This window comes from Callionymus lyra, chromosome 15, assembly GCF_982586985.1.
Source record: "Callionymus lyra chromosome 15, fCalLyr1.hap1.1, whole genome shotgun sequence".
Lineage (NCBI taxonomy): Eukaryota > Metazoa > Chordata > Actinopteri > Syngnathiformes > Callionymidae > Callionymus > Callionymus lyra.
Genome location: NC_141832.1, coordinates 10,163,667 through 10,225,091, shown reverse-complemented (window position 1 = coordinate 10,225,091; position 61,425 = coordinate 10,163,667). Strand labels below are relative to the sequence as shown.

At 39.0% G+C, this 61,425-nt stretch overlaps 1 protein-coding gene across 1 annotated transcript; it reads right to left on the bottom strand.

Moving 5' to 3' along the window:
- Positions 1-17,885: 17,885 nt before the first annotated feature.
- Positions 17,886-60,831, bottom strand: fam20ca (FAM20C golgi associated secretory pathway kinase a). Its single transcript, XM_087808643.1, has 10 exons — positions 59,979-60,831; positions 58,994-59,178; positions 52,968-53,046; positions 23,751-23,843; positions 21,876-21,991; positions 20,687-20,867; positions 20,511-20,620; positions 20,356-20,437; positions 19,617-19,676; positions 17,886-19,274 (listed from the first exon to the last, which is right to left on the bottom strand). Exons 1-10 carry the CDS (start codon positions 60,500-60,502, stop codon positions 19,016-19,018), a joined length of 1,689 nt encoding a protein of 562 aa, XP_087664769.1. The 5' UTR covers positions 60,503-60,831; the 3' UTR covers positions 17,886-19,015.
- Between the last annotated feature and the right edge of the window lie 594 nt (positions 60,832-61,425).

Genomic DNA, 61,425 nt, shown 5'->3' with positions numbered 1-61,425 from the left:
ACCTGACAGGGGCCGAGCAGCAGCATCAAAGACCCCCTCTGTGTTCCAGGTCCACACACACACACCCTCACACACACACACACACTCCACACACACACACCCTCCCCCCGTCCTTCACTCCCTCTCTTGAGTGGGTGGTGTGGACGTGTGTGTGTGTGTGTGTGTGACAGCAGAGATTGTTCTGGACATACTTCAGGTGGTTTCAAAAAAAAGAAAATCCGACCGCACTCTCCTGGTCCAGAGCTCGGGTCCACTTTGATCCGGTGTGTTCTGGTTGATGACCCTTCACGGCGGAGCGAGTGTGTGTCGTACCTGAAGTGCATGTTTCAAGTATTGTTGGTCTCTCTATGTGTGTGTGTTTGTGTTCGTTTTCCCCCCAAAGATATTGACTCACGTGTTGGTCCCTCTAGTCATCTGTGAGTGTGTGTCTTGTGTGTGTGTCGATGCACACGAACAGACCCACACCTAAAGCGTACACAACACTGAGAGTGTGTGCACATGTGTGCGTCCCTGTGTAGTGTAGTTTACACTGAAGGATAAATGCACTTAAATATTGCAATACTTTTTTTTGTTCACTGTACCATACTAATATCAATAACAATTAAAAAGAATATAATAATTTAATTTTTATCATAGTGATTTTCTTTTTTAATTAATAATTTTTTTGTGTTGCGATTTAAACATCCAAGCCACTAGATGGCAGCAGTCATTACATCCCCCGCAGCTAAAGGAACCATTCGGAATTTGTTCTGTTAGATCCCGGCGATGACTGAGGACGAGAGGATGCAGTGACTCCAGCAGCTTTTAAAGCTGATGTTTGGACATATTTTGCTAATGTAACAGTAAAATCTGGCGATGACTGAGGACGAGAGGATACAGACACTCGTGTTCAATCTTATGTTTCAACATATTTCGCTACATGGTAGCAGTCGTTAAATTGAAATTATGGCGACGACTGAGGTCGAGAGGATTCGGTCACTTGTTTTCTAGCTGATGTTTCAACATATTTCGCTACATGGTAGCAGCGGTTGAATTGAGATCATGGCGATGACTGAGGACGAGGGGATACGGTCGCTTGTTTTCTAGCTGATGTTTCAACATATTTCGCTACATGGTAGCAGCGGTTGAATTGAGATCATGGCGATGACTGAGGACGAGGGGATACGGTCGCTTGTTTTCTAGCTGATGTTTCAACATATTTCGCTACATGGTAGCAGCGGTTGAATTGAGATCATGGCGATGACTGAGGACGAGGGGATACGGTAACTTGTTTTCTAGCTGATGTTTCAACATATTTCGCTACATGGTAACAGCGGTTGAATTGAGATCATGGCGATGACTGAGGACGAGAGGATACGGTGACGCATTTTGTATCTGATGTTTCAACATATTTCACTACATGGTAGCAGTCGTTAAATTGAAATTATGGGGATGACTGAGGACGAGAGGATACAGTGGACTCCAGCAGCTTTTAAAGCTGATGTTTGGACATATGTTGCTAAAGTAACAATCAAATCCGGCAATGACTGAGGACGAGAGGAAACAGTGAACATATTTTGGTTTGAAAACAAATGAAAGCAGTTACGACTCAGGACAAGAGGATACAGCAGCTTTTAAAGCTGATGTTTAGACATATTTTGGTTTGAAAACAAATGAAAGCAGTTACGACTTCGTCAAGAGTCATATAGTCTGTAAATTCTGCAACACCAGAGTCAAGTACTCGACAATACTACACATATGTACTTGTTGCTACAGTATCACTATATATCGTATCGTTGACCTTGTATCGTATATCGCCAGATTCTTGTTAATACACAAGACTTTTCTTGTTGAGGAAGGTTTTTGTCACTCATTCACATCGATACACATAAATGAATAACATGGTCACACATGTCAACTCGATCGCACACGTTGCCAGATATACACACACACACTGACACACACTTAAACGAAATAACAACTCACACTCAAATTGATGTTTACAAACACGTACCTCAAGACAACCTAACACAAACACACAAACAGAGTGAACATTATACATCACACAGACTCACACATTCTCAGGTTCAAGGTGAGTGTTGTGTGTTTTTGCATGCGTTTGTCACAAACAAAAGCGCACACAAAACGGACACACACACACACAACTCGACGTGACGACACACACAAACACACACAACAGACGAGGATGAGGAGGATGAAGGTTGTGTAGCAGCAGCATCGTGTTGTGTTTGGGTTTTCAGATGTGAAATGTCAGGAGAGAGTGTGACGCTGAAGGTGCGAGCAGGAGGAAGCCAGTCGACCAATGCACGGGGGAGACGTGTGCGTGTCAGCGAGTGTGTGCGTGTCAGCGAGTGTGTGTGTGTGTGTCAGCGAGTGTGCGATGAATGGGGATGAGGAGGGAGTGGGCGGGGCCTGCTGCCCCCCCCCGCCTCTTGAGTGACAGATGAGCAGCAGCTTGCTCCGGCGCGCATCAATAATTAGCGTCTTCTTCTTCTTCTCTTGTTTTCCCAAACGAGAAACTGTCGCAGTGCACTGAGCTTCCACACGAGTGTGTGTGTGTGTGTGTGTGTGTGTGTGTGTGTGCGGCCGAGGGGGCTAAGACCCCCCCCAACACACACACACACACACACACACACACACACACACTTCTCATCTGTCCTGCTCTGAATGTTTTGCAGTGACAGCAGTGAACTCTGATCGCTTCTGGCTCACACACACACACTCAGATACACACACACACACACACACACATATGCACACACACACACTGGTCACCGGCGATTGATTCGGAGTTTAATTTCTCTCCTGACGCACAAGAGAACGCCCGCGACTGACATTGACGACTGTTGCTAGGCACAGACACACACACACACACACACACACACACACACTCAAGACAATGATCGCACACACACACACACACACACACTTCTTGTGACCGCACATGCATGCATGCATGCATGAACGCATTGGCACATACATACACACATGCCAGCACACGCACGAGCGTGTACACATCGATTAACGTCACGCGCGCACAAGTTCAGTCGAGACGTCTTTGACAAGAGTCGAACGGACACACATGTAGTGACGGACACACAACATTCAGAGCGACACACGTTTTGGCGAGGAGGAGTTGTTGTTGTTGTTGTTGTTGTTGTGTCCAGAAACTATAACAATCGACACGCACCTATATTCATGTGTTGACAACAGAACATACACTTATTAAGGGATGTTTATGTCTGTACACAATACATCTAGACACACACACACCTACATATGGAGGCGTGTACACAAACAAAACATGGACACAAACCTATAGATGGAAGCATGTACACAAACTACCCACAAACACACACATGTACACAAACTAAGGAACAGGAACATACACACATTTAGTATAACTACACAGGGACACACACATGTACACACACTACACAGGGACACACACATGTAAAAACAATACACAGGGACACACACATGTACACACACTACACAGACACACACACACATGTATACACACTACACAGGGACAAATACATGTACAAACAATACACAGGGACACACACATGTACACACACTACACAGACACACACACACACACATGTCTACACACTACAAATGGACACATACATGTGCACACACTACACAGGGACACACACTACAAAGAGACACACGCATGTGCACACACTACACAGGGACACACACATGTACAAAAAATACACAGACACACACACATGTACACACTACACAGAGACACACACATGTACACACACTACACAGACACACACACATGTATACACACTACACAGACACACACACATGTATACACACTACACAGACCCACACACATGTATACACACTACACAGGGACACACACGCATGAACACACTACATGTGTGCACACACTACACAGGAACACATACATGTGCACACACTACACAGACACACACACATGTATACACACTACACAGACCCACACACATGTATACACACTACACAGGGACACACATGCATGAACACACTACACGTGTGCACACACTACACAGGAACACATACATGTACACACACTACACAGACACACACACATGTATACACACTACACAGACACACACACATGTATACACACTACACAGGGACACACACACATGAACACACTACACGTGTGCACACACTACACAGGAACACATACATGTACACACACTACACAGGGACACATGCATGTGCACACACTACACAGGGACACATGCATGTGCACACACTACACAGACACACACACATGTATACACACTACACAGACACACACACATGTACACACACTACACAGGAACACATACATGTACACACTACACAGGGACACATGCATGTGCACACACTACACAGGGACACACGCATGTACACACACTACACAGGGACACACACATGTACACACACTACACAGGGACACATGCATGTGCAGACACTACACAGGGACACATGCATGTACACACACTACACAGGGACACACACATGTACACACACTACACAGGGACACACACATGTACACACACTACACAGGGACACATGCATGTGCACACACTACACAGGGACACATGCATGTACACACACTACACAGGGACACACACATGTACACACACTACACAGGGACACACACATGTACACACACTACACAGGGACACATGCATGTACACACAATACACAGGGACACATGCATGTGCACACACTACACAGGGACACATACATGTACACACACTACACAGGGACACATGCATGTGCACACACTGCACAGGGACACACGCATGTACACACACTACACAGGGACACATGCATGTACACACACTACACAGGGACACATGCATGTGCACACACTACACAGGGACACATGCATGTGCACACACTACACAGACACACACACATGTATACACACTACACAGACACACACACATGTACACACACTACACAGGAACACATACATGTACACACTACACAGGGACACATGCATGTGCACACACTACACAGGGACACACGCATGTACACACACTACACAGGGACACACACATGTACACACACTACACAGGGACACATGCATGTGCACACACTACACAGGGACACATGCATGTACACACACTACACAGGGACACACACATGTACACACACTACACAGGGACACACACATGTACACACACTACACAGGGACACATGCATGTGCACACACTACACAGGGACACATGCATGTACACACACTACACAGGGACACACACATGTACACACACTACACAGGGACACACACATGTACACACACTACACAGGGACACATGCATGTACACACACTACACAGGGACACATGCATGTGCACACACTACACAGGGACACATACATGTACACACACTACACAGGGACACATGCATGTGCACACACTGCACAGGGACACACGCATGTACACACACTACACAGGGACACATGCATGTGCACACACTGCACAGGGACACACGCATGTGCACACACTGCACAGGGACACACGCATGTACACACACTACACAGGGACACATGCATGTGCACACACTACACAGGGACACATACATGTACACACACTACACAGGGACACACGCATGTGCACACACTACACAGGGACACACGCATGTACACACACTACACAGGGACACACGCATGTGCACACACTACACAGGGACACACGCATGTGCACACACTACACAGGGACACACGCATGTGCACACACTACACAGGGACACATACATGTACACACACTACACAGGGACACATACATGTGCACACACTACACAGGGACACATACATGTGCACACAACTACACAGGGACACATGCATGTGCACACACTACACAGGGACACATACATGTACACACACTACACAGGGACACATACATGTACACACACTACAAAGGGACACATACATGTACACACACTACACAGGGACACATACATGTGCACACATTGTTCTGCTAAAGAACTTTTAACTTTAACTGAAGCCTTTAATTTTGAGCAACATGTTTCTGAACCCACTCATCAAAAAGGCCACATTTTAGACTTAGTTTTTACTCTTGGCCTGAACATTTCTAATGTATCTGTACATGATGTCCATCTGAGTGATCATTCTCTTGTCTTGTTCAACCTGGACTTCATTCCTGAACCTAAGCCTTTGAAAGTTAGGTCTCAGAGGCGTGTCATCTCAGCCGATACTGCAGACAGTTTTTCTGCTATGTTTGACCGTCTTTCCTTTGATGACTGTCCAGATGTGGACAGTTTGATTCACTGTTTTACTGATCATTGTGTTGAAATACTAGATCAAGTGGCACCTGTTAAATCGAACTTGAAAATTCAGAAAAAACGGTGCCCTTGGACAAATGAAGATCTCCTGAGTCTGAGGAGACTTTGTCGAAAGACTGAGCGTCTCTGGAAGTCTACTAAACTTGAGGTGCACAGACTTCACCTCAGGGATCTGTTGACTTCTTACAATGAGATGGTAGAAACTGCTAGATCTGATTACATCAGAAAACTGGTAGCAGCAAATAGGAAAAACCCCAAAGTTTTGTTTGACACGATTAATTCTCTCGTGTCTCCTGCTCCTCAAATCACGCCGGTCTTCTGTGAAGCTGACAGCAATGCATTGTTGAGATTTTTCATTGACAAAATTAAATTGATCAAAGAGAAAATCTCTCCCCCTTTGTTGGGAACCCCTACTGTCTCTGAGCCCATCTCCTCCTCTTGGTCATCCTTCTCTGCTGTATCTTTGGGTGATATTTCAGCACTAGTGAACAAGATGAAACCCTCCTCTTGCTCAGATGACGTCCTTCCTTGTAGGCTTTTTATCAAAGTATTTGATGTAATTGGCCCCTGGGTTACCAATATGGTGAACCTCTCCCTTTCCACAGGGGTTTTTCCCAATGCATTTAAACATGCCATTGTGGAGCCTCTGCTCAAAAAACCAGGCTTAGACCCAACTGACCTCATTAATTTCAGGCCTATTTCTAAGCTCCCTTTCTTGTCCAAGATCTTGGAGAAGGTGGTGTCCGAGCAGCTGTCTTTGTTCTTGGATCAGAGCGACATCCATGAGAAGTTTCAGTCTGGCTTCCGTAAACATCACTCTACGGAGACAGCTTTACTGAAAGTGTCCAGTGACATCATGATGTCGGCTGACTCTGGTAAATTCACTGTTCTGGTTCTCTTGGATCTGTCGTCAGCCTTTGACACAGTTGATCACCAGATCCTGCTGAGAAGACTAAGGGATGAAGTGGGACTGTCTGGGTCTGTGTTAGAATGGTTCTCATCTTACCTTTCTGGGCGCAGTTTTAGTGTATCTGCCAATCAAATGAGGTCTGAATCGGCAGATCTGTTGTGTGGAGTCCCTCAAGGTTCTGTTCTGGGTCCTTTATTGTTTTTGCTGTACTTGATTCCCCTTGGTAAAATCATTCAGAGATTTCCAGATGTTTCTTATCACATTTTTGCTGATGACATCCAGCTCTACTGCTCTTTTGACCCAACTGAGCCCCAAAGGCTGAACAGCTTAGTCAATTGTTTGCTAGAAATCAAACAATGGCTGAGTGAAAACACTTTACAGCTTAATGTGGACAAAACTGAAACTCTGGTGATTGCTCCTGATGATACGATTCCAGGGTTGAGTCAGTTCTTGGGTGACTTAGGTCAGTCTGTCAAACTGAGCCTGAGAAACCTGGGTGTTGTATTTGATAAAGACATGTCTCTTGTTCAACACTGTAGAAAACTGACCAGAAACTGTTTCCTTCAACTGAGAAAAATCTCTAAACTTAGGAAAATGCTGTCACAACATGATCTGGAGCTTGTAATCCATGCGTTTGTTTCTTCTCGTCTGGACTATTGTAACAGTTTGTTTTCATGTCTTAACAAGAAGGAGCTGTCTCGCCTGCAGTTGATTCAGAACTCTGCAGCGAGAATTCTGACCCGCTCTAGTAGAAGAACTCACATTTCTCCGGTCCTTAAAACTCTTCACTGGCTTCCAGTTTCTTTCAGGATCAACTTTAAAATTCTGGTTCTTACTTTCAGAGCTATTCATGGTCAGGCTCCTCCTTACATCACTGATCTGATCCAGCCTTACACCCCAGCTCGGGCTCTGAGGTCTGTGGATCAGAATCTACTTATGGTTCCACGCACACGGCTCAGGACCAGAGGAGAGAAATCTTTTCAGGCTGTTGCTCCTAAGCTTTGGAACAATCTTCCTCTCTCTTTGCGCTTGATGGAGTCTACTGACTCCTTTAAGAAACATCTTAAGACGTTTCTATTTGTGCAGGCTTTTCCTTGAATTTCTCGAACTCCTGTGTTGTTCTCGGTGTTGTCTTGATCTTTGAAGTATGTACTGTTTTGAGTATTGTTTTGATTGTTAAAGCGCTTTGTGACCCTGGTCTCGAAAAGCGCTATATAAATATATATATTATTACTATTATTATATATTACACACTACACAGGGACACATACATGTACACACACTACAAAGGGACACATGCATGTGCACACACTACACAGGGACACATACATGTACACACACTACAAAGGGACACATGCATGTGCACACACTACACAGGGACACATACATGTGCACACACTACACAGGGACACATACATGTACACACACTACAAAGGGACACACATGTACACACACTACAAAGGGACACATACATGTACACACACTACACAGGGACACATACATGTACACACACTACAAAGGGACACATGCATGTGCACACACTACACAGGGACACACGCATGTGCACACACTACACAGGGACACATACATGTACACACACTACACAGGGACACACGCATGTGCACACACTACACAGGGACACATACATGTGCACACACTACACAGGGACACATACATGTGCACACACTACACAGGGACACATACATGTACACACACTACACAGGGACACACGCATGTGCACACACTACACAGGGACACATACATGTGCACACACTACACAGGGACACATACATGTGCACACACTACACAGGGACACACGCATGTACACACACTACACAGGGACACATACATGTACACACACTACACAGGGACACATACATGTACACACACTACAAAGGGACACACGCATGTGCACACACTACACAGGGACACATACATGTACACACACTACACAGGGACACACGCATGTGCACACACTACACAGGGACACACGCATGTGCACACACTACACAGGGACAGATACATGTGCACACACTACACAGGGACACATGCATGTGCACACACTACACAGGGACACACGCATGTGCACACACTACACAGGGACAGATACATGTGCACACACTACACTGGGACACATACATGTACACACACTACACAGGGACACACGCATGTGCACACACTACACAGGGACAGATACATGTGCACACACTACACAGGGACACATGCATGTGCACACACTACACAGGGACAGATACATGTGCACACACTACACAGGGACACATGCATGTGCACACACTACACAGGGACAGATACATGTGCACACACTACACAGGGACACATGCATGTGCACACACTACACAGGGACACACGCATGTACACACACTACACAGGGACACACGCATGTGCACACACTACACAGGGACAGATACATGTGCACACACTACACAGGGACACATGCATGTGCACACACTACACAGGGACAGATACATGTGCACACACTACACAGGGACACATGCATGTGCACACACTACACAGGGACAGATACATGTGCACACACTACACAGGGACACATGCATGTGCACACACTACACAGGGACAGATACATGTGCACACACTACACAGGGACACACGCATGTACACACACTACACAGGGACACACGCATGTGCACACACTACACAGGGACAGATACATGTGCACACACTACACAGGGACACATGCATGTGCACACACTACACAGGGACACACGCATGTACACACACTACACAGGGACACATACATGTGCACACACTACACAGGGACAGATACATGTGCACACACTACACAGGGACACATACATGTACACACACTACACAGGGACACATACATGTGCACACACTACACAGGGACACACGCATGTGCACACACTACACAGGGACACACACATGTACACACACTACACAGGGACACATGCATGTGCACACACTACACAGGGACACATGCATGTACACACACTACACAGGGACACATACATGTACACACACTACACAGGGACACATGCATGTGCACACACTACACAGGGACACATGCATGTACACACACTACACAGGGACACGTACATGTACACACACTACACAGGGACACATACATGTGCACACACTACACAGGGACACATACATGTACACACACTACACAGGGACACATACATGTGCACACACTACACAGGGACACATGCATGAGCACACACTACACAGGGACACATACATGTACACACACTACACAGGGACACATACATGTTCACACACTACACAGGGACACATACATGTGCACACACTACACAGGGACACATACATGTGCACACACTACACAGGGACACATGCATGTGCACACACTACACAGGGACACATACATGTACACACACTACACAGGGACACATGCATGTGCACACACTACACAGGGACACATACATGTACACACACTACACAGGGACACATACATGTACACACACTACACAGGGACACATACATGTACACACACTACACAGGGACACATACATGTACACACACTACACAGGGACACATACATGTACACACACTACACAGGGACACATACATGTACACACACTACACAGGGACACATACATGTGCACACACTACACAGGGACACATACATGTACACACACTACACAGGGACACATACATGTGCACACACTACACAGGGACACATACATGTACACACACACTACACAGGGACACATACATGTACACACACTACACAGGGACACATACATGTGCACACACTGCACAGGGACACACGCATATGCACACACTACACAGGGACACACGCATGTACACACACTACACAGGGACACATGCATGTGCACACACTACACAGGGACACACACATGTACACACACTGCACAGGGACACATACATGTGCACACACTACACAGGGACACACACATGTACACACACTACACAGGGAAACATACATGTACACACACTACACAGGGACACACGCATGTACACACACTACACAGGGACACACACATGTACACACACTACACAGGGACACATGCATGTGAACACACTACACAGGGACACATACATGTACACACACTACACAGGGACACATACATGTACACACACTACACAGGGACACATACATGTACACACACTACACAGGGACACATGCATGTACACACACTACACAGGGACACATGCATGTACACACACTACACAGGGACACATGCATGTACACACACTACACAGGGACACATGCATGTACACACACTACACAGGGACACAGGCATGTGCACAAACTACACAGGGACACATGCATGTGCACACACTACACAGGGACACATGCATGTACACACACTACACAGGGACACATGCATGTACACACACTACACAGGGACACATGCATGTACACACACTACACAGGGACACATGCATGTGCACACACTACACAGGGACACATGCATGTACACACACTACACAGGGACACATGCATGTACACACACTACACAGGGACACACGCATGTGCACACACTACACAGGGACACATGCATGTACACACACTACACAGGGACACATACATGTACACACACTACACAGGGACACATACATGTACACACACTACACAGGGACACATACATGTACACACACTACACAGGGACACATACATGTACACACACTACACAGGGACACATACATGTACACACACTACACAGGGACACATGCATGTACACACACTACACAGGGACACATACATGTACACACACTACACAGGGACACATGCATGTGCACACACTACACAGGGACACATGCATGTACACACACTACACAGGGACACATGCATGTACACACACTACACAGGGACACATGCATGTACACACACTACACAGGGACACATACATGTACACACACTACACAGGGACACATACATGTACACACACTACACAGGGACACATGCATGTGCACACACTACACAGGGACACATGCATGTACACACAATACACAGGGACACATGCATGTACACACACTACACAGGGACACATACATGTACACACACTACACAGGGACACATACATGTACACACACTACACAGGGACACATACATGTACACACACTACACAGGGACACATGCATGTACACACACTACACAGGGAAACATGCATGTGCACACACTACACAGGGACACACATACATTTACACACACTACACAGGGACACACATACATATACACACACTACACAGGGACACACATACATGTACACACACTACACAGGGACACACATACATGTACACACACTACACAGGGACACACATACATTTACACACACTACACAGGATCACACATACATATACACACACTACACAGGGACACACATACATGTACACACACTACACAGGGACACACGCATGTACACACACTACACAGGGACACAGGCATGTACACACACTACACAGGGACACATACATGTACACACACTACACAGGGACACACATACATGTACTCACACTACACAGGGACACACATACATGTACACACACTACACAGGGACACACATACATGTACACACACTACACAGGGACACACGCATGTACACACACTACACAGGGACACAGGCATGTACACACACTACACAGGGACACATACATGTACACACACTACACAGGGACACACATACATGTACTCACACTACACAGGGACACATACATTTACACACACTACACAGGGACACACATACATGTACACACACTACACAGGGACACACGCATGTACACACACTACACAGGGACACAGGCATGTACACACACTACACAGGGACACATACATGTACACACACTACACAGGGACACAGGCATGTACACACACTACACAGGGACACAGGCATGTACACACACTACACAGGGACACATACATGTACACACACTACACAGGGACACACGCATGTACACACACTACACAGGGACACATACATGTACACACACTACACAGGGACACACGCATGTACACACACTACACAGGGACACAGGCATGTACACACACTACACAGGGACACATACATGTACACACACTACACAGGGACACACGCATGTACACACACTACACAGGGACACAGGCATGTACACACACTACACAGGGACACATACATGTACTCACACTACACAGGGACACATACATTTACACACACTACACAGGGACACACATACATATACACACACTACACAGGGACACACATACATGTACACACACTACACAGGGACACACATACATGTACACACACTACACAGGGACACATACATGTACACACACTACACAGGGACACACATACATGTACACACACTACACAGGGACACATACATGTACACACACTACACAGGGACACACATACATGTACACACACTACACAGGGACACCGACATGTACACACACTACACAGGGACACACATACATGTACACACACTACACAGGGACACACATACATGTACACACACTACACAGGGACACATACATGTACACACACTACACAGGGACACAAAGATATACACACACTACACATGGATACACGTACATGTACACACACTTCACAGGGACACACTACACAGGAACACACATACATATACACACACTACACAGGGACACACATACATGTACACACACTAAACAGGGACACAAAGATATACACACACTACACAGGGACACACGCATGTGCACACACTACACATGGACACACATACATGTACACACACTACACAGGGACACACATACATGTACACACACTTCACGGGGACACAAAGATATACACACACTACACGGGGACACAAAGATATACACACACTACACGGGGACACAAAGATATACACACACTACACGGGGACACAAAGATATACACACACTACACGGGGACACAAAGATATACACACACTACACGGGGACACAAAGATATACACACACTACACAGGGACACACGCATGTGCACACACTACACATAGACACACATACATGTACACACACTACACGGGGACACAAAGATATACACACACTACACGGGGACACAAAGATATACACACACTACACAGGGACACAAAGATATACACACACTACACAGGGACACACATACATGTACACACACTACACGGGGACACAAAGATACACACACACTACACAGGGACACACATACATGTACACACACTACACGGGGACACAAAGATATACACACACTACACAGGGACACACGCATGTGCACACACTACACATGGACACATGCATGTGCACACACTACACAGACACACACACACACACACATGTACACACACCACACAGACACACAATAGACTGATGTTGCGTCAGACTCACAAATGAACATTCTTCATCTGCTCGTCTAATTATAGCGACACAAGTTTGGTCCTAATTTTAGCTCCTCAGACAAATAGTGGTCTTCAATAATGGATGAGGTCAGAAGAGTCTGCCGGATGTTCTCACACTTCACACTCATCTGTGTGTAACGTTCAGGACGCTTTGTTTGTCGTCCACGGTTCATGTCAGTTGTCGTACCACACAATGAAGTCCAGGGTATTATAGTGTGATCGTCACCACACTTTCTCGTCCTGTGAGACCAACTTTGAGACTATTGACCACTTTTTGATTAAACTAGTATTTAGTTTGATACTAACCATTAACTGAACCATTAACTGAACCATTAACTGAACCAATAACTGAACCAATAACTGAACCAATAACTGAACCAATAACTGAACCAATAACTGAACCATTAACTGAACCAATAACTGAACCAATAACTGAACCAATAACTGAACCATTGACTGAACCAATAACTGAACCAATAACTGAACCATTAACTGAACCATTAACTGAACCAATAACTGAACCAATAACTGAACCATTAACTGAACCAATAACTGAACCAATAACTGAACCAATAACTGAACCATTGACTGAACCAATAACTGAACCAATAACTGAACCATTAACTGAACCAATAACTGAACCAATAACTGAACCAATAACTGAACCAATAACTGAACCATTAACTGAACCAATAACTGAACCAATAACTGAACCAATAACTGAACCATTAACTGAACCAATAACTGAACCAATAACTGAACCAATAACTGAACCATTAACTGAACCAATAACTGAACCAATAACTGAACCAATAACTGAACCAATAACTGAACCAATAACTGAACCAATAACTGAACCAATAACTGAACCATTAACTGAACCATTAACTGAACCAATAACTGAACCAATAACTGAACCAATAACTGAACCAATAACTGAACCAATAACTGAACCAATAACTGAACCAATAACTGAACCAATAACTGAACCAATAACTGAACCAATAACTGAACCAATAACTGAACCATTGACTGAACCAATAACTGAACCAATAACTGAACCAATAACTGAACCAATAACTGAACCAATAACTGAACCAATAACTGAACCAATAACTGAACCATTGACTTGAACTTCCTTGACACTAAACAACTAAAACTACTAATTCTACTTCCCTTTACCTCTGGGATTTAACATTTCAATTTTTTTTTTTAAATTTAAAACGGTTTTAATTCAATTCTTTTTTTTTTAAGCATCGAAAATTAATTTCGGATAATTTGATTCAACAATTTATTTTATTTTATTTTAATTGTATCATTTCTATATTATAAGGTTGACTTGTTTTGTTGATGAAATAATATTATTATACATTTTTCTGTTAATTAAGGTATTTTAACAATAATTGAAAATGTAATTCTTTCAATATTTCCCAAATAAACTTAACAAGATTTTTAAATTCTAACTCCAATAATTCAAAAACTAAAGGTATAAAAAATATATATTTTAAATTATTAGCCTTTTTAAATTCAATATAAAAATGTTGGTATAGAAGCGTCACCAGACAACATCGAAAGAGCACCGAGCTACTTGATGGAACTCTCAGCCAATCATGCGACGCGCAGACGATCACATGACCTCGTAGACTCACAACATTTTTATATTGAATTGAAAAAGCTACGAATTGAAAAATATTGTATTTAATTATTTGAATTATAATAGAAAACTCTATGTGTGAAAAAAACAAACAAACAAATAAAAAGTATATATATATTTTTTAATTATTTAATTAAAAAAAGGCAAAATAATGTAATGATTTAATTCAATTATTAGAAAAACAAAACAAATTCGCTCTTTTCTTATCAAAATGATTGAATGCAAACATTCCAAAAAATAAAAATAATAATAAAAATAGCAACATTACAATCGAAAAAAATCTCATTTGAAATGTTATATCAAATCATTCAATATTAATAATAATCATTTAATTCCCTTCCTTCTGGATGATTCTCTGGTGAATCTCTCTTCAAATGAAAAATCTAATCTTCAGTCGCAGAGATTGTCTCGCAGCAGGTGAACCTTCCTCTCCAGTTCACTCCGGGGGTAGCGTGGGGGAGGCGGGGGGAGGGCAAGGGTCAGGGTCAACGTCGGCTCCGGTGCACCTTCAATCAATGTGATGCAGGGGAGAGGATGGCTCTGTTGCCATGGAGACGGGAGGACCATGGTGTTAGTAACTGTTGCCAGGCAGGAGAGCAGGACGCGCTGGGATGGACCCGCAGAGGGACGCCTCGAACCCACGTCAACATCCGTGAAGATTAGTTTAAAATAAACCCTGACAGTTTTTAAGACAGAAATTCAAACTTATTTTAATAATTAAATGTTTATTGTCACTCATGTTGGGAAGGGTACTGCCCCATCTAGTGGCCGTTGAGTAGAAAAACAACAACACGATCTATTTCGCTTCAAAATAAAACGATATTATAATTATAAAACTAAACTTTCGATAGAAACAGTCACGAAACACTCATTTAAAATGTTTATTTAAAATTAAAACTATTTTCAAGGATTTAATACCTTTTTCTTTTTGTTTCAATTTAATATTTGTACATTTAAAGTTGAATTCGTTTTTACTATTTTTGAAAAATTGAATAAAAAGCCATGGCTGTTTTAATATTATTAAATTAAATAATTAAATTATTACAATTTTCAATTTAATATTTGATTTTAGCGTTTTTGATTAATTATTGTGTATATATATTTTTTTCTAAATCATTTCCGTATTGAAATGTTGATTTATTTTTCATTATCAATATTTTTTTAATTATTATTTTTAATTGAATTGAAATTTTTTAGTATTTAAACAATTTTAGAGTTTGATATAATTCTAATTCAAATAATCAAAAAATACATTTTATAAATGCAATCATTTTTAATTTGTAGGGTTTAAATTCAATTTGAAAATGATCATATAATAATGACTCCAGACAAAACCGGGATACTTGATCGAATACAGAAATAGATAAAAGGAAAATAAAAATATAAGAGAAAATGACACAGAAAAAGTTGCTTAACAAGGGCGCCATCTAACGGAGAAAGACGTGTATGGCGCATGAAGGCAAAAACTTCTTAAACGTGTTAATAAATGAAATGTTTATAGAAGAAACTTAAACACAAAACTTCTGAGCGCAATGAATTCAGAACCAGGGACAGCACTTTTTTTTTTTTTTACTTCAGGACCATGGCCAGCACCTTTTTTTTTTACTACGTTCTTGTTTCAGCACCACAGACAGCGTAACATTTAAAAACCACCAGCATCGCCTTTTATTTTTTTTTTGTTTCTTTTTTTATTGCACACTTGAATCATTTAGTAAACAGATCTTCACAGTAACGATGCAAGAGCAGAGAACAGAAGCGAACCACTGTGCGGCGCAGCTCATCACATATTTACACCAGTAAAAAGAAACGACAGAAAAATAGAATCATCCCCCAAAAACCGTCGAAAACAAACCGAAAGCACCTCTTTTTTTTCTTTTTTTTTTTTTTCCCCACCGCAGACACCAACATTAGTTTGGGGTCGTCGCCCGCCACACATTCAAGAGTGTTATCTTGAAATCAAGCCGACACCTAAGAAAACAATCCAACGCTACTCCTGAAAGATTTTTTAATAAATACTCATTTGGATGCAGGAAATAATAAAAAATAAAAAAAACACAGCAGTGCAAATTGTAGAATGATTTTTTTAGGGTTGTGTTGCTAAAAATGACATCAGTTTTTGGATTGGTCAGTGGATCTGGGCTTAGAAGTACAAAAGTTATATTATTTATTTGAAGAAAATGATTGAAAAGAAAAACCTTCGAATGGATTCTCTCCGCTGATGAGGAATAAGGCAAACGTGAAACTATAATTTGTGTAGTTAAGAATCAAACACACATCAAAAATGGTGGTTAGCAGCGAAGTCTATGGTGTGGAAGGGTTTGGGTTCAAATCCTGGCCAGTGTGGGACGACCAGACTACATGAATTTATACTTTAGTTGCACTTTTTTAGCATCCAGTGTTCGTATTCTGAAGGCGGATCGGACTGTTTTTGTGTGTAAAATTAACGTTTTTGTGTGTGAAATTAACATTTTTATGTGTGAAATCAACCTTTTAAACCAACTGAACGGCAGCAACTGTGACCCTCACATATCTACTCCACACATTCACCCCAAAACTATTAAAGTTTCCGAACGCACCTTCACCCAGGTGATCTACTTGTTTAGCACTACTGATAAAGACGAGTGATTTTTCTCCGACAAGAGGTTCATATTTTGCATTTCGTTGAGGAAACGTCTTTGAATTCACTGAATTCATCTTAAACTTGGAGGAGGGGGGGGGGCGGGAAGGACCTGTGGTCTCGTCCCGACCTTGAGGCGTCCACTTGGTCCCCCACAGTGTTCGAGTCCCGCCTCACTACCTGTGCCCCGGCGCTCTCTGAGTGCTGGTGTCGCCGACTAAATCTTCCTCCACGACGCCGCCGTAACCCTCTTTCTCCACGCAGGCGGTCAGGACCTCCAGGACCAGCCGGAGCCTCCGGTCCATGGCCTGCAGGTGGGGCCGGATGAGGATGGGGGTCAGCCGGTCCCTGAGCAGGGACTCCTCCATCAGGGAGCTCAGCTGATACTCCTCTTTGGACAGAAGCTGCAGTCGCAGGTAGGTGGACTTTCTTATCCTGGAGCCAAAGAAACGAGGAGTCAGAAATAAAATAAATAGAGAAAGAGTGACCTCTGGTGGCAGACTCAGGAACCGCAATTGATGTCTGATTTTTACTACTTTAGTTCTGATCTTAACGGCTCTATCCTTAGGATAGTTATATTTTTTAAACATTTACACAACATCTTTACACACAAATAAAAACTGATATTCCATTTAAGAAAGAAACACGAAATGTTCTGACACTCAAATATTTTCAAAATAAATGTAGTATTTTTTTTTTACACATAGAGTTTAATTAAAACCAAGAAAATATGTTTTGAATTTGTACCCTTTTTAATTCAATATAAAAAGTTCTGACCTGCAGCACTGGCTGAGAGGAACCAGGATGGACATCTCGTCATGAGTGTGTTTCCCAAACCTGCGGAAGAAAAAAACACTTCAATTGTTACCGTGAAATACAATATATTCTATCAAGGATGTATATTTTTTCAGAATCAAAGGTTTTTCTTCATTTCGCCTGATTGCGATTTTCTTTCCATCTATTGACCTGAAGGGGGCGCCAAAAACGAACGCGCAGTTTCTTCTACGCTCATGAATGAAACCTTTTTTGCTTTATATGGAAGAATTTCAGTGACGTCAGAATGTTGAATGTATGAAAATTTTAAAAGTTTGAATATTTACATTGTTTTTTTAATATAATTTTTATTCTATTCTTTTTTTTCTCCTTAATTCAAAATGTATTTTATTTCTTTTTTTTACACATAGTTTGTTATGCTAATCCCAATATATTTTTAATCTTTTTCCAAATCCGATATTTATTAATTTGTGGCCTATTAAATTCAATAAAGAATATTAAGAGTACAGAGCTACTCTCAGCCAATCATGCGACACGCAGACGATCACATGACCTACAGATCAAGTAGCTCGGTGCTCTTTTCTTACTGTCTGGTGAAACTATTATACCAACATTTTTGCAATGAATTGAGTTATTCTCCAGTTCCTTTGACTATCCTAGTAAACACAAATGTAACTAGAGCAAAGCATGATGGGATACATGCATATTATGGACTCATGATTTTGTAGTTTTGTCTACGAACCCTCTTCCGTTGTCCAGGTGGATGATGAACGTGTCGTTTCCGAACTTCTCAAAGGTCTCGTAATGATGTCGGTCCATGTTTCCTGAAATAAGAACAAGATTTAGTTCCGTCGCGTCATCGATTTATCGTTTTTTTCACGGGGTCGCGACGTTCACCCATGAGGAAGTCGAAGATGGTCATGTCCATGACGTCCAGGAGTCGAGTGCCGCGGTCGTACGGCGGCGTCTGCTTCACCTCGTCGCAGTAATCCGGATCCACCTCCCACCTGATCAACACATGGTTCTTTTAAACCGTCTCGCGGCTTCTCGATATCGAGGCGGCGTCGACTCACTCGGCCTTCTTGCGCTTGTGGTACGATCGTCTCCACGGGTTCCTCCAGGTCTTGCGCTTGGCCAGGTTGAGGTCGGGCAGGAAGGCGGCCAGAGAGCCTTCGATCTGGTCGGGTTTGCCGCACAGAGCGTGTTCGGTGGAGCAGTAGTACGAGCACTCGCCGTAGAAGCAGACGTTGTTGGCTGCAGGACGGGAAGGAGTTTGTTATATATATATATTTGTTATATATAACAGTTTGTTATTGGTCGGTTCACACGCGTAGAAATGTTTTTTCCTTCGCATCTGAGTTGATTTGTTGTCAAAGTGCTGTTCAATGAAACTTATACAAAATATGACACTGAATAAAGTATACAAGTATACAAGTAAAGTATATAATCAATTAATACATAATAAGTAAATAAAGAATAAATAACATAGAATACAAATGCAAATATGTCCAATATAAATATATAAGCATTCTGATTATTATCATTAATTAATTAATATACTTATTTATTGTCTATCACCAGATTTAGTTTAACTTTTGTTCTGGAATTGATTTAAAAAATATAAATATATAAGCATTATGATTATTATTATTTATTTATTATTGTCTATCACCACATTTTTAAAACTTTTGTTCTGGAATTTATTAAAAAAATATAAATATATAAGCATTATGATTATTATTATTTATTTATTATTGTCTATCACCACATTTTTAAAACTTTTGTTCTGGAATTTATTAAAAAAATATAAATATATAATCATTATGATTATTATTATTTATTTATTATTGTCTATCACCACATTTTTAAAACTTTTGTTCTGGAATTTATTTAAAAAATATAAGTATAGCAAAATAAAACATAAAAAAACAACTTTTACATTTTATAGTCAAACGGATAACAAGAACACATAATATTAGCCTTAATAATCAAATATCTGTAATAAAACTAACAAGTTAACATTTAATAATAAAATTCACTTTTATTTCAAGTGTCAAATCATAACAAAGACACTTTACACGTACATTATAACTTTTATGTTACTGAAGGTTACCATAGAAAAATTAAACATTAATTTAAACTCGTTAATAATCCGATTAAAAAAAAATTACAACAACTTTTATTTCATGGAGAGATCGCTTCATTTCTCTTTCCCAGTCCTACACCGCCACCCCGTGGTCAGTTCCGGTAACTGCCTCTCACCTGGTGAGATGAAGAAAGTTCTCCAGAGCTTCTTGTCTCGCGTCACATCCCGGATCTCTCGGGTCATGTTGACCAGCCGACCCGCCACCGGAGGAACTCTCCGGAAGTCCAGGACTCTGCAGACAAACCATGTGTTTTTAAAAACTGATCAAGAGCAGGTGTTGCATTCACTGTCCGTCTGTAGATTCTTCTCTTTTATGGTCATGTTTGCCTTCAGTCAACTCCAGAGTACAGTCGCGAGGTCACCGGGTTCTCCGTCCTCCTCCTGGTTCTGGTTTCTTTTCTCCACGAACAAAGGGCGCCATTGAGCTCATGTTTAGCTCCTCGCTCTGCATGTTTGTTGTCCGGGCCGAACCCGGCGACTCTCCAGACGGACGGGCCGAGGTGAAGGTAACCGGACCCTCCTTTAGAGAGGAACGTACGTCGGACTCGCGGGCGACAAAGGAGCACCTGTGTCCGAGCCCCTGTTGCTGAGTCACGCGTGTGTAAGGAAAGCGATGTGTCCTCATAAACCACGGTTCACACCATCACCCGACCGAGCCGCGGCTTCTCTACACGCCCGGGAAAAACAAGCCGGTCTAAAGGAGGGCGCGAAGCCCCCCTGATGGGAAAACTGTGTCCCGTCGCCCACGCAAACAAACATGGCTCAGAGCAGGAGATGTTTGCGAGGTAATTGCCAGCCCTCGCTGCCCACACGCTGTGTATCCGACTCCCCAAGAAACACAAATCATCATTTATTTTTTTTTATCCGAAGCTGCCGAAGATTCTCCGAATAAAATATGGAAAATACGAGTGTTTAGCATAATTACGACCAAAGGTGAGAGAGTCACGAAGGAGAAAATACACAGTTGCGTAACATTGGCTGTTTTGCATGGAAATGGAAAACAAACCTGATATTATTTTTATGTTTGTGTCATAAACTCCTATGTTAGCTAGTTTTGTTAGCTTCGCTGCTGCTACACGTTTATTCTATTCTATTCTATTATTCTATTCTTCTTCTCATTTTACATTTCAAATGTACAGTTCAATTATTCAACTAAAAAAAATAACCTTTTTCATATTTGAATTGTTGAAGTAAATAAAAATAACCTTTTAATAATCAAATGATATAATTAAATTACCAAATTATTAAAAACAACCTTTCAATATTTAAATGATTGCAATTGATAAAATTAACGTTTCAATATTCAAAAGATAAAAACAAATGTTTTCATTATTTATATTTTTACACTCAGTTACTAAATTATATATATATATATAAAAAACAAACTTTTATTATTTGAATCATTGAATTAAATGATTCAAATAAAAAAATATTTCGATATTAGACTTATTTTAAGAAATTGCTAAATAAATAAAAATATTTTAATTATTGAATTTGATCACAAAATTAAAAAAAAAGAGATAAAAATTTGAATTATTTAATTAAATTGTTCAATAAAAATAACTTGTAATATTTTCGCTATTGGATTCAATTACTAAAATAAAAGTAATCGAATTATTTAATAATTCAATAAAAAACAAACAACTTTTAACATTTTAATTATTGAATTAGAAAAATTCTACCTTTAAATATTCGAACAATTTTATTCAATTATTAAAAATAAAAATCAACCTTTCAATATTAAAATTATTGAATTTAATAAATTAATTAAATTCAAACTTTCAGTACAGACATAATTGAATTCAAATAATTCAAATAATAATGTTATTCTTAAAAAGGATAAAACAGTTTCATAATGTAATTCAACAATTCAATATTCTGACGACACTGATCTACTTTCTTGACAAACACTTGTTTTTTGTGTTGTGATTCTTGCAAAAGACCAACAACACAAACGCACAACAAGAGTATTTCTCTCAGGCTACAGTTACCTGTCCAGGTGAAAGGCTGCGATCTCAGCGTTGTGTCTCTCGAAGTCGGAGAAGTAGAAGAAATCTGGTGGAGTTTCTTGCTCCCGGGTTTGTCTGGAAGAAAACAAGAATAAAAAAAGAAATTTAAAATATGTAGCATTTAACATGTTTCTAGGAAGATACAATTTTTTTTTAAAGGAAATGTACGCTCAGAAAACGGAAACTTACAACATTGTAGTGCAACTAATCCGTCACCAGGGGGAGCCAGAAACACTGTTTAAAATCCCACAGGTGGGGTATTTATTACTAATCATATACTCCTTAAAAATGTGTGTAAATGTGTTTGGTGTGAAGTTCTCTCTAAATGATCCCTTTACAAAAGTAAATTCCCTTCAAAATAAAAGCTCTATTAATTGTGAAATAAGCACATTGACTCTTGTTGAGTTCACCAGTAGAACATGTTTTTCTATCAAATCATTGAGTGACTCGAGGTTTCCTCCTGAAAATCTGCTCAGCAAGATATTTAGTTTCTCTGCAGGATGAAGAATTCTCTACTTTTAATACACACACACACACACACACACACACACACACACACACACACACACACACACACACACACACACACACACACACACACACACACACACACACACACACACACACATATAAAAATAAATATATTAAAAAATATATTATAGGTCACTTAGAGAGAAAAACTGAAAATATTTATTATAATAGAAAACGTATATAATAACAAAATTGTATAAAATTATTAAAAATACGATCTATATTATACTTCTCAAGCTGATACACACAACGTTATATAGAATCAAATAAATATAATTAAAATTATAAAAAAAATATTTATAATAATTTGAAAAATAATCTATATTATACTTAATTTAGAGCAACATAACATAATAATGAAATCACTTGGACTATGAAATATTTAAAAAATATTTACAATGAAATGTATTTTTTTTTATTAAAAAAAACAAAAACATTTTTTTTTAGGAAATATTTTGTATAGTTACGTATTAAATTATATATTCTTTTAATAAGGGAATTAATTTAAAAATATAGTTATATAAATAAATTAAAGTAAAAATTTGCTTGAAAATATGAACTATGTAAAAAAAAAAACGACGTTCTGTTTAATCAATAATAATAATAATTACAATATTTGATTCTCTCTCCTGATTCAATAAATTCGTTTTAATTAATAAAAGTATATATATTCAATTTAAACTTGAAAAATAAAATAAAATAATTTCAACTACAAAGAGGGTCAAAGTTCCTGCTGGTAAAGTGAAGCCATTATTTAACAATAAGTGATATTTTAACGCAGAAGAACCAAGTGTTTCTTCTCCATCTGACGTCTTGAGTCTCCAGAACGAAAGTCGCCTAATATTTCACTTCCACGTCACAGAGAAATCCATGGAGTTCAAGCTCCCGTTTCTTTTTTACATGTTCACCGATCGATAAATAATTTGTTTTCGGTCGTCTCCGCGAGCGAGCGAGGGACTAATGGAGCTTTTATCCGAGGAAACGGAAGAATAAAAAACTGCCTAAAAGCCTCGAACGAAAGGAGCTTCTCATTATTTCCTGATCGTCAAACGTCCGAAGACGTGTGACTCACAAGCGAAGATGTTCTGAGGCGGAAGAGACTTCTTCTTGAACACGCTCTCGTGGATTCATGAAGATAAGAAAAACTAAAAAATAAAATGGAGTGGTATCGAGCCGAGTTGCAGAGTCGGCACTTTTCTTGATCTGTTTTGTTTTTGCGGCCTAAACATTTACAGAGGATGGTTGCAGTGGGAGAAGTCGAGAAAATTGTTGAGCGTGCGGTTAAAATCACAGAGACTGGAGAAAGCTTGTTTCTGATTGGCTGTTGGGTTTCATGAACAACAGGCAGAAGAAAACGTGCAAACTATTGTTCATTCGACGTTTTTACTTTTTCTTGCTAAAGTGAGCGGTTTAATGATACAGCACTTGAGTGCAACACTTTTCCCCCGGCACGTTGTTGCCATATGAACTCAAACAGCCAATCAGAAACAAGCTTTCTGCGGTCTCTGTGATTGGTTGGCTCGTTGGCACGAGGAAGCGCTGTGTAGAAGTTGAGCGATCGTGAAAAGAAGATCCGCGCCGCGCAGGGACATGAAAAGTGAGATTTATTGTATGTAAAAGAGATTTTTCTTTGTTGTTTATTTTTTTTGCTGGAGTAAAATCTACATACAAACTGTCACTAACGTGTGCGCAAAACATATTCTCAGGTGCTCAAAATTTCGAACTGCACTCTCAACAAATAGGCGCAAATAAAACGGCATACGTGAGCGGCCGAGTAGTTTTTCTCCAAGAACACGAATTCTGTCTTTCTATGAAGTTACAGCACAATTAATGTCTTGTTTCTTCCTTTCTTCTCCTTCTTCTCCTTCTTCTCCTTCCTCTCCTTCTTCTTCTTCCAGTCAATTAAAAACAGAAAAAATCTAGTTTGACACATTGGTCGTTTTTTGCAAATATGGCCAAAAATCCCCCACTTGACCTTTGTTTCGCTGCCGCTCGACGGCGAGATCGCGCTCGTCGTCGCTGCTGCTCTTTTCTTTCTCTGGCGGCGAGCGACCTGCGAGTAATCGTTTCTGCGCCGGCGAGGGTCAATGGCACCTTGTCAAGCGCTCGCCGCTCAGGATGACGGGCAGCCGCGAGGATGAAAGACGGCGAGAGGAAATGACTGCGGGATAAAAACCTTTTCAGCCGCCGTGACGAGAATGAAGGCGGCGGCTTAAGGTCGTTTCAATTATATCGGCAATCATAGGCTTGTTTTTTTTTTTTTGTTCAAGGATTTTGACGTTGTTCGTTTTATCTGTCGCTATTTTACAAAAACGTATTATTGCTGAAAATCATCAGGTGGAAGATAAAATGTGTTGTTGAAACGTGTTTTTTTAATGTTTGTAGCTGATACTTTTGTCGCGTTAATTCATCTTTTCTTTGTATAAATTGACCAGTTATGTTGAGAAAAAGTTTTCCTATTGGTACGAGTTTATTACGAAGCTTTCTTGGCTCAAAGGCGCCCTCTAGTGGCCAAAAAAGGTTCAATAATCCTGGATAACGTCAATTGTATGGAGCTATTTTTGTCTCATTAATATTTGTACCTGTACAGAGATCTGACTCTGTACAGGTACAAATATTAATGAGACAAAAATAGCTCCATACAATTCGACCGTCAACTTTTTTATATATAATTATCTAAGAAGGTCATTGCAATTTTTTATGAACCAAGGTGGCCCAATCTTCGCAAAGGGCCACAAATGGCCCCGTATTTGCTGAACAATTCAATTGAATTTAAACGTCACTGCATGCGATACATGGGTGACGATACGATATATTGCGATACTGTAGGAACAACCATAGAAATATCGGGAATAGAAATATAGCTATATATCGTTATATGGATTTTTTCTTACACACATATTCAATACTAGTTCTTAAATAATAAAAACATTAACTAATTTTTTTTGGGTTAAACTTGCTAAAGATAAAGTAGCTTTTATTTCAAACTTCCTCGAAAACGCCCCTGGTCTAGGTCGATGACACGTTCGGCTCCCTCTAGTGGTTTGGCATTGGGGCCTCATTCATATGTAATCAGTTACAATGCTGGGCAATACATTTTCCTTAGGGGCCACATTTTAATCCAGTTGCTGTTGTGAGGGGCCGTCACAAATATTCAAGCCGAAAAATATAAAATCAAGCTATCAATCTAAGGTACAGTTAAGATTCTATGTTGTTATTTTTAATGAAACTTTTATTTATGTTTTATTCTGAAATAAATGTTTTTTTTTTCCTCAAAATCTTTTTTTCTATTCAGTTACTTTTTTTTTTTATTAGTGGTAATAAATACTTAGTCCTAAAACAAAAACACTTATCGTTGTATTTAGAGACTTTTAATAAAAAATATAAATAAATTGAAAATAAAAATTGTTGTTAAGTTTGAAGTATTAGTAGTATATTTCTTTTAAGTTAAAGTGACAGAATTTTTTTTTTTAATAGAATTTAATTTAAAAAAAATTAGCCAATGTAATGTTAAAAAGGGGATAATAAACCCCAAATATTTAAAAGAAAATCAAGTAAAAATGTACAAATGAATCAGTGGATTAATATTAGAGTAAATTGAGTCACAACTTCCTGCTTCAAACTCTCAGTGTCGCCACGAATCTCTTCCTCTCAACTTCTCCGGACGACTCATGCCAGCTCTGGACCACGTCTGCGGGCACAAACCGGAGCTTTCAAAAAAAAAAAAAAACCCACATCCAGAGATTTGAAGTCGCCGAGGGCTAGGTCACTATCAGCCGCCACCAGAGCCGGAGACGGAAACACCCCCGGAACCAGTGTCCTCCATAATTGAGCGTCTCATCCGTCCTCATGGCTCTGACTCACTGTCTGCATGGATCAGGGATCAGGGCTCAGAGAGTCGGACTCTTGAAGCGGATCCCATCAGATCCCGAGACGAAAAGATTCGTTCTGGAGTCGAAAAGGGTGACTATTCCAGATGATCTTGGATCCGCTGGTCTAGCCTGGATTATGTTACTATAATCTGATCCAGATTTGGAGTTCTAAATATAGACGCAAGTGTGACGTGATTAGATTAAAACCTTTTCTGGAGAATCGTTGAAGCGAGTCGTCCGAGGACTCGAACAATCGTCCTTCATTATTCCTCCGCTGCTGATATAGATGCTAATTACATTAAGTTATTCATCACCGCGGCGACAGATGGTTCACAACAACACCTGCAGGTACTTCATTTTATGCAACTCATTCCTACCAGTGACCTTAGTAATGTATTGACATTTTTATTTTATTTCATTTTTAACCCACTTTTTAATAGTTTTCTTAAGTTTAAAAAACTTTTTTTTCACCCATTTTGCATTTTTAAATACCTCCCTGTAACACATTGTTCTCGCTGTTACATACGCACTGTTTTTTTAAGTGACATTACAGACACGTGATCATAGGAGCCAAGGTCTTAAGCACCAAAAACACCCCAAATTTGCTTTATTTGCTCCTTTAGTTTGTAAATAAGGGTCAGTAAAGCTAAAATTCAACACCTCTGTAACACTTGATTATTGTTTCTGTTTGTATCTTTAATGTAAAGTGAAGAAAACTTTCATGCTAATGCTAAACTTGCTAACTACGCTAGTTGATAACAGCGCTAGCTGCAGTGACTTTTAGATGATGCGTACAAATGAATAATAGTAGACTCAGCTTTATTGCCAGTCCTGGAAAAGAAAAAACCAAATGGGAATTCTGCAAAAACGAAATGGGAATATTGTAAAAAGAAACAGGAATTTTGTAAAAACAAAACAGAAATGTTTGTAAAACGAAACAGAAATGTTGTAAAACGAAGTGGGAATTCTTCAAAAACCAAACAGGAATTTTATAAAAACAAATCCGGAATTTAGTTAAAACAAATTGGAAATCTGTAAATACGAAAAAGGAATTTTGTTTAAACAAATCGTAAATTTGTAAATACGAAACAGGAATTTTGTAAAAACGGAACAGAAATTTTGTTAAAACAAAGTGGGAATTTTGCAAAAACGAAACGGGCATTTTCTAAAAACGGAAAAGGAATTTTATAAAAACAAAACAGGAATTTTGTTAAAACAAATTGGAATTCTTTAATACGAAACAGGAAGTGTATGAAAACAAAACGGGAATTTAATTTAAACAAATTGGAATTCTGTAAATACTAAACAGGAATTTTGTAAAAAAGAAAGCCGAAATTTTGTGAAAAAAAAGCGAATTTTGTAAAAACAAAACGGTAATTTTGTATAAATGGAATTGGAATTCAGTATAAACGAAATAGATATTTTAAAAAAAACTAAACAGGAATTTTTTCATGTTTTTGTTGAAAAAGCGTGATAATCATATGTAATATACAACAAGGTCATATATTTTGTTGATTATAATTATAATGATGTAGATCTTTTCATACATTTCAAACCTTTATTTTCTAAGACAACATTTTATGACAGGAAAAAAAAATCTTTTGATTTAAATTCATGTTGTGTATCAAATGGCGGGCATGATAAAATAAATATAATAAAAATAATAATAATAAACCTTTGTTACTATGAAAGATCCATGACAGTGTCGTCTGGTTGGTTCACCTGCGTCAGGTGACGCCAGCAGGTTCACTGAAGGTACCGAACGCCGCTAATCTAGTTCAATGAAAGGATTAATCTTCTTATTCGCTTGAATGACAGGCCGTACATATTTTAAAACATTATTTATTTCCGTCTCCTATAATGCAAAACACACACCGTCAGCCACAACAAACAAACATGGGTTTATCCGCGACAATCACAAGTGTTTCGGCCACAAAGCCGCGCGGCGTATATTCATAGATCCTTCCACAGCAGATTAACTTTGTTCAATAGCTCTCGTCGGAGCAGGGAGCACGTTCCATGACAGGTATTGTGCCGAGGCATGAATTATGCAAAGCACCCTGGGTATTTTTGGGCCGATTAGATGTCAAAACACACAAATGCAATGATTTTCTTTTAGAACAAAGAGCGTTAAAAGTATCGAGCGAACGACGTGAAGTGGATGAAGAAATATGGTTCGTTTCGACTTCAACACACCAACTAAATAGTGAAGAAACACAACGTTCTTCTGCTAGTGCAGCAGTTGTGTTGAGCTCAGTGTGCGTGTGTGTGTGTGTGTTTGTGTGTGTGTGTTCATATAACATAGTTCATGTCAGTTCTGGTCTTTAAAGTCAAGCAAAAGATCAAGAGAGTCGGCAAAAGGCTGGAAAATCATCCATAAAAGTAAAATCTGTGCTTTCGTTGGAGTTTTTGTCTCTGCTGAAGAAGCTGGTGTTGATGGACAGGGAAGCTGAAGGTACTTTCAAAAAAGGTTATTTGAGTTTGGCAGAGAAAAAAGTGCTTTTCTGGCCAAAAAACTCTCGGTTTTATTCACCGATTGGGATAAAAATAACTTTTTTTTCCTGATTAACCAGTGATAGTTGCACAGAAACTGGTCTTTTGCGGCCAACAGGAGCTCAATGTTACAGAGGCCCTTAGGAGGAATAGTAAAGATCTTAAGAAGTTAAAAAGATCTTGAGCAGTTCAAGAAATTTGAGATGTTAAATAAGTTTAGTCATTCAAAAGTAGTTAATAGGAGATGTTAAAAAATATCTTGAGAAAAGAATCTCTAGAAGTTAAAGATCTTGAGAAGTTCAAAAAAGCTGAAGAAGTTTAAGAAGATCTTGAGAAGTGTAAGAAGATCTTTAGAAGCTAAATAAAGACATTGATATGTAAAATAAAAAAAAGATCTTAAGAAGTTGAAAAAGATATTGAGGAATTAAAAGATCTCAAGAAGTTCAAAAAAAACTTAAGAAGTTTTAGAAGATCTTGAGAAGTTAAAGATCTTTAGAAGTTTTAGAAGATGATGAGTAGAAAAAAAGATCATGAGAAGTCGAAAAATATCTGGGAAAGTTAAAAAAAACTCAAGATATTCAAAAAATATATATATAATTTAAATATATATTTAAAGGGGAAACAAATCTTGAAGTTAAAAAATATCCTGAAAAAAGATCTTAAGAAGTAAAAGATATTGAAAAGTTTAAGAAGATCTTAAGAAGTTTAAGAAGATCTTGAGAAATTTAAGAAGATCTTAAGGAGTTTAAGAAGATCTTAAGGAGTTTAAGAAGATCTTGATGAGTTTAAGAAGATTTTAAGAAGTTTAAGAAGATCTTGATAAGTTCAAGTTCTTGAGATGTTTAAGTATATCTTGAAAAGTGTCAAAAACATCCTGAGAAGTTAAAAAAGAACTTTTTTTTTAAAAAATCTCAAGAAGTTTAAAAGTTATATCTTGAAGATAAAAAATATATTGAAAAGAAAAAAAAGTTTTTATTTTATCTTGAGAAGTTAAAATAAAAGGTTCTGAAGAAGTTAAAGATCTTCAGAAATTAAAAATATCTGAAGAAACGAACTTGAAAAACCTTTTTTTTTCCATCAATATTTCTTGAAATCTAAATAAAATTCTCAAAAACTTTGTAGTTCAATATTTTCATTGAGAGTCAAACGACGTGTCGACTGTTCTTCGCCTCAAGAACAAGTGAATACGATCAGTTCTTAGGAGAAGATTCTTTTATTGCGTAAGCGAGAGACGACTAGAGTAGATAAAAGCTACAAGTTCAACAAAAAGCCTTTTTTCATTCCTTAATAATAATAAATCTTGGGGAATCTCTCTCGAGCACAAGAATTCTTGCAGGTCGTCCTTCAGAGTCGAGTTTGATTTTTTTAACCAGTACGACTGAGATCTTTATTAACTTCTTAACATCTTCTCTTCTTCTCTGACTTAACATACAGAACACATGTCACCGTCAACATGTGAACGTCATGTGACAGAAGACGCTGCTCAACAAGTGGTTTCCAGGAAGCGCAGATTAAAAACGTCAATCCGAGGAGAAATGAAAAAAAAAAAAGGATTTACTAAGAAAGAGAATTCAATGAAAGAGGAGGAAGCGGATGTGTTTCTGCTGCGAGGTTGAATAATCAGTTGTGATGCGTAGGTGGTGGAGACGCACAATTGATGGATTCTGACACTAAACATGGAGGAAACGACGCTTAACTTAAGAAGGAGAAAGAAAATGAGGATGACATTTTGTTTGGACTCCGTCCAGCCTCAGTCTGGTTCGGTTAAGATACGTTCATGTGTGACGGCGTCTGACGTCCCTGAGAGGAGACTTCACTGTTTTATTGACAATGTGTGTTTAACGCCAGCGCGACATGCTACAGTGGACGAGGTTCAAACTTCCTGACCTTTGAAGTGTGACCCAATTAGCAGTGTGCGAAAATCTATGCTGTGTCTCAAATCTCATACTTCTCTCAGTATACTAGAAGTCAGTATGCATCAGGATAGTAACTAAGTAATATTTATTTATATAGCGCTTTTCCAGACCAGGGTCACAAAGCGCTTTAACAATCAAAACAATACTCAATAAAGTATATACTTTAAAGATCAAGATAACACTGAGAACAACACAGGAATTCCAGAATTGTATTTAGAATATATATATGTATATAGAAAAGTGTACATACTTACTAGTACGCAAATTCTCCACTTGTGAATATTTTGTTTCTCATATTTTTTCTTTATTTCTTTTTACAAAGTTGCAAAACGTGCTGCCAGCAGGTGGCGATAGCGTTCAAACAGCTGGTTGAAACATCGTTAAATAGTAGTAGAAGAAGAACCTGTCATGTGATTTCCTGTTAGTGTGTAGCAGCAGTGTTTGATTTGAGACGTACTGTCTGTGGAGAGTTTGCGTACTAGTTAGTACGTACACTATCCTGATGCATACTAACTTCTAGTATACTAAGAGAAGTATGCGATTTGAGACACAGCAAGTGTCCATCGAACCATACTCAGTTTTTTGGGCGTGTTAGTACGCCAATTTAGTGTGCATGGCGCACTAAATTTTGCATACTAAGAATTGAGACGCACTTACGCACTAAAAATACTAACTTTGAGTACGCAAGTATGTGATTTGAGACACAGCACTAGTGTGCACTCAAACGGCCAGAAAATTGAGTGTGGATCGATGAACACTTTCCACCCTTAACGGCCATCTTAGTGACGTAGATGAAGCTAAACGGAAGCTACGTCACTGACGACACGTCTTTGGAGCAGATACTGATGTACGTCTTGAGAAAACACTAGTTTTTAACACAACGCAACAATCATAACACAATGAAACACAACTTAATTACTTCTTTCAATTGGAGAAAAGTGTCAGCGAAAGTGTTCGGCTGGTCGCAATCAGCGTTAAAAAGTAGTAGAAGAAGAAGCTGTCGAGTCATTTCCTGTTAGTGTGTAGCAGCAGAGTTTGATTTGAGACAGTACTACCCTGTCGAAATGTATGAAATTCGCAAGTAAGTGCACTGTAAACCAGTGCACTCTGAGAAATGTGCGATTTGGGACAGATCCCATTTGTAAAAAAAAATAAAATAAATCGTTAATTGACCCTTTTGTAAACATATATTGGCTTTTTTAAACACTAAAAAAATATAAAAATGTAAATAATATACATATATTTTGTTAAACATGTAAAAAAAAAAAAAAAATTAAAGAAAATTAAAAGTTCCAACTGTGTTGAGGCTTAAAAACCAATGGTTTTACTCAGAATATTTTCTTGTAAATATTCATCACACAAATGAAAATGTTTTTTGCTGAAGCCATGAGCAGTGATTGGTCGATGGTCTCCTTAAAAAAGCCGTCTTGAGCCTCCACCTCTCACTGACGGTGCCGTGAAATTCAAACTCGCCACGAGAAACTCATAAACTGGAAGTTGAACCACAAAAAAACTCCACAAGCGTCTTCTCTTCTTCTCGCCCTCGTAAAGAAGATAAGGTCTTTTTTTTTTCCGTCTGCGAAAACTACTTCCAGCAACAAATATGAACTTGATTATTTCTGAAGACCTCGATCCATAAAACCCTTTTTTTTTTTTCCTGGTAATCGTTCCTGCAGCAACACAAGACTTGTTAAAAAGTGGAAGCTGCGACCGTTAATCTGTCGCCGCATGTGACGAGAGAAGATTCACGCTCGGCCTATTCTCGTCGTTTTCCGAGCATGATTTACTGTTTTCCGCTATGATTATGCACAGTGGGAGGGATCCTCGGGGCATCGCCGATGTTTCATCGAGCTCCGCGGGAGGATGTGTGTGCGTCGGTGTGCGAGGAGACTCGAGTGCGACTCTAAGTGGAGATTCAGACTCATTTAGAACTCATCGGCTGTCAATCAAACGTCATTGTCGGGTTCTCAAGACTTACTTTTCCCACATATTTAGCATGTTTTATGCAGGAGTAGAAATATCGGATCGACTTTAAAGCGCAACATTTTGACAATTTTCGGTTTCGGTTATGATTTATTTTTACCCCAACCAATGTTTCTCTCTTTCTCATGCGTATGTGGTATTTGACACCTGCACAACACAGGAGCTACGGCTTTGTAGTTACACTGTTCTGACACTGAGGGTCGCCAGAAACACTATTTAAATCTTACATATTGGTGCTTTAATGTTGCTCTTTAATGGAACAGTACAGGCCAAACATTGAGCGCATGTGGTAAAAGTAATGTTTAACTATTATGGTCAAAATAAAATAAATGTAAATAAAGATATAAAAACCTTCAAAAAGACTTTGAAAGATTTAGATGAATAAACTATAACATTTTTTAGAGTTTTGTTGCACTTATACTTAATTTTTACAAAAAATACTTGTGTCTATGAACATTTTATGTATTTTTAAATTTTTTAACGTATGAATGTTCTCTGTCAATATTTTTTTATGTGCAAAATATACGCAAAAAGCACCTAAAAAAAGAATCCCCAAAACAGGAATTCATTTTTATTGAACAAATAAAGACATTCTCACTACTTCATCATTTGCTTGTGGTTAAAAGAATGTTAAACAATTATTGCCAAAAAAAAGAAAAGTTTATATAAAAATATAGAAATATGTAAACTTAATAATTACCCTTTTATAATTACACTTGGCATGATTACACTCTTTCTAACTAAATTATTTTCAATTTAGTTTTTCTAACATCAGCACTGTCCAATATCAATTATTTGTGTTTTTTTTTTTATAGTTTTAACCCAATATCTTGTTTATATGCACAACTTAAAAAGACTTGAACCCAATAACTCACTCATTCTTCCAAAAATATATTTTTATGAAATGATGGAGGCTGTTTTTAGAAGCCGAGCTGAAGTTTCTACATATGCCACAATTTTACAAGTAGGAAAAAAACAACCTAAAATACTATCTTACGACATCATTATGTCATTTGTTTTCCTCACAATTATCTACCAGACTTTATTCATTCATTCATTTTCCAAGTCGCTTAATCCCTTATAGGGCGTAGAGCGAATCCCAGTTTAATTGGGCGAGAGGGGGGGGACACCCTGGACAGGACACACAGACACAGACAACACTTTTACACACTCATACAATTTCCCCAAGTCCTCAATCAACCTCCGTATGTTTTTTGGCCAGTGGGAGGAAACCGGCGTTCCCGGAGTAAACCCAAACGGTGAAAATATCCGAAGCCTTCAAGCCCTATTATTAGACGTGTGTGGAGAACAGAGTGAGGTCAGCGGCTCGAGAGGCAAAAACAAGCGTCTGTGTCGAGGCTGAACTTTCCTCTCGCAGTCAACAGGCTTGTTGTGCTCAGTGGTTTCTGGTCCGGCGTCCTAAATAGAAACCATCTATCAGAGGGTAAGTGGTGGGTGAGGGATGTCATTGTGGCCGTGAGTGGATGATGATGGTGGCGGAGGCGGAAGTGGCGACAGCCTCAGACGCTCTCGCCTCGGAATGCTCGCTTATGTAAGTTTTCGGAAAGAATGAAGTCGAAAAATAAACTGCTGAGAAAAAGTTTAACTTTCACCCACGAGACGGTTGCGACACGGAGAAAATACAGAATCTCATTCGGGGAGAGACGCGAGGAATTTGTTTGTACGATTCTGTTGAAGAGCAATCGTGCCCCCGGTAACCACATCTCGAAGGCGTCTTTGTGTATATAAACACTCAGACACTTATATCTTCGCTTGACTTTATTTCAAGTTAAGCTTGGAGCAAGTTTTTCAGAAACAATCGTATGTAAATCAAAGTTATAAACTGCAATGTTTTGGTTGAAACTTTACCTTAAAACCTGCTGTCACCGTGAAAATCGAACACATATTTTGAAGTTTAGTAAAGAGTTGTGTATTCGCCGTCAGAAATGAATTGTTGTGTGTCTTCTTTTGAGGGTTAGGATTATTTTTTTGATGTTCATATTTGCAAAAATATGGTGATTTGATACGTATCACGGTACAGTGACAATAATACATGGCCTAGTAAACACACAATGCTGTAAAACGCTTAGCATTAGCTGCTACTGGATTCGAAACCGAGGTGAGTGAATACTTGCATTTTAAAAAATCGAATATCTATACAGTATTGTGGAAAAAATATGTGTTCTTACTCTTCTAATACCTCATGGCACTGCATTGACAAGCGCATCACACGACTGAATATATAGTTTAGTTTGGCTACTTGAGTATTAGCATCATTAAGTTAAAGAAGAAATTTGATTTTAGCAACAAAATAACATTTTCTATCCTACGTCAGGTAAAAAAAAACAATATAAAAGTCAGATAAACACAGAACAAAGAGTCCAGGATGGAATAAGTAAAGTTCATGGTTCTCAACAACAATAGTCCTGGAGGGTTAAGACTTTTTTTAAGATAAATTTTGTTTCCTAAATCACGCACCTCTGCACTTACACTTAATATTTTGAGTACACAAGTGCGTTAGTATGTAGTACACAAATTGACTGTGGATCGACGGACTCTTTCCAACCTCGACGACCACCGTCTTAGTGACGTTGATGACAATACGTCTAGAGCTACGTCTAAGGCTACGTTTAGAGCTATATCTAGAGCTACGTCCAGAGCTATGTCTAAAGCTACGTCCAGAGCTACGTCTAAAGCTACATCTAGAGCTACGTCCAGAGCTACATCTAAAGCTACGTCTAGAGATACGTCTAGACACTACGTCCGGACCTACGTCTAGAGCTACGTCCAGAGCTACATCTAAAGCTACGTCTAGAGCTACGTCCAGAGCTACATCTAAAGCTACGTCTAGAGATACGTCTAGAGCTACGTCCGGACCTACGTCTAGAGCTACGACTAGAACTACGACTAGAGTTACGTCTAGAGCTACGTCCAGAGCTTTGTCCAGAGCTACGTCTAGAGCTATGTCTAGAGCTACGTTGCCAAACAGAAGATACGTCACTACTTTTCAAATGATTGCGGTTGCAATCGATAACGTGAGCGACTGTGCAACAACAAAACAGAGCAAAAACTATAAAACACAACTTTTATAACTTGTTTCGATTGGCGAAAAGCGCTGTCAAGTGTTGGTGGTAGTGTTCCATGGCCAAAGTCATTTTTGGTAAGGGCGAAACAGTGGTTTTTGATTTGAGACAGTACTACCCTGTAGAAATTTGCGTACTGTGCAAGTAAGTTCTCTGTCTTACAGTGTACTGTAAAGCAGTGCACTTAGAGAAGTGAGAGATTTTACATTTATTTTTAAGGGATCTTTTGGGCCACATAAAACGACCAGGTCTGGGGGTGTATTTTAGCGTCACCGAGCTAGCGAGAGCTAACCTGAGTCTAACATTCTTGGAGTCGTTGAGATGGAACTCCAGAAACAGCTGCAGCCCTGAGAGTACGACGGGCACCTCCAGCACAGAGGCCCTACTGTTCGCGCCGCCTCAGCCCGGGGCAGCAGAAGGGAGCTGCTGTGTGGGAGGAGAAGCCGGACCCCGGGCGACCCCCCCCCCCCCACCTCCACCCCCTGGATCAGGTTCCAGCCTTTTTTGGCACTTTGATACCAGACCTGGCCGCGGCAGCCCCTGTTCCACATCCTGCTCCGACAATGAGCGAAGCCCGGGTTAAGAACTCCTTCGGTTAAATCGCCGGGACAATGACCGTATTGAACCCCCCCCCCCCCCCCCCCAACACGGGAGTCGCACACCCGCCTAATTGCCACCTTGCATCGGGCCGGTCTTGGACATGCATGGGCCGAACCCCAACAATGGGTGCATTAACCTCCAATGCGTGGTATCAGGAAAAAGCCCGAGTTACAGCGCCTACAATGGTGCCTCTCTTTGTCGCTTTAGAAGAGCTATTGTTTTATTGGAGACCCAATCAGGCGGACCGTGATGGATCTACCTGGGAAAGGTCATTATGTAACAGCTGCTGGTTTGATTCTGGAGGTTCTGCGTGTGGTCGCATTGTTGACTTTTTTTCTTTTTTTTCTTCCTTCCTCCCCCCTTAGTCCTCGACATCAAAGCGTTTTAAACTTTCAACACGAGAAATCCCCCGGAATAAATGCTACTTATTCCTCGCCGCCTCGGGACACTCCGGAGATATACGACGACTATAAATCGTCGTCCCTGTTCCTTAAGAAAGACTTTCTCAGTTGAGATGTCTGGGATTTATCTCCTGGAGGGAGCGTAATTCCAGACGAACGTCGAGGCAACATTCCGAGCGGGAATCTTGTAATTCCCCAACACAGTGTTTTAAAGTATAATGTGGCAGTAGGTGCTTAGATGTGGTGCGAAGCTAATCATCGTGTTTTGAAACGATTGTCGTGTTTTATTTGTTTTGTTTTCTGCTAGGAATTCTGTGGATAGAAGGTCCTACAGATGGTTCAGTTAGTTTCTCTAAACAAGCGGAGAACACAAGTTATCACACAAGTGTCATTTGTCGAGTCCGTATGAAGAAAATGAGATGAAATGAAAAATCGGAAAGTTATTGTGTTGTACTTTTTTTTTGCATGACTCGCCTTTCGTGATGAAGAACTAAACACTTTTGGTTTCAGTTTGACCATTTTGAGTCCTAACACACAAGCTAAAAAAAATACTTTGTTTCTTTTATAAATTGCTTCAAAAAGTTAAAGCCATTGAGTTTAACATTGTTTGGGGTTTTTGTTCAGCTGAGCTTGACTTCAATATTAACCTGTTGATCAAGTGATTATTTGAGTCGAGATGATCAGTACAAATGATACAGTAAAAATGTCAGAAAGCTAGGAATACTTCAAAAAAATGGTGGATCCAGATGGCAATCTGGAACGCAACAAAAATGAATCTGTTTCTTCACATATTTTTGCAGAGATCCTGTTTTTGTTTTTGTTTTTTCCTTGGCAGAGGTTTTTTCATTGATTTCTAATTCAGCTGAGAGAAAACATATTTTACTCCCACTAATCCCACTTCTACTACTTATTCTACTTCTACTACTTATTCTACTTCTACTACTTCTACTACTTCTACTACTTCTTCTAATACTTATTTTACTTCTACTACTTCTTCTACGACCACTTCTACTACTTAATCTACTTCTACTACTACTACGAGTTCTACTACTTCTACTACAAGCAACAAAACAGCTATACACATAATATTTAACATTAAAACAAAATTAAAACCCCCCAAAAAACCATTTGTTTTCACTTTCTATGAAGGTCAAATCAACCAAATACAGTGTTATTTGTAATTACAATGTTATTAATAAAAAACACTCACTTGACTAAAATCTCTTGACCAATAATAATACTTCATGAACCTCAGTGTAAATACATAATTATAAACCATCATGACGTCATTTATAAAGCTTTATAATGTTTTATGATGCATTACAAACAAGATCTCCGTAGAAAGTGTAACCATATATATTTTTTTGCATCTAAACTGTTAAGAACTCAGTAAAACAACTATATTGAAAATGTATCTTATCTAGAAAAATGATAAAAAAAACACTTACTCATGGCCTGATTTTCCACAATTTCACATCTATAAAAACATAGTGATTTATGATGAGATTTTGGGAATTTCTTCCGAAAATTCGACCAGAAAAGTAATACAAATAAGTTCATGATATATAAGAAACATATTCATAGATAAGAAAATGGTATAGAATAGTTAATTTAATAGAAAAAAGACTTAAAATCAAGATAATACATGATTCCGGCTGTCTATCACAGCTGATACTTGATCAAGAATCTCCGATTTAATTCCTGCAATTATCAAAACAATTGATCGATTTACAACATGAACCACCAAATACTCCTTTTCTTCCCTTCCATCACTTTTTTCAGTTGAACTTTGCTAGAAAAAACTGCCCAATAGGAGGCGTGAGGTCACAGCGTCACATTGAAACGTGTCAACCTCAGCAAAAAAAACTGAAAAGACGGGATTAAAGAAATCTGAAGGAGAATTAAACGACAAATTTAGTTTTTTTTTGTGTTTTTGAAAAGACCCAACAATGTGAGAGAAGAACCTTTTTTTTTAAAAAAAAGGTGAATGATGAACAGAGATGAGAGACAAGTCCAGGATTAGTGCCGCCTCAGCGATCCTGTCCTGAGAGCAGCGACGACACAGAGAGGAACGGACAAAAGGGAGGGAGAGAGGGAGAGAGAGAGGGATGACGGCGGATGATGGTGGTGGTGGTGGTGGAGGGGGGGATGAAAAGCACTTCCTCCTCAGGATTTGACCTAGTAAAACATTTATCAGAGGCTCGTGAGAGAGCGAGAGGAAGAAAAAAGCATCGCTCTACGTTGTATTAGGAGGAAAAGAATATGTTTTTAAAAACATATTATTTAAAATCCTTATTATCTGTAATGAACCATCTTTCTTGACATTCCTAGGAGTCTTTTCGTGTTTTTTTTTACATGAATATAAATGGTTTGTTTTCAGGAGAATCTGCGAGATAAAGACCTCATTAGTTTGTCATTTAGAATGAAAAAAGAAAATGATCTTGACACGACGTGATTGAATGAGTGAGGATGTGTGCGAGGAGATTTGTCTGGAGAATGAAAATTCTGAGAGAAGGAGGAGAGAGAAGGAGGAGAGAGAAGGAGGGGAGAGAAGGAGGGGAGAGAAGGAGGAGAGAGAAGGAGGAGAGAGAAGGAAGGAGGAGAGAAGGAAGAGAGAGAAGGAGAGAGAAGGAGGAAAAAAGGGGGTTGAGTAGGAGGAGAGAGGAGGAGAGAAAAGGAGGAGAGAGAATGAAGAGAGAGTAGGAGGACGAGACAGAAGGAGGAGAGACAAGGAGGAGAGAGAAGGAGAGAGGAGGAGGAGAGAGGAGGAGGAGAGTGAAGGAGGAGAGAGGAGGAGGAGGAGATAGGAGAAGGAGGAGAGAGAGAAGGATAGAGAAGAAGGAGTGAGAAGGAAGAGAGAGGAGGAGAGAGGAGGAGAGAGAAGGAGGAGAGAGAGAGAAGGAGGAGATAGAAGGAGAGAGAAGGAGGAAAAAAGGGGTTGAGTAGGAGGAGAGAGGAGGAGAGAAAAGGAGGCGAGAGAATGAGGAGAGAGTAGGAGGACAAGAAGGAAGGAGGAGCGAGTAGGAGGACGAGACCGAAGTAGGAGAGAGAGGGAGGAGAGAGAAGGAAGAGAGCGAAGGAGGAGAAAGTAGGGAGGAGAGAGAAGGAAGAGAGAGAAGGAGGAGAGAGAAGAAGGAGAGAGGAGGAGGAGAGAGAAGGAGAGAGTAGGAGGAGGAGGAGAGAGGAGGAAGAGAGAGAAGGAGGAGAGAGAAGGAGGAGAACAAAGGAAGAAGGAGAAGGAGAGAGAAGGAGGAGAGAGAAGGAGGGGAGAGAATGAGGAGGAGAAAGAAGGAGAGAGAGGGAAGAGAGAGAAGGAGGAGAACAAAGAAAGAAAGAGGAGGAGAGAGAAGGAAGAGAGGGGAGGAGGAGAGAGAAGGAGGAGAGAAAATGAGGAGAGAGGAGGAGGAGAGAGAAGGAGGCGAGAGAAGGAGGAGAGAGAAGGAGAGAAGGAGGCTCTGTAAGATGATCAGTCCTCAGACACATTAGAGGAGATTAAAGTCAAATGAACAGTGACCTGTAAGTGAGTAAGTCGGTGAAAAGCTTCCAGAAAAGAGATCATCGCCTCTCAGTTGTTTATAAAACAGAATGTTATAAATACTTCAACAAAAATGGTGGATCCAGATGGCAATCTTGAACGCAAGCAAAAAATAATTCATCATAGTTTCTAATCACAAAATTGAGAAACTCTAAAGACATATTTGGAACAGTTGAGTTGTAATCTAGAATATTCAGGATTATATGAGGTAGAAAAAAAAGTCAAAATAAAATGGCAAGACCTGACCAGATGTTTGTGTATTTGCATCTTTGTATGCAGATGATGGTGTTCTCTGTGTGTGTGTGTGTGTGTGTGTGTGCGTGTGTGTGTGTGTGTGTCTCCTAGCTTGTAGAGACTTTGTGCCAATGTTTTTTTTTTAATTATTAGTTATATGGAATGAGGACTCAGGAAATGAGGAAATAGAAAGTTAGTTTCTAAAGAGTTTTAGTTTGACTCATTTTTACATGTCAAAGGTCACGCGCTAATGGTCTTTCTTTTTTTTTTCAAATAATCAATAGAACATTATTTCTTTATTTCTGTGCAGGCCACAAAAAAATGTCTCCAGAACCACTGATCTATAAGACTTTAAAAACGTTTAAGAAGTCGTAACTTCGTGGTAATTGGATCTACGCTTTTCTTTGACAACATGAGTCCAAATACGAAGACTTTTTTGAACATCGTCGTCATTAATCAATGACACAATTATCGTGAATGTAATAGAAATGTTATTGATATTTAAAATGATAGTTAAAGGATATTTTCTGTCGGTAAATGTAGACAAAAGCGACGACTTATATATAAATTGTTAAATAAACTTTTAGTAGTTATGAATCAGCCGACAACTGTGGCGCTAGTTTGCACGACAAGGCTAGCAGTTAGCAAAATATAATAAAAAAAACCCCACCAGTAACCTTTTTGAAAACATCAAAATCACGTATAAGTTGAGGCGCATCTTGACAGTTTTAGATAACAGTTGATTAAACCTTAAGTAGAGATTAGATTTAACTCGACGGGGAAAAAAAGAAAAAAATGGTTGTGGCGCTAGTTTGCGCGACAATGTTAGCAGTTAGCAAAGTGTAAAAAAACCCCACCAGTAACCTTTTTAAAAACATCAAAATTATGTTTAAGTTGACGAGCATCTTGACAGTTTTGATAACAGTTGATCAAACCTTAATTAGAGATTAGATTAAACTCAACGGGAAAAAAGGAAAAATGGATGTGGTGCTAGTTTGGACAATGATGCTAGCAGTTAGCAAAATGCTAAACAAAAAAACCCATCAGTAACCTTTTTAAAAACGTAAAAGTTATGTATAAGTTGATGAACATCTTGACAGTTTTGAATAAACCTTTAGTTGAGATTAGATTTAGCTCGACTGGAAAAAAAGAAAAAAATGGTTGTGGCGCTAGTTTGCACGACAATGTTAGCAGTTAGCAAAATGTAAAAAAAAACCACCACAGACCTTTTTAAAATGATCAAAATCATGTTTAAGTTGACGAGCATCTTGACAGTTTTGATAACAGTTGATCAAACCTTTAGTAGAGATTAGATTTAACTCGACAGGAAAAAAAAGGAAAAATGGTTGTGGTGCTAGTTTGGACAACGATGCTAGCAGTTAGCCGAATGCTAAATCAAGTCTAACAATAATAATGAAGAACAATAGTTTATTACCTATATTTCCAGTCATCAAAACTAAAGTTTCCAGGTATGTTTAGTTTAAAAAACATTCACTTTTGTGCAGGAGAATAAAGATAAAAAAAAAAAGGCAGCTACACACTTTATCGTGTCACAACACGTCTGGATTTAGCAACTTTGTTACACAGAGGCGACCTCAAGTCTTTTGTGTCGTAAAATCTGGTTTCCTTGGATGGATTTCAACACCGTGTTCCAGACAAATTGCTCGGTGTCGTGATCTCTTCCTTCACCGCGATCCTTCCCACGTCTGCGAGGACTGAATGAACGCCTCAGTGTAGCCTCGACATCGGCTCCATCCTATTCTCCGGATCGACTTATCGGGTCTAATCGTTACCTTCCATGTAAGGTTATCCGGGGGGCGGGGTTCGGCCGAGGGTGACGGGAGGGGGGTCTGAACCCTGTCACCCGACCACCACCCAGACCCGGTCCGAGTGCATCAAGTGTGCGGACGTTTGCTGGCGGCAGCTGCGAGAACAGCTGTGTTTCGCTGACATGAGTCTCTGGACGGCCAGCGTATGCGAGCCAGCTGACTCCGAGGGTCCTCCTGGGAGATCTTCTGGCACCTCGGGCGTTCCTTCAGCATCTCCGGCGAGGACGCCAAGTTATTCGCGCTAATAATCCTCGAAACCATTTGCTGGTTTCGAAAAACCTCGAGTAGAACCAGAAGATTGACATAGAATGACTTTTGAATTTATGGCTCTTGACTCGTTAAAAAAAACATGCTTTCGGTGCGTTTTCCCAAAATAAACTACATTTTATTTATTATTCCTTCACCATTTTAATCAGTTTATTTTTTATTATTGTTCATTTTATTCAATAAAAAAACAACTATTACATATTTACTTCTTGGTTTTGTATTATAGTTTCTAAAACCTCTGAAATAAATGATCGTAAAATTTTAAAAATACTATGAACGACATTTTTAAAAATGGTTTATTATAATTATAACGTATAAGATTATAACATCATGACTTGCATTTATTTTGAATTTATAGCTGATTAAGAAATACATTAAGTGCATTTTACCTTTTCTCTAAATCAACTGCATTTATTATTATGTAGTAATTATTATATACTATATAGTATTTCAGAATCCCTTTTATTTAAGATTCATTATATTCTCATTTCCTTCACAATATGTTATCAGTTTATTTTTATTATTTTCAATTGTATTCATTAAAAAAAAGTTATTTTACATATTGACTTTAAAACAACAATAAGAAAATACTATGTTTATACTTTAATTTGAATTTACATTTCTTAACAAAAAAGAAATCCCCTCAAAATTGACATGGAAAGTTAATAACTTAATTCAATATAGCATTTTAGGCTGATTACTAGTGAAGAGTTTTAAGAATCAGGGAAATGTGAGTTCTTCTACTAGAGCAGGTCAGAATTGTATTAACCGCAGGCGAGACACGAGAAAAATGTGCTTTTTATTTATGTTTACGATAAGCTACATTTTATTTTCAGTGGTTTTTAACTATTGGTCCGGAAATCGCTACTGTTCTGTGAGTCATTTTGTACCAGGGTGTACAGAAATAAATAACAATAGACATAATTCTCTCTTCTATTGGTTAATACTGTCTGAAAGTTTTTTTCTTCAGGGAAAATAAGATGGTATTTTTCTCTGCAGTAACATTAGCCTGTGACTCTTGTTGTGTTCTCAGTATTATCTTGACCTTTAAAGTATTTACTTTATTGAAAATTGTTTTGATTGCTTAAGGGCTTTGTGACCCTGGTCTGGAAAAGTGCTATATAAATAAAAATTACTTACTTACTTACTCTTTGAAATTTACTAAAAAAAATAATGAAAAATGACTGAAACACAAACTATATCCTAGACCGTGTCGATGAAGAAAAAAAACATTCTAGAGCTTTTTGCTGATTCAGCGTTATTGTGAGATTTATTGTCACGTAACTGTCATTAGTTCTTTTGCCTCTAGTGATTTGGGCTTCGTGTTTCAGTTCTAAGAAATTAGAAAATTACATTATTTGTTGTTCTTTTCGTAGCTTATCTTATGAAATTGGTATCAAAAATATATCGTAACAGTACTGACACGAAACTGTTCCGCGGTACAAAAAAAGGTCGTAAACCCCAGATTTATCCAACAGATCGCAGTTAGCAAAATGTAAAAAAAAAAAACACCAGTAACCTTTTTAAAAAAATCAAAATCATGTATAAGTTGACGAGCATCTTGACAGTTTTAGATAACAGTTGATTAAACCTTTAGTAGAGATTAGATGTAACTCGACGGGGAAAAAAAGAAAATAAAGGTTGTGGCGCTAGTTTGCATGACAATGCTAGCAGTTAGCAAAATGTAAAAAAAAAAACACCAGTAACCTTTTTAAAAACATCAAAATTATGTATAAGTTGACGAGCATCTTGACAGTTTTGATGACAGTTGATCAAACCTTAATTAGAGATTAGATTAAACTCAACGGGAAAAAAGGAAAAATGGATGTGGTTCTAGTTTGGACAATGATGCTAGCAGTTAGCAAAATGCTAAACAAAAAAAACCCACCAGTAACCTTTTTAAAAAATGTATGTATTAGTTGACGAGCATCTTGACAGTTTTTGATGACAGTTGATCAAACCTTTAGTAGACATTAGATTAAACTCGATGGAAAAAAAGTTGTGTTGCTAGTTCGATGCTAGCATCTAGCTTCTACCATCACAGTTCTAGACTGTGAAGTACAAATATATGTGTTATATTGAATTTATAACGTGTCAATAATTCTTAAAAATACATGATTATCTATTAAAGAGCAACACATTTCGGAATCATTTCCTATCTCCAAAGCAACACTGTTTCTCTCCTTCCGTCTTCACCGAAGCTTTAGCAGATTTTTCACCGATAACCTTGTCTTCCGCTTTCACCACTTTTATAAATGATTGGAAAGTCTTGATGAATGTGGAGAAACTGCTGGTGACCCCCGACTGTTCCGCACAGAAATCTTTTATAGATTTTCTTTTTTCCGGAGTAACGGTGATTTCAAGCGTACGAAGCGACCGACAATTAAATAATTATCGGATTGTTCGCCGGTGATTCGGGATAATGTGATTTAGCAGCAGGATTTCTGCCGCCGAGACAAGTGAGTGGGCGGAGCTTTGCTCATAATTAGCAGGGATTTTGCAAGGATATCATTTCACAAGTTGACAGTGGGAACAGATCCAGTCTAAGGTGTGGGCCCAGTCTGAGTGGATGTGTGGTCTGCTTGAGAGCTGGGACTGTGTTTCACAAGTATTTGTGGACTTTTGTTTTTTTTGTCGTCATCCCTGCAGACAGAGGAAACCAAAGCACAAAATACTGAATCATTCACGCCTGTATTTAAGTCGCCCTAACTGAGAGTGTCTGTTAATGTTGTGATGTTTGACATTTTGTTGATAATTTCTTTATGTTATTGTATATATAGTTATACATATATTTACTATTACACACATATATACTCACTCTTATACACATATATACTCACTCTCATATGTACATAATAGTGTGTATATATGTGTGTGACTGAGTATATATGTGTCTAAGAGTGAGTATATATGTGTGTAAGATTGAGTATATATGTGTGTAAGAGTGAGCATATATTTGTGTAAGAGTAAGTATATATGTGTGTAAGAGTGAGTATATATTTGTGTGAAAGTGAGTATATATATGTGTGTAATAGTAAGTATATATGTGTGTGTAAGAGTGAGTATATATGTGTGTAAGAGTGAGTATATATGTGTGGAGAGTGAGTATATATGTGTGGAGTGTGAGTATATATGTGTGTAAGAGTGAGTATATATGTGTGTAAGAGTAAGTATATATGTGTGTAAGAGTGAGTATATATGTGTGTAAGAGTGAGTATATATTTGTGTGAGAGTGAGTATATATGTGTGTAAGATATGTGTGTAAGAGTGAGTATATATGTGTGTGTAAGAGTGAGTATATATATGTGTGTAAGATATGTGTGTAAGAGTGAGTATATATGTGTGTAAGAGTGAGTATATATTTGTGTGAGAGTGAGTATATATGTGTGTAAGATATGTGTGTAAGAGTGAGTATATATGTGTGTGTAAGAGTGAGTATATATGTGTGTAAGATATGTGTGTAAGAGTGAGTATATATGTGTGTGTAAGAGTGAGTATATATATGTGTGTAAGAGTGAGCATATATTTGTGTAAGAGTAAGTATATATGTGTGTGTAAGAGTTGGTATATATATGTCTGTAAGAGCGAGTATATGTGTGTAAGAGTGAGTATATATGTCTGAAATAGTTCTAGAATGAATGAGCAAAAGTATGTTTATGTACTTGGACGTAGTTTATCGTAAAACTGCGTCAAAGATATAACAGCGAACTAACAGCTCTGTGCTTCAGAACGGATTCAGACACGCATGTATACTCTGTTCTTCTCACACTTGTGCAAGTAAAAAACATGTGACTTTAATCCAGACCTGATTCCTATTCTTTAAGTAAAAGAGTCCAAACCCAAACGATTATTCACATCTATCTCAGCATCTGACTTCACGATGTCGTCCTCGTGTTCGTATTAAATCAAGTTCAGCTTCTGAAAGCTCCAGTCGACTCGCACAGACCCGTCTCCGCAGCACCTTCCCCTTCACTCGCGGTTCGGACGAGAAAAAAAAAAAAAAAGAAAGTCATGCATTTTTCATTTTGGTGCATTTCAGATCAGAACGAGTGTTAGATTCTCTTCGATCCGACTTGTTGGAATCCTGCGGAGTCAGCTCGTTTCGACGCTCGATGAAGCCACGTATGAGCGTCTTCTCGCGACGAAGAAAAACGAGACGCGATCAAAGGGTGTTAATGTGCGACTCTATGACTCTATTCTGCCTGCACTTTACATGCGAGTCGATACGACCGATCATGAATGTTTCATGATCGGATCGATGCTCCGGCTCGAGGCGACTTCCAGGTTTTCCCTTGCATCGTGTCCGTCGTCTTGCACTCTCGTTGTGTAGCTTTAACTGTGAACTGTTGATTTGCATGTTGCCGACCACAGACCCCCCCCCCCCCTCCGCCCCCCCGTGGCTTCACCAGTGCCAAGAGCCCGTCTTGTCAAAACGAATCGTGCTCACGCCGATGAAACGCCGGCGTCGTATGTGAAGCGATGGCCAGCGGTGCGTGAGCACGGAATGATTGCCTCAGAATGGACATGTGTGTCCTACATACAAGCCACGTTCAAGGCAAAAGATGTTTACGTGTTACGAGCCCCGGTGCGACGTTCCTACAGTTTCCCCCCTGAAGGGCCGAGACATGTGCGCGACGAACAAAGTGATTACAGTTGTGTCTCCGTCGCTCTTGGATAAAAAACATCCAGGGTCGACACGAGAGTCTGGACTTGTGTCGCGACTCCGTCCAGGAGATCGACTTCCTCCGAGGCTCGACTGTTCTCCATCTGTCTGCGGCGTCTTCTGATCCGCCTCCCGTTATTCAGAGCTACATGTTCAGAAGTACTTCACTTTATCTTGACACCATGAGCTCGGAACTTGAGTTCTCGTCTGATCGCTCACTCTTTTGTAAGAACTCTGGAGCTCCTGTCATATTTAAGAAGAAAACCTCTCACACCGCCTCAACATGAAGATGGATGTACTGTAGATATGGATGCATATGGATATAGATAGATAGAGATAGAGATAGAAAGATGTAGATAAAGAGATTGACAGATGGAGAGAAAGAGACAGAGAGATAGAGATCGATATATGGATGGATGGATGGATAAATTGATAGAGATAGATATAGGGATGGATGGATGGATGGATGGATGGATGCATAGATACAATAGATAGTTACAAAAGAAAGATAGATAGATAGATAAATAAAGAGATTGATAGAGATAGATATAGGGATGGATGGATGGATGGATGGATGGATAGATGGATGGATAGATTGATAGAGATAGATATAGGGATGGATGGATAGATGGATGGATAGATACAATAGATAGTTACAAAAGAAAGATAGATAGATAAATAAAGAGATTGATAGAGATAGATATAGGGATGGATGGATGGATAGATACAATAGATAGTTACAAAAGAAAGATAGATAGATAGATAAATAAAGAGATTGATAGAGATAGATATAGGGATGGATGGATGGATAGATACAATAGATAGTTACAAAAGAAAGATAGATAGATAAATAAAGAGATAGATTTAGGGATGGATGGATGGATAGATACAACAGATAGTTACAAACGAAAGATAGATAGATAGATAAATAAAGAGATTGATAGAGATAGATATATGGATGGATAGATGGATGGATATATTGATAGAGATAGATATAGGGATGGATGGATGGATAGATGGATGGATAGATACAATAGATAGTTACAAAAGAAAGATAGATAGATAAATAAAGAGATTGATAGAGATAGATATAGGGATGGATGGATGGATAGATACAATAGATAGTTACAAAAGAAAGATAGATAGATAGATAAATAAAGAGATTGATAGAAATAGATATAGGGATGGATGGATGGATAGATGGATGGATAGATTGATAGAGATAGATATAGGGATGGATGGATGGATAGATGGATGGATAGATACAATAGATAGTTACAAAAGAAAGATAGATAGATAGATAAATAAAGAGATTGATAGAGATAGATATAGGGATGGATGGATGGATAGATGGATGGATAGATACAATAGATAGTTACAAAAGAAAGATAGATAGATAAATAAAGAGATTGATAGAGATAGATATAGGGATGGATGATAGATGGATGGATGGATAGATACAATAGATAGATACAAAATATAGATAGATGGATGGATAGATTGATAGATTGATAGATTGATAGGTATAGGGATGGATGGATGGATAGATGGATGGATAGATACAATAGATAGTTACAAAAGAAAGATAGATAGATAGATAAAGAGATTGATAGAGACAGATATGGGGATGGATGATAGATGGATGGATAGATACAATAGATAGTTACAAAAGAAAGATAGATAGATGGATAGAGTACATGTATATTTATATACACGTATTATTTGCTAAAATCACCCTAATGTCAATTTAGAATTAGAATTATTTTCAGAGTAAACTGTTCCTTTTTGGAGTTATAGGCAGATTTTTTTTTATTCGTTATAGACTATATTACTTGACCAGAAAAAGTTAAATATTTTTCCCAAAATATATATTTTTAAATGTTAAACAGACAATATCTAATGAAAACACCACTAGCCGATGAGTTTCCTAAACACTAAAAATGTTTAGCAAATGTCTGGTCGAAGAAATAGGAGCTTTTATTTTGACGTTTTGAATGACATAACTGTTGAAATCTTGTGGCGCTTGTTTCCAATAATGTGGCCCTGCTTTAAAACGTTTTTCATATCACTGTAGCATGTTAGCCTTTTAGCTTCTGCTACAAACACGCCTAAAATACAGACTTGTTTCACTTTTTTCTGAACCATTTCTAATGTGGAGGCTTGAATAGAAGATGGACGTTACAGACGAGCAGTACGGAGGTATTTGGATGTTTTTAAGTGTCTTTTTGATGAAGAAAGTTAAGCTCGAGTCGCTACATTAGCATAGAACTAGCATAACTCTTAAAACACGGATTACTCTAAAATGAATCCGAACCCTTATTTGACATGAGGGTGAGTAAAAAATGAGTGAAATTGGGTGAACTGTCACTTAATAATTCATAAGTAATGAAGAAATGGCCGTAAATCACGTTCCTTCCAACTAGTTTGACGGATCAAATCCAAGGTTTTTTAAACAGCTGTACAAAAAACATCCATATTTTGGAGGTGTTAAAAACTAGTATCACAGTACCTGAGACAAAACCTCAGTCTATTGTCTTTAGATTCAACTATTGTCACTGTTGTAGCCAAATGAACAACGATATAACACGAGATCCCGGCGATGACTGAGGACGAGAGGATACAGTGGACTTCTTTAAAGCTGATGTTTGGACATATTTTGGTTTCAAAAACAAATGAACGCAGTTACGACTTTGTCAAGAGTCATGTGGTCTGTAAATTCTGCAACACCAGAGTCAAGTACTCAACCGATACTACAAAGATCCCCAATATGACTGAGGACGAGAGGATACAGTGACTCCGGCAGCTTTTAAAGCGGATGTTTGGACATATTTTGGTTTGAAAACAAATGAAAGCAGTTACGACTTCGTCAAGAGTCATGTGGTCTGTAAATTCTACAACACCAGAGTCAAGTACTCAACCGATACTACAAAGATCCCCAATATGACTGAGGACGAGAGGATACAGTGACCCCAGCAGCTTTTAAAGCTGATGTTTGGACATATTTTGGTTTGAAAACAAATGAAAGTAGTTACGAATTCGTCAAGAGTCACGTGGTCTGTAAATTCTACAACACCAGAGTCAAGTATTTGATAATACTACACGTATATCCTTGTTACTACAGTATAACGTTATATCGTATTGTTGTATCGTCAGATCTTTTCAATACCTCCGAGTTACATCCGAGTAAGTAGCAACGATCTGTAAAACGCTGACTTTACTTAACAGGAAAACTTTACATTCTTTTTTGGTCTTCAAACCAACTAAAGGAAGGAAATCCCACGAACATCGTTGCGGCTTCTTTTGTCTCAAATGAGTATCTTGAACAATCCAAACATGTTACTTTTGATCGCGGCCCAATTGGCGGCGAGCAAAGCTGGCGCGAGGCGTGCTTTCAGACCAGGGTGGGCTCTTTAAACGCCTCTGCCAGCTTTTTTTCGTCTCCCTCAAGACACGTTCTGACGGCTCAATGCTCCATTTAATTAACATTAAAGCTGTTAATGTTAATTAAAAAACACACCATTTCCCACCAGGAATACAAAGATCGCATTGCAGGAAGCGCCGCGTCCCAGAATGCACCACCAGACTCGGTAGCGGTGACACGGATGTTGACGATTTTTTTTGTCGTCAGACATCGCACGGTCATTAGCAGATGTTGGAAAAAAACTTTTAAATTCGACTCGGATAGAAACAGTCGTTCGCTTCACTCATATGTAGGTCACAGCAAACTGCATGGGAATCAAATTTTAATCGAGCTTCAATTTTGAATGAGCGGAGCTGCAGAGTCAGACTCACTTCATGGGTTTGAACAGCGCTTGTCCGTAGTTCTGGAAGGTCATGATCAGCTTGAGCTGCGTTCCTCCGGACTTCATGGCTGGAAGAGGAAACATGTGGAGTTAATGTTCAATCGACGGGGAAAAAAGAAGAAAAAATTGCATAAATTTGATAGAAAACTTCATACAAACGAGGAAACATTTTTAAAAAAAGATAAAATATATTTAACTTGAAGCATTTAAATAGACTTTTGGATAAGCATGAAAAAAGATGAATAAACTAGATTAATTTGATGGAAAAACCTGACAAAAAAAATAAAAATTGTAATTTCTGCCATTATATGACAAAATAAAGCTATATATATATTTGTTTTCAATTAAAAAGAAGAGTCTTTAGGTATTTCAAACATTAGTTTGAATGACGATTCAAAAAATAAGAAAAAATAACTGTAGTTTGATAAGAATCGTAACTGAAAACCAGAATTTTGCCCTTATATGATAAAATAAAGTTGAATATGGTATTAAAATATATATAAAATGAGAGAGCTTTGATTTTGAAAAACGTAATACAAACAAGACACATAAAATGTGTAATAAGTAAAATAAATAAGTGTAATTTTGCTATTATATTATATAATAAAGCTGAATTTAACATTCAAAAATGTATAAAATAACTTATTTACAAAGTATTTGTAATATTACTTTGAATGACCTTGAAAAAAGAAGAACAAATTACTCTAAATTTGAACAAAAACTACCAAAATTGAATAGCAAGGAACATAGAGATATACTATAAGTGTAAGTATATGATAAAACAAAGCTGATTTTTACATGTTCAAAAATATATAAAAACACTTAAAAAGTATTTGAAATATTATTTTAAATGACAGTAAAAAAGAAGAAAAAATAGAAAAATATATTAGGCAAGTATTTTTACATTATGCGATCAAATAAAGCTGAATGTGTTATTTCACAAAATATATATAAAAAATAAGTTACTCACAAAGCATTTGTAATATTATTTTAAATGACCATTTTGATGGGAAAACGAAATATCAACAACAAAAGAGATATAAGGAAAGTGTAGATTTTCCATTATGTTATAAAATAAAGCTGACGTTAATTTTTTTTTTAACCCTATAAAAGCATATATTTACAAAGTATTTCAAATATCTAGCGATGAAAATAGAAAAAAACAAAGGGAAAACTTGTATAGCAACAGAAATAAAAAAAAAAAGATATAACTGGAATTTCTAATTTAATAAAATAAAGCTGAATTTAATATTTATAAAAAACTTAGTATAAAAGTACATATATATATAAAATATTTCAATTCGTATTTCATATACTTTTGAGGGGAATAATTGAAACAAAATGAAATGACCATGAACAAAAATAGCAGTTTTGATGGACACATAAATGCAGTTCAAAGACTTTTTCCGAGGTCTGCCGTTAGGCCTTCAAAACCTCCTTAACGCTAACATTACCTGGATCATTTATTTAGCCTTCACACTGTTTTAAATCCTGCTTATTATCCCAGGCTTAGCTACTGCTTGGCTGCTTCCCCGCCCTTCCTTAATCAATGATTTTCAAAGAACAAAGACTCATGTTGTACATGTGTTCACATTATTGTATTTAAAGTACATTTTTCTTTACCTTCATTTGATATTATTGTTTATTAACTATTTTTCCTTGATGAATAATATGTTATTAGTAAGTTTATTATCCTTAATTATATATAAACAACATATTAAATATAAAAAGAAATACACACAACACAACTACGTTCTGGATTTTCACCACTTGTCTGATGTTCGGCTGCATTTTCGTGAGAAAGAAAAAAGTTCTATGACATTTTCCTTCTGACATTTGTCCTCGGTGGACGCCGCTATCTTGTTTCTGTCTCCCCCGAGAAAAACTTCCGACATATCGCCGAGCACATGACACGAACTCACATCATCTGATCAATAAAACTATTGTTTTCTCTTCCTCCCTCTTTTTCTTCCGCTCTCTTGAGGCCGAGCTTTCCACGAACACGACAATAACATCAGCCTTGAGAGAGCGAGTCCTACACATGTGCGCCGTGTTTTAAAGCTAAAGCTAAGCTAGCGAGCGCTAACAATGCAACACTTTGATACCTTCTTAACTCTTTCTTTAAAACCTTACTTTTCACCAAAAGTTGTTAGATTTGAAGTCGGTGTGAGCTTTTCTTTTTTTACTGTAACGGACGATGCTAATACCATTAGCATGCGACACGGGGCTAGCGTTTTTGGAGTAAGCTTGAGTAGCGCTAAACAACAGAACGGTCCGTTTCTTCTGTGATTTAGAAAAAAATGAAGGTTACATTAAAAGTAATAAAGTAAGTAAATAAGTGTAGGTGACACTTAAATGCTAATCGACCACGTAGCTGCCAAAATACTCCAAGTAGTTTTTCCGAGACAAGCGTCTGGATCGACTGGATGTTCCGTGTAATCTCGGCGGTAGAAAACTGAGAGCGTTAAGCTTCCGCAAGTACCGGCTTTGCTGCAGGTCAAGTGGACGCTGACCCGACCGGGCGGGAAAATTAAAAACTTGAAGAGGACAGAACGCCGGACACGAACATGTACAAATGCTTTTGACTTTGAAACCCATGAGCAACAATCACGGTGATGGAAGGTTGTGGTTTCATGTCATTTGGGATCATTTCATTTAAAAAATTGACTAGAAATCTTTTCAAAAAGTTTAAAACTGTGGCTGTAATTAAACAATCCTATAACACGGCATTTTATTTTGATATTTTGACATAATTCAATCATTTAAAAATACAGTAAAATTCCTATTTGAGCGAATTTGAAATTAATATGCCATTCCTGAACCTCCACCACGCTAGATGGCGCTGTAAAAAAAATGGACAAAATTGAAATGTTGCTGAAAAGATTCAATTTTCAGTCAAATTTAGTTTTTTTCCCCCCACGTTAACGGTTTAAAATATTTCAATACATATCGTAATATTTTGACCCAAGTATCATATTGTGTATCGTTCTTGCCAATATCATCTCCTTTATCTAGTTGTTTTTCTCAAGACGAAATTCCTCATTTAACTAAAACAAAACAACATTTTTTTAAGCCTATCTTGCAGTTTAACGTACCACCAGGTAACCCTTCTACAAAGACACTTTTTCTTAGCGCAAAAACACTTATAGACAAAATATTTCAAATCATATTTCATTTACTTTTGAGTGGAATAATGAACAAAATTCGACTACAGTGGTTTTGACGGCCACGTAAATGCAGTTAAAACACTGAACTCTCTCCCAGTGTCCGCTGACATTACCTGGATTTTTTATTTATGCCTTCACACCGTCGTAAATCCCGCTTATTATCCCCGGTTTAGCTGCTGCTTGGCTGCTTTCCCGCCCTTCCGTCATCGAGGATCTCCACAGAACAAGGTTGTAAATGTGTTCACATCCGTTACCATCGACCATTGAACGCGCCGCCCCGTGACTCTTTTACTTAAGGTGACATCGCAGATCATGGATAACTCAAACCCCCGCAGGAGCCAAAGTCTCAAGCGGGCAAAAATATTTTTTTGTTATTTTTTTTGCTCTTTTCTGTAGATTATGGTAAACTAAACTGACCCGTTAAAATGTTATTTTAAAGTTTATTTAATTGCTGTACATGCTAGCTTTAGCTACCTCACAACAGCGCTAGCTACAACACTAACCACCCCGTAACCCTTTTTTATCATCAATTCTTTAAGAATTATATCAAGTTCAAGCCACAGAAAACACTCAAGTTCGTCTCGTCTTTCACAGCGTGGCAAGTCACCCTGACATTATTAATAATAATGATATATTTTCAGAGTTTATATGACGCCCGTGGGCAAAAATCTGTCCTTCTCTTCTATTAATATCAAGAGCAACAATGTAGCAACGTTAGCCTGACAACCAACAACTGAATCCAGATCATCTCAGCCGAGAACGACTGAGAGCATGTGACGGTTTAACTTCCCCAGAGGCTTCATGTCAGAGTGTGACAGAAAAATAGATATATCAGGTATCTGTTAATCTTACAATCCTTTGCTCTTTTTTCTTTTTTTGGGGGGGAGCAGAGATTAATCACTGTCCGTGTCGTCTTTCCTACACCAGTGGTCTTTCAAGGAAAAGAGAGAAAAAAAACAAAACCCGCTCCAGGCATGGCCAACAACATCAGAGTCGGCTCTCGTGGCACGATGATAAATCCACCGCCTTCTCACCTGTGCCACCTCACGATAGCGGCGCCGTGATTTATGAGTCGCGCTGACGCCTCGACAAAAGGCCAGAGCGTCCGCCGACTCGCTGACGGACACAAAGGGAAACAAAAAAGGAGGAATAAGTTTCTAATGTCAGATGAGTCGTAAGCGGCGAAAATCAAAGAAGGAACAAAAGCTTGTAATTCAACCAAAGCACAGGCTTGACTGGCTTCTCTTAAAGCGGCTGTTTATAGGCGCGTCCGGGTGGAAACGTGGTGTTTTTTTTTCAAGATGCTGGTGGATTTTTCTGAGCGTCTCTGCTACATTTGATGCATAAGGAATCTATAGCGGGATCCCAGGAGAGACGCCTGCCGACTTGTAAACCTGCACAGCCAAGCAGAAACCAAGGATGTGATGATTGTGGACTCTTTAGTTTTTTTTTCTGTCTTACATTGTGATTCTCTCTGCGGAAACATCTCGCTTTTAAAAAAGAGCAACTGTAGCAAGAGAAGCTCACAAAGCCTCCGATGAACGACTCGACTACACACTGTTATTGTGTGTAGCGTCGTCAGCACTCTGAGGAGGCATACCTCTGCCAAGGAGCTCCAGAAACATGCAATCAAATCCCTTTTGACTCGAAACCTTAGCGTTAGCTTTAGTTAACGCATGCTAACCTAGCAAACCTAAAACAATGTCGACTGAAAAATACAACTTGCGACTTCTATCACATCGAAGGTCCTTCAAAACATTCTTGGATCCAGATGGAACGAAAGAGAACCACAGTACATTAAATAATATTTCCCTTGTCCCAGTGAAAGATACACAAATTTATAAAAATGTAAAAAGTAAAAGTAAAAGGGGAAAAAAAATGGACTATTGTTTAAAAAGATCATTGTGTCCTTTCAATTTTGAGGAACATTGTAATATTGATGTAACAATATATCGTAATATTGTGGTTTTGTGATACTATTGTATTGCCACCCAAGTATCATGATGTTCTTGCCAATATCAACCCTAAAATCTTTTTTATTGTTTTTCTTTAAAAACAAATTTTTTTACATACCACCCCGTAACGCTTACAACATGTGAATTCGCAAGTTGTTGTTTTATCATTCGACGTAGTTCTAGGGTTGCTAAGTTAGCCTCAATCTTCTCGATGTCATCGAAAGACACGTCATCGCCTCCTTGGCAGAGGTACTTCAGCGGTCAGTGCTTTTAACTTACAATGGTGTCGCACTTTACGCTTGATTTATCGCGAAAGTAACATAATGAGCTTCTTTACTCTCCCGGTTAACGGAGCGTGTTTCTTTAAGTTGAATTATATACGCCACAGTGACGACAGATGTTGATGCAGTTTGTGGTTTAATGTTGAACTTGTTCAGAGACTAATTAACCCCAATGGAAGATTTTTAATTGGCAGAAATGAAGAATATTATGAATCTATTAGTGGTCAAAGTCACACAAGAGAAGGTTCTGTATGTGAAGCTCATAATTTCCAGTACAGAGCTGACAATTATTTTATTGTGAGAGACAAAATACATACATTATTAAGATTTTATATCAGGATTACAAGTCGAAAATAATCCAACCAGCTTCATCTCGATACTTTTATGTAACTTTGTATCGATCGTTTCAAGAGATTGAATCTTGGCTCGATTCATATTCCTTGTGACCCTTGTGTGAACCCCGTCACATACTTTTTGACAATTCTTTATCATTTTGGACATTTTCAATCAAGAAATTGATTTGTAAAGTTTTCAAAAATAAACGTGTAGATCGATGCCTGGATTTAAAAAACAAGATACACTGTCAATTTTGACTTTTCAAAAGCAACTCACCGACACTCGTGATCTTCTGGCTCACCAGGTCCTTCAGCAGTGCGTCCAGCACAGGGTTGTGTCTGGAGTAGAGCTCGTAGCGGTTGATGCCGATGTGGAAGCGTAGCCAGTTGGGGTACGACTCGGCGGACACTTCCGACATGGGAGTGAACTCTTCGTCCTCCTCGTTGCCGTCCTCAGTGTGCCTGTCAATAAATGGATCACGCAGTCAGACTTCTAGATCCTCTTGGGACGATTAATAAAAGTATGGAGTATACAGACAGTATTTATGTGGCTCTAATCAAGTAGAAACTTACAATTTCATCTTTTTTTTTATTCATTAGTAGTTTCTAAATATGACTATAGAGTTTTTTACTCTGCTTTTGACATTTGTATGACTATTTATTGCCCTTCAAAAAGATACAAGTGAAGTAAAAAAAAAGATTTTCAGTTGAATATTAACAAAAAGTCAAAGAAAATAATAATTTAAACATGTAAATCTGTACTTATTTCTTCATTGAATACTTTTCGCTCCTTTTATCTTGGCTCGATGGCCCCTCAACTTTAGTAAAATGTGACATTAATCGTCCACCACTCGACTTGCATGTAAGTAAGTAAGTAAGTATTTTTTATTTGTATAGCGCTTTTCCAGACCAGGGTCACAAAGCGCTTAAACAATCAAAACAATATTCAATAAAGTATATACTTTAAAGATCAAGATAAAACTGATAACTCAACAGGAGTTCCAGAAAATCAAGGAACAAATAGAAATGAAAGCAATATATAGAACAACACGTGGTTTATGAATCAAAAGTTACATGCGAAAACGTCACGACAGCAGGACAGATGGCGAGTAAAGAAGCTTAGAGGCAGCAAATGTTCTCTATTATGGACTAATGTGATTGTTTGTGACAGATGTCTCGCGGATAATGCAGATAAAAAGGGTTTGATCGAGTGATGGATAGATGGAGAGTTTAAAGATGCGACTTTTTTTTCCCAAACTCACCATCCCTGGACCCCTGTTGCTTTGGGGTAGAACCTGACGTCCGTGTTGACGTTGAACAAAGTGTCCGCCTCGCTCAGGGCAGGGAGCTGGATCTTGAACAGGGGATGCTCGAAGAGCGCGGCGAGCCGGGCTGGAAGTGTTCCCCGGGATGAGTCGCCCATCAGCGGCTTGTGCTCCTCGGGGAGTCCCGGGTCCGCGGTCCTCTCCAGGGACCGCGACGTGTGGTTGGATCCGGGCTCGTTGCTGAAATCCTGCAGGATCCTCAGCGTGTGTTTGTTAGGCCAGCCCGCCTCCGCCGCGGTCCTGCCGCCTCGCTTCCCCCAGCCCTGCGCCTCGCCCGCCGGGTGGCGAGCGCACTGACACCCGGCGTCCTCGCCTCCTCCTCCGCCGCCGCCGCCGCCGCTCTCCGCCCCGCGCTTCTCCAGCTTGGGCAGCAGGTCCACCATGATGTGCATGGTGCACGCCACGAGGAACACCATGAGCAGCAACACTCGGAACCTTCGGAACATGATCATCTTGATCATGTTTTTTTTTTTTTTGGGGGACGCGATCCGCGAGCTCGTGTCAACCGAGCGACTCCATGACGAGTTGTTTTTTTAATCCCGGAGAAAGTGAAGGAACATCATCATCCACTGACAGTCATCTCATCTTCCATCCATCCCTCCTTCCCTCCTTCCTCCAACTTCAAAGTCTCTCCTTTCTGTCCTTATATTCCCCGGGAGTGATGTGCGTGGATCAGCCCCGCAGGTGCAGGTGGCCCCGGGTCCGCATCCGTCCTTCCTACCCCGTGCTTTGTCTCCCGTCCAAGTGAGAGGGTCCTCGGTGGGTGTGTTAAGTATTGGGTGATGGAGGGACCTCTGAGTCCAGCCTCGGTGATTGGCTGAACAACCAGAGGATGTTTGGCGGAAGAAGAGGATTCACAGGAGGCTGCGGGCTGTGTTGGGGCCACTAGAGGGCGGGGAGGAGACTGTGCTGCTGGACCCCGGAGAGAACCCGCCGTAACAAGAGCAGGGCGATTATGTTAACTATAATATATGGATGAACTAGATTGAAGAAAAAAAAAAATCATCCTTTCACTTCACGTTCAACTTTAATTGACAATATGATGACAGGAGGTATAAAAATAGTCGTTATTTTAGCATTAAAGCAACACTACGTAACATTTTGAATGAATTTCTTTAATACAGACTTGTGTAGTAGAAATCTACAGATAAGTTGTTGACAATTATTGTATATATTCTACATTTTAAATATTGTATAAAGTGAAGCTTCTGAGGGGCCGTCAAGCAAAAATAACGTTATTAACCTATATATATATAATTGGAAAAATAAATCTAATAAAGTCAAATAAATTATGCTTCAATTATTATCTTATCATATTATATATATATATAGCTTGATTTTATATATTGAATATGATAAGATAATAATTGAAGCATATTTTGCT

Coding starts and splice junctions, on each gene's coding strand:
- fam20ca (XM_087808643.1), bottom strand. CDS start 60,502: ATGATCAAGATGATCATGTTCCGAAGGTTCCGAGTGTTGCTGCTCATG. Junction 21,992..23,750: donor GCAGCCTTTCACCTGGACAG/GTAACTGTAGCC, acceptor GTTTGTCTGCAG/AGTCCTGGACTTCCGGAGAG. Junction 19,677..20,355: donor CACCTGGACAACGGAAGAGG/GTTCGTAGACAA, acceptor TTTCTTCCGCAG/GTTTGGGAAACACACTCATG.